General features: G+C 43.9%; 3 protein-coding genes, 1 non-coding gene and 1 pseudogene across 6 annotated transcripts; 1 reads left to right on the forward strand and 4 right to left on the reverse strand.

Annotated features, from left to right (window-relative positions):
* Nucleotides 1-26237: 26237 nt before the first annotated feature.
* TRNAT-CGU (transfer RNA threonine (anticodon CGU)) lies at nt 26238-26309 on the forward strand. Its single transcript has one exon. It is a non-coding gene; the product is annotated as a tRNA-Thr (tRNA).
* A 116-nt stretch (nt 26310-26425) lies between these two features.
* LOC136550105 (uncharacterized) lies at nt 26426-37055 on the reverse strand (annotated as a pseudogene).
* Nucleotides 37056-37541: 486 nt separating this feature from the next.
* LOC136550107 (DNA mismatch repair protein MLH3-like) lies at nt 37542-46069 on the reverse strand. Of its 3 annotated transcripts, XM_066541580.1 has the most exons (25): nt 45710-46069; nt 45168-45302; nt 45020-45071; nt 44880-44925; nt 44270-44429; nt 44133-44190; nt 43915-43972; nt 43718-43810; nt 43458-43623; nt 43364-43379; nt 43060-43283; nt 42668-42746; nt 42532-42576; nt 40972-42447; nt 40803-40896; nt 40609-40711; nt 40305-40505; nt 39863-39907; nt 39730-39780; nt 39423-39529; nt 39264-39312; nt 38905-38964; nt 38317-38389; nt 38127-38212; nt 37542-38041 (listed from the first exon to the last, which is right to left on the reverse strand). In XM_066541580.1, the coding sequence occupies exons 2-25, from the start codon at nt 45291-45293 to the stop codon at nt 37853-37855; spliced, it is 3657 nt and encodes a 1218-aa protein (XP_066397677.1). In that variant the 5' UTR covers nt 45294-45302; nt 45710-46069; the 3' UTR covers nt 37542-37852. The 3 variants fall into 3 exon arrangements, with proteins under 3 accessions (XP_066397677.1, XP_066397675.1, XP_066397676.1); XM_066541578.1 differs by lacking the exon at nt 45710-46069 and having other exon boundaries at nt 37543-38041; nt 44270-44427; nt 44877-44925; nt 45168-45253; XM_066541579.1 differs by lacking the exons at nt 44880-44925; nt 45020-45071; nt 45168-45302; nt 45710-46069 and having other exon boundaries at nt 37543-38041; nt 43718-43829; nt 44270-44408.
* Nucleotides 46070-48809: 2740 nt separating this feature from the next.
* LOC136552270 (transcription initiation factor TFIID subunit 15-like) lies at nt 48810-52870 on the reverse strand. Its single transcript, XM_066543796.1, has 8 exons — nt 52655-52870; nt 51378-51494; nt 50920-51257; nt 50594-50806; nt 50257-50340; nt 49604-49685; nt 49398-49524; nt 48810-49191 (listed from the first exon to the last, which is right to left on the reverse strand). Exons 1-8 carry the CDS (start codon nt 52844-52846, stop codon nt 48971-48973), a joined length of 1374 nt encoding a protein of 457 aa, XP_066399893.1. The 5' UTR covers nt 52847-52870; the 3' UTR covers nt 48810-48970.
* Nucleotides 52871-53123: 253 nt separating this feature from the next.
* LOC136548891 (pectinesterase inhibitor 10-like) lies at nt 53124-53741 on the reverse strand. Its single transcript, XM_066540255.1, has one exon. It carries the CDS (start codon nt 53739-53741, stop codon nt 53124-53126), a length of 618 nt encoding a protein of 205 aa, XP_066396352.1.
* Nucleotides 53742-72089: the final 18348 nt, after the last annotated feature.

Genomic DNA, 72089 nt, shown 5'->3' on the forward strand with positions numbered 1-72089 from the left:
CGATCGTGACCGACCGGACGCGTCCAGTCACAAATTTTCACCTTTGGAAACTTACTAGAAATGACCGAACGCTGGGGTCCTACGTCCGGTCACTTTGAGCAGCTACGTCCGATCATCACTTGACCGTTGAGATCAAGCAACTAAGGTTGAACGGAGGCAACACGTGGCGAGCATCCATTGACCGGACGCTAAGGTCCTACGTCCGATCGATATGACCGGCGCGTCCGGTCACTCCGAGCTGTGCCTAGTGAAAGGGTACAACAACTCTATTTTCATGGGGGCTATAAATAGAAGGGGTCTCGGCCTTGGGCTAGTTGCTGAACATGCTATGGTCTTGGTGGCTTATGTGGTAGTGCTTGAAAGCCCTCTAACTCACTTGAGCTTGATAGTATTCATCTGATCGAGTGGGTAAGCGATTCTAGTGCGATTGCATCGTGAGGTTGCATCGAGTGACACTAGGTGGTCGTCTTGCAAGACGGTGGTGCTTGTTACTCTTGGAGGTTGCCACCTCTTAGACGACTTGGTGGTGGTCTCCGTCGAAGCCCACAAGAAGCTTGTGCGGTGCTCCGGAGAAGAGCTTTGTGAGGGGCATTGTGCTCGCCCCACGGTAGCCGCAAAGAGCAACTCTAGTTGAGCGTGTCATTGAGCTACTGAAAGGTCCTAATGGCTAGAGGGGGGGTGAATAGCCTATTAAAAAAATTCTACAACCACACTTAACAAACCGGTTAGACAATTAAGAGGCGAAGCAAGTGTTGCGCTAGCCTACTAAAAATAGCAAGCCACCTACCATAATTCTAGTTTATATAGTTTCTATCCACACGATAGCTATGTGACTACACTAAGTATGCTCTCAAAGGCTAACTAAAGAGACACACTAACTAAACTAACAAGCTCTCACAACTAGCTACACTAAAGAGCTTGACAACCAGTTTGCGATAATATAAAGAGAGTGAGCAATTTGTTTATACCATCGTGTCGAGGAAGGAGCCAATCAATCACAAGAATGAATATCGATGAAGACCAATCACCTCAGAATCAAATGATGAACACAATGATTTTTTACCGAGGTTCACTTGCTTGTCGACAAGCTACTCCTCATTGTGTCGATTCACTCACTTGGAGGTTCACGCGCTAATTGGCATCATATGCCAAACCCTCAATAGGGTGCCGTACAACCAACACAAGATGAGGATCACACAAGCCACGAGCAATTCACTAGAGTACCTTTTGGCTCTCCGCCAGGAAAAGGTCAAGAACCCCTCACAATCACCACGATCGAAGCCGGAGACAATCACCACTCTCCGCTCGATGATCCTCGCTTCTCCAAGCCATCTAGGTGGTGGTAACCACCAAGAGTAACAAGCGAATCCCGTAGCGAAACACGAACACCAAGTGCCTCTAGATGCAAACACTCAAGCAATGCACTTGGATTCTCTCCCAATCTCACAAAGATGTTTAATCAATGATGAAGATGAGTGGGAGGGCTTTGGATAAGCTCACAATGTTGCTATGTCAATGCAAATGGCCAAGAGGGTGAGCTTGAGCCAGCCATGGGGCTTAAATAGAAGCTCCCACGAAATAGAGCCATTGTACCCCTTCATTGAGCACAACACGGGGTAACCAGACGCTCCGATCATATTGACCGGACGCTGGACCTCAGCGTCTGATCACGCGATGCGTGCCACGTGTCCCCTCTCTTCAAATGTTGATCGCCCGATCTCAACGGTTAAGTGAAGACCAGACACAGCAGCTCAAAGTGATCGGACGCGGAGCCCCAGCGTCCGGTCGTTTCTAGTAAGCATCCACATGCTTGACCGGACACCTAGTGTCCGGTCATACGGTGACTCTTTTGTGTGCTACCACATCAGCCAGACTAGACGCACCCTGTAAGCGTTCGGTCACCAAGTGACCCAGCATCCGATCAAAGACCAACGCCAGCGTCTTTGCTGTATCATTGACCGGATGCACCGGTTCCAATGAGACCAGCGTCTGGTCACTGCGTGACCAATATGACTAACTTCTTTTCAACTCTATCTTCTTCACCCTGGCTTAAATGTGCCAACCACCAAGTGTATCACCTTGTGCACATGTGTTAGCATATTTTCGTAAACATTTTCAAGGGTGTTAGCACTCCACTAGATCCTAAATGCATATGCAATGAGTTAGAGCATCTAGTGGCACTTTGATAACTATATTTCGATACGAGTTTCACCCCTCTTAATAGTACGGCTATCAAACCTAAATGTGATCATACTCTCTAAGTGTCCTGATCATCAAAACAAAATAGCTCCTACCATTTATACCTTTGCCTTGAACCTTTTGTTTTTCTCTTTCTTCTTTTCAAGTCCAAGCGCTTGATCATCACCATGGCATCATCATCATCATGTCATGGTCTTTATTTGCTTCATCACTTGGAATGTGCTACCTATCTCATGATCACTTGATAAACTAGGTTAGCACTTAGGGTTTTATTAATTCACCAAAACCAAACTAGTGCTTTTAATCTCTCCCTTTTTGGTAATTGATGACAACCCTTTCACAAAGATATGAATTAAAATTCAATTGAATTCATTTTGCTTGCCTAAGCATATTTACCATGTGTAAAAGGATATGAACAAGTTTCATGAACCCTAAATGGTAGCAATTTCTCCCCCTACATATGTGCTAAGAGTTTGGATTGTAGCTTGCACATATGCTTAGATAGGAAATATAGGAGACAATGTCTACTAAATAATGCTAAGGTATAAAATATGGACCTTTGAAGCGTGATACCAATCGGAGTGCACCATTATACCATCCTTAGCACCATGGTTAGCTTGATACCACTTGGAAACACTCGGAGATAAAATCACTAGATAACCTATGCATGCTAGATTTTTATTTCATCATTTAAACATATTACTAGCATACACCTCACAAGCATGAATATTGAAATTTAAAACTTGTGCCATGCAAGCAAACATATGAAATGCACATTCAAATGCACCATACAAGTTCACGAGCTTGCTCCCCCTACTTATGTTTAATTGATCCCTTTCCTTTGTCATATTTCTTCCCTTATGTCAAGTTCTCCCCCTATCACTTGTATCTTTATTTCTCTTCCCTTTGTGTTGTCTTTCCACTATCTTTGTGCACTATTTCTCCCCTTTTATCATCAATAACCACAAAGGCTTAAATTATAGATAGGTTGAGATTATCAATGTCAATCAATGGGGTGAGGATTATTTTCCTAAATTTGGTCTAATCTAGATCATTTGCCAAAGATATTTAACTTGGTTTGATCCAAGGACAAGCTTCTTCACACCCCCAAATAAAGGTTATCTTGTACTATGTTGAGTTAAATACTTAGAGCTCATTTTCTAGATCAAACAATAGGTTTACAAGCCCACAAACATGTCATATGCTACCACTAGATCAAAATAAGCATAGAAGCAATAGTGGTACCATATAATCATCAAATTCATTTGATTTTCATGAGTGAGCCTATTAAATGTGAAAGATGTCTAGATGCACTAAACATGTTCTTAGCAAGGATGTATGCCATGTCAATCAACTTTTACCTTGGATTGCTCGAAGGAGAGGCATGTCATATAAGTGGGGGGGGGGGGTGCATCAACACATATTTGAGAAATTCAATATGTTCAACTTATTCCTTAGCTTACAAAACTTTTTCTTATCCAATGGCTTGGTGAATATATTGGCAAGTTGATCTTCGGTGCCTACACTCTCAATGCAAATGTCCCTTTTTTGTTGGTGATCTTTTATGAAATAGTGGCGGATATCAATGTGCTTTGTTCTTGTATGTTGAACCGGATTGTTGGTAAACTTGATTGCACTCTCATTGTCACATAGTAATGACACTTTCTTGAACTTAATTCCAAAGTCACTCAAAGTGGCCTTCATCCAAAGTATTTGTGCACAACAACTACCGACGGATATGTATTCGGCTTCGGTGATTGATAATGCAACACTATTTTGCTTCTTTGATGACCATGAAATAAGTGATATTCCCAACAATTGACATGTACCCGAGGTGCTCTTCCTTTCAACCTTGCATCCCGTATAATCCGAGTCGGAGTAACCAACTAGCTCAAACTTTGCTCCTTTGGGATATCATAAACCAACATTTGGTGTATGCTTCAAGTGCCTCAATATCCTCTTTGTAGCCTTCAAATGACTTTCTCTTGGTGAGGCTTGAAATCTTGCACATATGCATATACTAAACATGACATCTGGCCTTGATGTGGTCACATAGAGTAGGCTTCCAATCATAGACCGATATAATTTTGATCCACCATATTGCCACTTGCATCACTATCCAAGTTGCCATTTATTCCCATTGATGTACTAATGGCTTTACTATCACTCATGCCAAACTTCTTGATCATGTCCTTGATATACTTGCCTTGACTCACAAAAGTACCATTCTTCAATTGCTTGATTTGAAGACCAAGAAAGTAACTTAATTCTCCAATTATGGACATCTCAAACTCATTAGCCATTATCTTTTTAAACTCGTCACAAAAGTCTTGATTGGTTGATCCAAATATGGTGTCATCAATATAGATTTGCAACACAAATAAGTCTTTTCCAATCTTCTTGATAAAAAGAGTGGTGTCAACCTTGCCCATCATGAACCGTTTAGAGAATAGGAATTCCCTCAATCTCTCATACCATGCTCTAGGTGCTTGCTTGAAGCCATACAATGCCTTCTTCAACTTGTACACATGGTTGAGCTTCTTGTCACCTTCAAAACTAGGAGGTTGCTTAATATATACTTTTTCATTGATGTACCCATTGAGAAATACACTCTTAACATTCATTTGATAGAGTTTGATATTGTGAGCACAAGCATAGGCTAGCAAGATTCTAATTGCTTCCAATCTAGCAACCGGGGCATATGTTTGTCCAAAGTCAAGACCTTCAACTTGTGTATAGCCTTGTGCTACCAATCTTGCTTTGTTCCTACAACTATCCCATCTTGATCTTGCTTGTTTCTAAAGAACCATTTGGTTTCAATCACATTGTGTCCCTTTGGTCTCTCTACTAATTCTCATACTTGATTTCTTGTGAAGTTATTTAATTCTTCATACATAACATTCACCCAATCAACATCCTTCAAGGCTTTATCTATCTCCTTTGGTTCAATGGATAACACAAATGAGAAATGCTTACAAAAATAAGCCAATCCTGATCTTGTTTGTACACCTCTAGAGATATCACCAATGATAGTGTCCAATGGATGATCCCTTGCAATATTGGTTGGTTGGAGGATTGGAACTTGATTGCTTGCACTTGCTTGATCATTGGGTTGAGATGATGTACTAGCCACTTGATCTTGTTCATTATTATGAGAGCCACTTGTGCTAGCTTGCTTTGTATCATTATGCACATTTGAGTTAGAGAGCACTTGCACTTGATCATCTTCATCATCATTCACTTGTCTAGGCCTCAATTCATCAACATCCATGTTCTTCATGGTATTTGAAAGTTGAATACCTCTAACATCTTTCAAGTTCTCATTCTCTACTTGTGAACCATTGGTTTTATCAAATTCAACATCATGAACTTCCTCAAGAGTACTACTATCCAAATTCCAAACTCTATATGCTTTGCTTGTAGTGGAATAACCAAGTAGAAATCCTTCATCACATTTCTTATCAAACTTGCCCAATCTAGTGCCTTTCTTCAAGATATAACATTTGCAACCAAAGACCCAAAAATATGCAATGTTGGGCTTTCTACCATTCAATAGTTTATATGGTGTCTTCTCTTTCAATGGGTGACAATAAAGACGGTTGCTACAATAGCAAGCCGTGTTGATAGCTTCGGCCCAAAACGATTGACTCACATTATACTCACTAAGCTTAGACCTTGCCATATCAATGAGTGTTCTATTCTTCCTCTCAATAAGGCCATTTGATTGTGAAGTGTATTTGGTCGAGAATTGATGTCTAATTCCAAATTCATCACACAACTCATCAATTCTAGTATTCTTAAACTCACTACCATTGTCACTTCTAACTCTATTGATGATTGTTTCAAACTCATTGTGAATGCCCTTGACAAATGATTTGAATATTGCAAACACATCACTTTTGTCCACTAGAAAGAACATCTATGTGTATCTAGTATAATCATCCACTATCATAAAGCCATATTTATTTCCACCAATGCTAGTGTATTGAGTTGGCCTAAATAAATCCATATGCAATAACTCAAATGCTTTACTAGTGCTCATCATGCTTTTCTTGGAATGAGTGTTTCCAACTTGTTTCCTGTCTTGACAAGAGCTACAAAGCTTATCATTTTCAAACACATCTTAACCAATCTATTCAATTATTTCATTCCAACATGACCAAGCCTTCTATACCATAACCAACCCATGCTAGACTTAGTGAACAAGCATGTAGATAATTTAGCTTCACTAGCATTGAAATCAACCAAGTATAGATTCTTATATCTAAAGCCTTTGAAGATCAAGTTAGAGCCATCTACACTTATGATCTCTACATCATCGACCCCAAATATACATTTGAATCCAAGATCACACAATTGAGCCACAGATAGCAAATTAAAGTTTAAGCTCTCTACTAGCAACACATTGAATATGCTCATGTCATTGGATATTACAATCTTACCAAGCCCTTTGACATTGCATTTGCCATTGTCACTAAATGTGATACTATCATAACCATCATTGCCATTGGTGTTGATTGAGTTGAACATTCTTGCATCACCGGTCATGTGTTGAGTGCACCCACTATTAAGAACCCAATGTCTTCCTCCGGCTTTGTAATTTACCTACAAAAGAAGATCAATTCTTTTTAGGTACCTAAACTTGCTTGGGTCCTTGAAGGTTAGTCACTAAGCTCTTTAGTACCCAAATAACTTTCTTCTTTAAGCCCATCCCTGATTTACCAATGAACTTATTCTTTACACCATTTATACCCTTGGTAAGCACATAGAAAGAATTAAGCTTAATGGAGGATACATTAGCATTTTTGCTCTTGTTTTTGCATTCATGCTCTTTATGACCAACTTACTTGCAACTAGTGCAAAACCGACCATTGTTCTTCACAAAACTAGTCTTGTGAGGAGTAAAGGCTGCCTTGCCTTTCTTGGAGGTATAGCCCAATCCCACTTTATAGAGAGAAGCTCTTTGGCTACCCAAGCACATAAGCAAGCGGTTCTCACCACCATAAGCCTTAGCCAAGGTGTGAGTGAGCTTATCGACCTCCTTCTTGAGGTTCTCATTCTCAACCATTAGTGAGACATCACAAGTAAAACCATCACTACTAAATGAGGTGGAAGTAGAAGTACTATAAGAAGGGTTAGTGGGAACAACAATGATAGGCATAAATAATGATTCATCAATTATATCACAAGTCAAGTCTACATTGCAAGTTTCAATATGCTTCTTTTTATTTTGCTCATCAAGCAAAGAGAAATGAGCCTTGCCAAGCTTCTCACGGGCTTCCTCTAGCCTCTCATGAGGTGCCTTAAGCTCATCAAAGGCTTGCTTAAGGGCTTTTAGTTCCTTACGCTAGCTTTTGCATTCCTTTCTCTTAATGTTAAAGTGTTCTTTAGCATCTTCTACCATGTCAAATAGTTCATCCTTAGTATGTTCATCATCATCACTACCACTTTCATTTTCATTTTCATTATCATATTCCTCATTACTTCCATCATCACAAATTTGTACCTTAGTGGCCTTAGCCATGAAGCATGATGGAGTGTCAAAGAGAGAAGGCTTCTCATTGATTGCAATGCTTGCAAGTGCCTTCTTCTTGGTGGTCTTGTCATCATCACTATCATCATCATCACTTGAGGAAGCATCACTATCCTAAGTGACCATATATGAACCACCCTTCTTCTTCTTGAAGGTCATCTTGTCCTTCTTCTCTTTCTTTTCCTTTTTGTCCTTCTTGTTCTTCTTGTTGTCATCATCATTATCGCTATTGTATGGACATTGAGCAACAAGATGATCTTTGCTTTCACATTTGAAGCACCTTCTTGACTCTTCCTTGTTCTTGGATGAAGATTTCTTTCTTATAGCTTGGTACCCTTTCTTCATCATGAACTTGCCAAATTTCTTGACAAAGAGAGCCATCTTCTCATAATAATCATCATCATCATCCCATGAGCCATCATCTTCACTTGATGTTTTTTGCTTTGCCTTGCCCTTGGATGATGTAGCCTTGAATGCGATGCTCTTATTCTTCTCATCCTTCATCTCATCTTTCTTCTCCTTCTTTTATTCCTTCTCATCATCATCTCTATATGTATCATCGGTCATTATATCTCCCAACACTTGGTTTGGTGTCATGATGTCCAAACCACTCCTCACTAGAATAGTGACCAATATGCCAAATCTTGAAGGAAAACATCTAAAGAACTTGTGGGAGAAGTCCTTGTCCTTCACCTCTTCTCCAAGTGCTTTGAGATAATTGACAAGCACTTGAAGCCTATGAAACATCTCCGGCACACTCTCATTCTCCTTTATCTTGAAGCTTGCAAACTTCTCTTTGAGAATGTATGCCTTTGCACCCTTTACGACTTGAGTGCCCTCAAATAATTCCTTCAATTTCTTCCATGCCTCATGAGCTCTCTCAATATTCTTAATTTGCTCAAATGTTCTTTCATCCAAAGCATCATGGATGGCACTAAGAGCAATGTCATTATTTTAGAGTAGTATTTCTTCGATGGTGGTGGGAGCCTCTTCATCTTCAATCTCAATCTTTGTCTCTACCACCTTCTAAACCTTTCTATTGATTGACTTGATATAAGTTGTCATCTTAGCTTTATAATAGGGATAGTTGGAGCCATCAAATTGGGGTGTCTTCTTTGTGTTGTTGATTTGAGCCATTTTTTACATCGAAGGTTGTTAAGCCTCAAATCATGGAGACCTCGACTCTGATACCACTTAAAAGGTTCTAATGGCTAGAGGGAGTGAATAGCCTATTAAAAAAATTCTACAACAACACTTAATAAACCGGTTAGACAATTAAGAGGCAAAGCAAGTGTTGCGCTAGCCTACTAAAAATAGCAAGCCACCTACCACAATTCTAGTTTATATAGTTTCTATCCACACAATAGCTATGTCACTACACTAAGTTAGTGTGCTCTCAAAGGCTAACTAAAGAGCCACACTAACCAAACTAACAAGGTCTCACAAGTAGCTACACTAAAGAGCTTGACAACCAGTTTGTTGTAATGTAAAGACAATGAGCAATTTGTTTATACCGCCGTGTCGAGGAAGGATCCAATCAATCACAAAAATGAATACCGATGAAGACCAATCACATCGAAATTAAATGATGAACACAATAATTTTTTACCGAGGTTCACTTGCTTGTCGGCAAGCTACTCCTTGTTGTGGTGATTCACTCACTTAGAGGTTCACGCGCTAATTGGTATCACACACCAAACCCTCAATAGGGTGCCACACAACCAACACAAGATGAGGATCACACAAGCCATGAGCAATTCACTAGAGTACCTTTTGGCTCTTCGCCGGGAAAAGGTCAAGAACCCCTTACAATCACCACGATCAGAGCCAGAGACAATCACCACTCTCCGCTCGATGATCCTCGCTACTCCAAGCCATCTAGGTGGCAGAAACCACCAAGAGTAACAAGCGAATCCCACAGCAAAACACGAACACCAAGTGCCTCTAGATGCAAACACTCAAGCAATGCACTTGGATTCTCTCCCAATCTCACAAAGATGTTTAATCAATGATAGAGATGAGTGGGAGGGCTTTGGCTAAGCTCACAATGTTGCTATATCAATGCAAATGGCCAAGAGGGTGAGCTTGAGACAGCCATGGGGCTTAAATAGAAGCCCCCATAAAATAGAGCCGTTGTACCCCTTCATTGAGCACAACACGGGGTGACCGGACACTCCGGTCATATTGACTAGACGCTGGACCTCAGTGTTCGATCATGCGATGCGTGCCATGTGTCCCCTCTATTCAAATGTTGATCGCCTGATCTCAATGGTTAAATGAAGACCGAACGCAACAACTCAAAGTGACTAGACGCTGAGCCCCAGTGTCCGGTCGTTTCTAGTAAGCATCTAGAGACGACTTTTCATGACCAGACGCAGCTGGTCATGCTCGATCGGACACACCTAGCGTCCGGTCACATGGTGACTCTTCTGTGCGCTGCCACATCAGCCAGACCGGATGCACCCTGTTAGTGTTCGGTCACCAAGTGACCTAGCGTCCAATCGAAGACCGACACCAGCATCTTTGCTGTATCATTGACCGAATGCACCGGTCCCACTGAGACCAGTGTCCGGTCACTATGTGACCAGCGTGAATCCAAAAGAGCTTAATTTCCATATCTTTGTAGAGTTGTCATCAATTACCAAAAAGGGGGGGATTGAAAAGTCCTTGTGTGGTTTTGGTAATTGAATGACAACCCTAGGTGGACTAATTGTATTTATATGAGATACACATGTGATTAGTCCATAGGTACATGTGTGTGAGCGACATATGCCATGAAGGTGAAAATGGCTTGGAGATGTTGCAAAGCTCACACGTGTGATGATGAAGGAGCTCATTGCAAATGAGACATGACATTGAGTCATGTGATCAAGGTGGAGAAGATCAAGACATGACTTGGCTTAATGGACTGGTTGCAAGCATGAAGGGCAAGTTAGAGACTTTGGAGCGATGGACCGCGTGGCGGTGAAGCTTAAGCAAGACTTGGCGCTGATGGACGAAGGCAATGGTGAAAAGCAAGTGAAGTCAAGATCGATGGACCAATATGATCATATGATAATATGAAGTAGATCATATCATTGTTGATCGTGTTGGTGCATGTGTTGCATCGATATTGGAGGAGATAGAATGAAATGCACAAGGCAAAGGTATAACCTAGGGCATTTCATTTCACCGGTCATAGGTGTGTAGAGAAGTTGATGACCGGGTTTAGGATAGATGGCCATACTATCAAGAGGGGAAAACTTATTTGCATATCGGTCATCTAGCGCCACTCGAGTAATCTAACTTTACATCGTCGCTAGGATTGAGTGGCGTGGCAAGTAGAGTGGCTAATCCTTTGGAAAATGATTATGAAATTGCTAACACACATACACATGGTAGTGTACACTTGGTGGTGTTGGCACATTTACAAAGGAGATGAAGTTAGAGTTTACGTGGATCAACTCGGTGATGGAATGGAGGCGAGAAAGGTTCAAAACTCTACCGGTGGAGTGTCCACCCGTAGAGTGCGGACAGTCCGACGGTGGCACCAATGCCCTATATAGAAAAGATAGGGTTTCACCATGTGCACTGGATGCGGATCACGCAGTGACCAGACGCTAGGGTCCTACGTTCGGTCAGTGGCAGCAGTGAAGGCGCAGGCGTTGGTCTTCGACCGGACGCTAGGTCACTTCATGATTGGATGCTGGGTGGCTGTGTCTGGTCCTACTGATGTGGCAGCACAGAGAAGAAAAGAAATGATCGGACGCTGATGCTGTGTTCGATCGTGACCGACCGGACGCGTCCGGTCACGAATTTTCACCTCTGGAAGCTTACTAGAAATGACCGGACGCTGGGGTCCTATGTTCGGTCACTTTGAGCAGTTGCGTCCGGTCATCACTTGACCGTTGAGATCAAGTGACTGAGGTTGAATGGAGGCGACACGTGGTGAGCATCCATTGACTGAACGCTGAGGTTCTGCGTCCGATCGATATGACCGGCGCGTCCGGTCAACCCAAGCTGTGCCCAGTGAAGGGGTACAACGGCTCTATTTTCGTGGGGGCTATAAATAGAAGGGGTCTCGGCCTTGGGCTAGTTGCTGAGCACACTATGGCCTTGGTGGCTTATGTGGTAGTGCTTGGGAGCCCTCTAACTCACTTGAGCTTGATAGTATTCATTTGATCGAGTGGGTGAGCGATTCTAGTGTGATTGCATCATGAGGTTGCATCGAGTGGCACTAGGTGATCGTCTTGCAAGCAGGTGGTGCTTGTTACTCTTGGAGGTTGCCACCTCTTAGATGGCTTGGTGGTGGTCTCCGTCGAAGCCCGCAAGAAGCTTGTGCGGTGCTCTAGAGAAGAGCTTTGTGAGGGGCATTGTGCTCGCCCCGCGGGAGCCACGAAGAGCAACTCTAGTTGAGCGTGTCATTGATCTACCCTCACTTTTAGGGTAGGTTCTTGCGGTGCCCAACATGCGGGCTTGACGGGTGATGCCAATTAACCGTTGAACCACCAAGTGAGCGGTCGACACAACAGAGACATAGCATGTTGGCAAGCACGTGAACCTCAGGAGAAAATCAACGTGTCAACCTTGTTCTTCCCGTTGGTTTGCAATCCCTTTACACAAGCTTGTGATTACTTTTATATACATTGTGCTTGTGTAGTTGCTCTTGTATTTAGTTAGCTTGTGTAGCTCACTAGTTAACTTCTTGCTTGTGTAGCATAGAAGTAGCTCCCTTGCGTGGCTAATTTGGTTTGTATAACCTTGTTAGTCACATTGCTTAGTTTATGTAGCTAAGTATTTGCGCTCTCTAATTTGGCATTGGTTGCCTTGTTATTGAGCATTGCTAGTGAGCTTAGTTGGCTTTATGCTTTTGCTTACTAGCATGTGTAGAAACTTCCTCATTGCTTGAAGTACTAGTAACATAGGTTTGTGTGACCTTGCTCTTAGAATTGGTTAGGTGAGCTCTAGCTAGCCCGACACCTTTGTTGCTTAATTAGAATCTTAGCTAGGTGCTAGAGAACATAGATAGAGGGATGTAGTCTTGGCTATATCGATAGTTTTAATTCCGCACTTGTTTCGGTTAGCCGGCGCGATTAAGTTTTAGAAACGACTATTTACTGTAACACCCCTGGTGTTACGAGCTTATTTAGCACCGCAATTTAGGCCTAAGTAAAATTTTTGAAACGAGTCCATGAATTTTTTTTATTTAAAACGTACGTGATGCGATAAGTGAATCATGTGTGACTTAGTTTCGTGAATTCAAATAAACGCTCAAGATAAATTACGTAGTGCGTAGAAATATTTAGTAGTGTCCGATAACGGTTCTAGCAAGTAAAGGGGCGAATGTCTTGTTCTGTTGGATTAAACGTGAAAACAATGTTTATAAACAAAAATATAATAGTCGGCTTGTTAAATGAATAATTGAGAGATAAAATAATAATGAAAGTATCACTGGTCTATTAGCTCGCCTATCAACATCTTGAGTTTTATTGCCACGGTGATTTTGATCCACAGATGGTCACTATGGCTTATGATCTCCTTAATTATGAACTATGTATGCCATTGTTATCAAGAGCACTTCACACCAGTCATTTGCCTGTTCCTTCCACGTGCTACACTCCGGGTCTCCTCAGGTCTTCTTCTTTTTTTAGCGCTCCTCATTTACTCAGGACACCATGGGGCATGTGGCTTTGCAGTAAATTTGCTCAGTTGTTCTGCATTAATTTCTGTGCCTGCACGTTGTCACTGCCGTGCAAGTGCACCGCACCATGACACCGGTCACTATTTCTCCGCAGTGACCTGCGGCCGTGATTGATGAGAGCCATGTCCTTTTCCTTCACCTGTAGCTTGATTAGTCCACTGCCTGCCTCCGACAGGTGCCTGCCTCCGCCTTGGCTTCTCTTGGGTCAGGTCACCCTGTCCCACGCCTTTCTTTTTCTTCCCCGCGGACACGCTGGATGCAGTCCCAGCGCTCCTCCTTGCCTTTCGGGCCGTGAATGCTGCCTTCCGGGCCATGAACGCCGCTCCTCCTTTTTCCCCACCGCACTCGGCTCCCTTCCGTGCGTCCGCGCCCCTTCTCCCTTCTCTTCTCACGCTGCTCGTGTGCGCGCCGCTTGCTGCTCCTCGGCCGCATGCCTAGGCCCGCGAAGTACCTGCGCCTTTTTCTGTCCCCGCGAGCAAGCGCACCCGCGCCTCTTTGTCGCACTAGACCGGGGCCTGGGCGCTGCTCCTCCCGGTGCGCCATGGGCGCCATCACCGAGCGCATCATGCCCGCCCACCGAAGCCCATGGCGCCGCCTCCTCTATTTCGTTCCGTGCCCCGCACCCCACCTCGCCGTGGCCCGCGCTCCGCTTGGGAACGCCGTCATGCCCATGCCGCTCGCCGGTGGGCCTTCTACCATCACCGTGACCTTCCCGGCCGGGATTGGTCACCGGCCAGAACTCCTGGCTCCACTGTGCTCTGTTTTGGGGAGGAGCTGAGGTGAGAAGTCCAAGAAAAACTTTGTACAGGGTCTTATTTGCACAATACGTGACTCTTATAAATAGTGTTTGTGGATCTCCGAACGAATAGGGAAAAACTCAGGGGCCTCTTCGCATAGTTGTCGCCGATGAATCGCATGGGCCGCGCTCGTCCAGCGCTGGCCGGTCTGCCTTGGCTGCATGGGCTGGTTGGTGGGCCATTGCCCGCGCCCCTGCCCCTGGGCCTGGCGCCGCGCTGCTGGGCCGTGAGCGTTGTGCCCCGCCTGGGCCGCGCGAGCGCCTGTGGGCCTGTCTGGTGATCCGATCATGGGCAGCGTTGGGGCTGCCATTGCTGGGCCACCGCCTGCCCGCCGCTGGGCCTGGCCGAATGGGCCACTGGGCCGGCTGTTGTCTGTTGGCCCTTTTGTTCTAAGCAATTGCTAATTTAGTCTCGAGAATAAAATTATAAAATCAATATAAAATAGTATAGGGATCCAAAAAAATTGTGAAACTAGTTTTGTTAAGTCCCTAAAATCATGACCTACCTATTAGTATATTTGGTTCACATAGTTCGATGATATTTTTGGAAGGCATATAATTAATCTAAGATATTTAATATTGCAGAATATAAACTTGTAGGAACTTTCGTGACAAATTGGTAATAGTATTAGATCTGAAATCTTTACAGTAGGTTCCTAACAATATTAGCTGCTCACCATAATTTTGTAGCTCTAGAATAATTAGTTGCTAGATAAATAATAATGTCCTATTGCGGATAAAGAAACACCGTTGGCTTATATAACTAAAATAGTTGTTGGGAAATAGCGTCTTATCCGACAATGTGTATATGTAGCCTACTTACGGTCGTCGTTAGAGCTAGCCCGTTAACTCGAGAGGCGGACATCGTATTTTACGAGTCATGATTACAGTTGATTAATTACATCTTTGCATTGCATCACATGCATATCATATAGGTACAATGATGGATCAACGGATCGATCGAAGGAGGATTGGGAATCCGAAGGTGGTGTATTGGTATTCTCTCCAGGAGATGATGCAACGGGCTTGTTATTCAGCTAATGGTGGATGATCTGAAGATGCAGATACTAACTTTTTAATATATCTTACCCAGGCAAGCCCCGGTGCATAACCCCTACTTTCTGCAGTTTAAATTATATTTGTGCATTAAGTTTCAAGGAGTTGAATGAAACCACTTGCATATATATCTTTATCCTATGAGTCTTACTAGTATGATAGGATCGTGTACATTGCTATGCTACAGGACTCCGGTAGAAGTCGAGTGATTGCCTGTCACTCGCGAGAGATAGGAAATATATTATTGGATTACTATCACTTGGAAAATATGAAAATGGTGGAAAGGAAAATGGTGACCGGGCAGGGATATGGTTTGGGTATTGGTGGGTGTAAGAAGTTGTGTCGCCACGGAGGCGGGTCATAGCTTGGTTACACTGTTTCTCCCTGTCTGGTCGATTAAGGACCGATCGTGCATATGACTCTAGGCAGGTCACAAACTTATTATCCCGAGCACATACTTGTGTATGGGTGCTTGGAAAGCTTGTTGCTCTCTTGTTGCAGATCCGGCTCTTTCCGGACCGACTGTCAGGGTTTGTTTTTAGTGGAGGAGGTCCTTGCACCGCACTGAGTCCAGGACTCAGGGGCGGGGGCTTGGAGTCCCAGTTTGGATGGGGACCTGGACACCCGAGACAGGAGAGTGATGGGTTGGTCCTGCTTGTGCCTGGGGTATAAGCAGGGCCTATGTTTTCGGGGTACCCAGCTAGGGGCATTGATTCGTGAATCACTGGTCTGTCCGGTACGGCTTGTCTACGGTTTAGCATCGTAGTAAGAACTGAAAGATGAAAGATGGAAGATGGACAAAGGAAGTCTGATTGCTTATCACCTGCTTGAAAGTAGCACAGATGCTTACATAGAATGGTTAGTTAATGAACCAATGTGGCTATTATTAAAAATCAAATATAAGGATGCACGCTTAGTAATGCTTTCTGCAAATGCAACCCACAAACCAGATAGCCTTGCATATTCTTGGAGTCTTTTCTTTTCTCCTGTCGGATAAGTCTTGCTGAGTACAATTGAGTACTCAGGGTTTTATTCCCCCTGTTGCAGGTGATAGGTGGATGCTAGAGCTGACCTTTGTGTGTGGATTCCTCCTGGTGGGCTTAGAGAGGATTTCCTTTACGCTGTGATCGTAGTTGTTATTTATAACTCTCACCAAATACTTTTATAAATGAAAGTTTCATAATCTGTTACCGTAGTCTATATATATCAATATTTCATCATGTCATTAATAGAGGTTTATTTCCGCTGTAACTCTGTTCACATGTTTCTATTTCGCTGTTCAATTAAATTGTTTATAACTCGGATAACATGATTTCATTCCGCTGTTATATTAATAAATATTATACTCTGATGTTGTATTAAAAGTGATGTAAGAAATGGTTATGAATGATGTAAGCTTTATTCTCTCATTTGTGATCCTGATGGCAAAAATGTGGATTTTCGGGTTCTCCCCTAGGGTGTGTTCGACGGAACCGAGTAATCTAGTGTTCTCCCTCGAGTGCTTAGTGTCTGATGGAAGACAAGCACTCCTGTGAGGCATTATATTAGGCGGTTCTGCCATAGGTGGTATCAGAGCATAAATGAGTAAATAAAGCTTCGAAAACCTTTTCTAAACTAAAATTTGACAACCCATTTTTTGCAAAAAGTTAGTGCGTTTGTATGCGAAGTTATATAAGTAGCCCTATTACTATGGTTATGTATCCAGGATAGATGGCACTCTGCTAACTTAAATAGGGTTAATCAAGTTTCTGTAGATACACTGACTCGAGCATAGTCCGATAGTATCGACTAGCTACAGGGAGAGAACGATATGCCAAAAATCTAAGAACGGTTGCCCTATATGTTGGCAATAGTGAAAGGACGTATAGGACGTGCATTGATGCATTTCTTGTTTGTGCATTATAGTGCCGTATTGCTTGCCGATACGCTATCCATAGGTGTCACACGTGTCGTATTGTGCACGTCTGACTCGTTCATGTCCTAGAGTTAGGTCTGCACTATGGCTTCGTGTTTCGTGTTCGCCCATGGTTCGCGCCGGTCGTGACCCACGTCTCTGTGTACCCCTTCTCTGCGCTCTTGTCGGACCCTTGCCCTGCAGTCGTACTAGTCAGTAATGGCATCGCACGTCGCTCGCCTCGAACGTGCGGAAATTGGTCGATTCGTCGTAGTGACCCCACGTGGGAACCCTAGTGAATCGCGCCAGGACCACTGAATGCTCTGCCTTTATAAGTAGAGTCTGGCTTAGCCGTTGGTACCACCACTCGGCGCACTTTAGCTCGCTTAGCTTTTCCTTTGAGCTAGCTTTTCGCTCAGCCTTCCTTGCAACCACCGCCAACGATGGCAGGAGCCTGGGTCAGTACCTACTGCCTGAATGTTGAGGGTTTTCCCAGAATCCTACATGCCACCCTGCAAAAGCTCAGAGTCAATGATCGCCCCGAGTATGAGGGCTATGAGTATGAGGAGCATGGCACCGAGCGGTGTGAGGTTACCGTCTACATCGGGAAGAGCGAAGAGTTCCCCGACCTCAATGAAGCCTAGAGTGTGACCGCAACCGGGTTTCGCTTCATCGACACCTACTAGGTTGTGGCCCGCAAAGCCTTGCGGTACCTCTGCCAGATCTATGAGGAGCCCATTGCTCGTACCCCCATGCGGTTCTTTCCTCCTTTGGACAAGAATCAGCGGGCATGGAAGGCCCGCATGGAGGCTTTGCAAGGACGAGATGTGCAAGAGGACAGTCCCACCATGGTGCACTTAACCACGTACCTGCTCGCTCTGGATGAGCAGTACGACCATCAAGCCTTGGAGCTGAGGGCATGCCTTTGATGCGCCGAGGAAGCTGAGATCTTCAACCGGATGCTCCAGGTGTAGCTCGCCGAAGCGCATGCCAGCGCTGCAGCTGCTGAGAGCCGAGAGGCTGCCATAGAGGAAACTCTAAAGGAGGCCGAAGACCGGCATGTTCATCAGCTATGGGTGGCCTATATTGTCACCAAGGCCAAACGAAGGGCGTTGGCTGCTGAAAGGCAGGATGCCCCGATCTTGGAGGGAATCCCTATCCACTCGCCCAAGAGAAGAAGAACCGGTGTTGCAGCACCGCCCGCACCTCCACCCTCGGAAGTGTCAGATGAAGAACCCTTGATTCCTCTCGCTCAGTCGTTGCCCCGCGAGGATGTAGATTAGTTGCCTTGGGATGTTGTACCCGTAGTAGTAGTGTTTTTCGTCACTATCCTCTGGTATTGTACTCTTGCCGTTGTTGTCGTCCGTAGTTGTTGAGATCGTCCGACCATAGGTGAATGCTATGCCGTGAATGTGAGCCTGAATGCCTGTACGTTGTACCCACATAAGATCATTGGAACATGCATTTTGTTATGTTGTTGTGCTTATTGCGTTTATCTACCTTAAGTTCGTTCGATGTGCTTAAGTTTTCTAGGGTAATATTAAGCGGGTTACAAGAGAAGTTGCCATTCAGATGCCAAGCAGATCAGCCGTGATTGGATGTTATTAGACACTGTATCGACTAACTTTGGATGCCCTAGCAGAACACTTGAATTTCTTTAAAACAAATCCGTCGTTGGATTTGAACTCCTTGTCCCTTGCTGTGAAGGGAACTTTTGTTGTTTGAATTTTTCCCTTGCGATACCCCCTTACTCTGTGGTCTATGACCCCACTACCTTCATGGTGTGTAAGTTGGTGATAGTTGCCTGGTTAAAAGCTTATGGTGCCACGACAAAACTGAGGGCTCCGTGTGGAACAGCTACCACATGTGACGCTGCTCGGCACGCGCTGGTATCGAGGTTGTTAACCAAGTACCTTTACCAAGTTACACCGCCGTACCATTTTGTTTTAAAGTTTTCTCCTTGAAAATGTTCGGGTGTTCAAACGGGAAATCCATAATGGGGATGCAAAAGTGTCTTTCAAGGTAAAAAGGAGATGGTTTGGAGAAAGGAAGTATGACATGATCTGGGTTTACAAAAAGGACGGATGTGGTCGAGGAAGGTTAGCAGTGGATAGTCGGGAGTAGTTGCAAAAGTCAGAGTGGATGTTTTGTCCCAAGCCTGTGCTTAGTTGACCGTGCTATGCATGCCAGGTTATTTCGCTGCGTGCCCTACAAACGTCGTCTGTGTCAGGATCTGTATCATCCCATTTTTGCATGGCCGTGGCATCATGCAGTGCTCGCCATCTTTGTGCACTGTGCACTTCTCCTTTCCCAGCATCTGGTCGGCTCTCTACCCCGCACCGTCGTTCACCGTACCGGACCCCCCCATTTCCCTCTCTTTTCCTTCTTCTTTTGGTGACACGACCACCCGCACGCCTGCCTCGTCGAGCGGACCTCCTCTCTTCTCCTTTATTTCCCCCTCCGTCGCTCACACAGGGAGCGCAACATGTCCAATCTTATCTCCACTCCGGTGTGTTGCTCCCCACCTCCGTTCTCCACTATAAGTAACCCTTGGTCCTTGCTTTTCTCCTTCATCCCCATTTCCCCTCTCCTTTGGATCAGAACTACAAAATCCAGTCGATGTTGTGAAGCTAGGTTCGTCTGTCTGAGGTGATGGTGTGATCGAAGAAGAAGAAAAGATCCGGTTCGTCGAAGAAGTTCAAGTTCCCTTGGTTAGTTGGCCGTAGGATTCATGATGTTTTACTTCTCAGTCGACTGTTTCTGGATCTGTTGGTGCTACGCCATGTTTTGGATAATCATTATCTTGTTGTTTCTCCATTGTCCTCATCTATCTTGACTTCTAGATTAAGTCTCGGTTGTACCAAGTTGCTCTTCACCATGTATCCCTAGATCTCCGTGTGGTTTAGTATTCGAAGTCGTGTAATCTTTCGTGTAGTCCCTGATCTATGGAATGTAATCGCGTTTCCCCTTTTCTGCTTCCAGTTTCGAATCTCGGGATGAGATTCTTTTTAAGGGGGGTTGGTTGTAACACCTCTGGTGTTACGAGCTTATTTAGCACCACGATTTAGGCCTAAGTAAAATTTTTGAAATGAGTCCATGGAAATTTTTTTATTTAAAACGTACGTGATGCGATAAGTGAATCATGTGTGACTTAGTTTCACGAATTCAAATAAACACTCAAGATAAATTACGCAGTGCATAGAAATATTTAGTAGTGTCCGATAACGGTTCTAGCAAGTAAAGGGGCGAATGTCTTGTTCTGTTGGATTAAACATGAAAACAATGTTTATAAACAAAAATATAATAGTCGGCTTGTTAAATGAATAATTGAGAGATAAAATAATAACGAAAGTATCACTGGTCTATTAGCTCGCCTATCAACATCTTGAGTTTTATTGCCACGGTGATTTTGATCCACAGATGGTCACTATGGCTTATGATCTCCTTAATTATGAACTATGTATGCCATTGTTATCAAGAGCACTTCACACAAGTCATTTGCCTGTTCCTTCCACGTGCTACACTCCGGGTCTCCTCAGGTCTTCTTCTTTTTTTTAGCACTCCTCATTTACTCAGGACACCATGGGGCACGTGGCTTTGCAGTAAATCTGCTCAGTTGTTCTACATTAATTTCTGTGCCTGCACGTTGTCACTGCTGTGCAAGTGCACCGCACCATGACACCGGTCACTATTTCTCCACAGTGACCCGCTGCCGTGATTGATGAGAGCCGCATCCTTTTCCTTCGTCTGTAGCTTGATTAGTCCACTGTCTGCCTCCGACAGGTGCCTGCCTCCGCCTTGGCTTCTCTTGGGTCAGGTCACCCTGTCCCATGCCTTTCTTTTTCTTCCCCGCGGACGCGCTGGATGCAGTCCCAGCGCTCCTCCTCCTTGCCTTCCAGGCCATGAACGCTGCCTTCTGGGCCGTGAATGCCGCTCCTCCTTTTTCCCCACCGCACTCGGCTCCCTTCCGTGCGTCCGCGCCCCTTCTCCCTTCTCTTCTCACACTGCTCATGCGCGCTCCCATGCCCAACCGTGCCTTCCTCTCGCGTGTGCGCCGCCTGCTGCTCCTCGGCCGCATGCCTAGGCCCGCGAAGTACCTGCGCCTTTTTTTGTCCCCGCGAGCGAGTGCACCCGCGCCTCTTTGTCGCACTAGACCGGGGCCTGGGCGCTGCTCCTCCCGGTGCGCCATGGCCGCCACCACCGAGCGCATCATGCCCGCCCACCGAAGCCCATGGCGCCGCCTCCTCTATTTCGTTCCATGCCCCGCACCCCACCTCGCCGTGGCCCACGCTCCGCTTGGGAACGCCGTCGCGCCCATGCCGCTCGCCGGTGGGCCTTCTACCGTCGCCGTGACCTTCCCGGCCATGATTGGTCGCCGGCCGGAACTCCTGGCTCCGCTGTGCTCTGTTTTGGGGAGGAGCTGAGGTGAGAAGTCCAAGAAAAACTTTGTACAGGGTCTTATTTGCACAATACGTGACTCTTATAAATAGTGTCTGTGGATCTCCGAGCAAATAGGGAAAAACTCAGGGGCCTCTTCGCATAGTTGTCGCCGATGAATCGCATGGGCCGTGCTCGTCCAGCGCTGGCCGGTCTGCCTTGGCCGCATGGGCTGGTTGGTGGGCCGTTGCCCGTGCCCCTGCCCCTGGGCCTGGCACCGCGCTGCTGGGCCGTGAGCGTTGTGCCCCGCCTGGGCCGCGCGAGCGCCTGTGGGCCTGTCTGGTGATCCGGTCATGGGCAGTGTTGGGGCTGCCGTTGCTGGGCCACCGCCTGCCCGCCGCTGGGCCTGGCCGAATGGGCCACTGGGCTGGCTGTTGTCTGTTGGCCCTTTTGTTCTAAGTAATTGCTAATTTAGTCTTGAGAATAAAATTATAAAATCAATATAAAATAGTATAGGGATCCAAAAAAATTGTGAAACTAGTTTTGTTAAGTCCCTAAAATCGTGACCTACCTATTAGTATATTTGGTTCACATAGTTCGACGATATTTTTGGAAGCCATATAATTAATCTAAGATATTTAATATTGCAGAATATAAACTTGTAGGAACTTTCGTGACAAATTGGTAATAGTATTAGATCTGAAATCTTTACAGTAGGTTCCTAACAATATTAGCTGCTCACCATAATTTTGTAGCTCTAGAATAATTAGTTGCTAGATAAATAATAATGTCCTATTGCGGATAAAGAAACACCGTTGGCTTATATAACTAAAATAGTTGTTGGGAAATAGCGTCTTATCCGACAATGTGTATATGTAGCCTACTTACGGTCGTCGTTAGAGCTAGCCCGTTAACTCGAGAGGCGTACGTCGTATTTTACGAGTCACGATTGCAGTTGATTAATTACATCTTTGCATTGCATCGCATGCATATCATATAGGTACAATGATGGATCAACGGATTGATCGAAGGAGGATTGGGAATCCGAAGGTGGTGTATTGGTATTCTCTCCAGGAGATGATGCAATGGGCTTGTTATTCAGCTAATGGTGGATGATCTGAAGATGCAGATATTAACTTTTTAATATATCTTACCCAGGCAAGCCCCGATGCATAACCCCTACTTTCTACAGTTTAAATTATATTTGTGCATTAAGTTTCAAGGAGTTGAATGAAACCACTTGCATATATATCTTTATCCTATGAGTCTTACTAGTATGATAGGATCGTGTACATTGCTATGCTACAGGACTCTGGTAGAAGTCGAGTGATTGCCTGTCACTCGCGAGAGATAGGAAATATATTATTGGATTACTATCACTTGGAAAATATGAAAATGGTGGAAAGAAAAATGGTGACCGGGCAGGAATATGGTTTGGGTATTGGTGGGTGTAAGAAGTTGTGTCGCCGTGGAGGCGGGTCATAGCTTGGTTACACCGTTTCTCCCTGTCTGGTCGATTAAGGACCGATCGTGCATATGACTCTAGGCAGGTCACAGACTTATTATCCCGAGCACATACTTGTGTATGGGCGCTTGGAAAGCTTGTTGCTCTCTTGTCACGGATCCGGCTCTTTCCGGGCCGACTGTCAGGGTTTGTTTTTGGTGGAGGAGGTCCTTGCACCGCACTGAGTCCGAGACTCAGGGGCGGGGGCTTGGAGTCCTAGTTTGGACGGGGACCTGGACACCCAGGACAGGAGAGTGATGGGTTGGTCCTGCTTGTGTCTGGGGTATAAGCGAGGCGTGTGTTTTCGGGGTACCCAGCTGGGGGCATTGATTCACGAATCGCCGGTCTATCCGGTACGGCTTGTCTACGGTTTAGCATCGTAGTAAGAACTGAAAGATGAAAGATGGAAGATGGACAAAGGAAGTCTGATTGCTTATCACCTGCTTGAAAGTAGCACAGATGCTTACATAGAATGGTTAGTTAATGAACCAATACGGCTATTATTAAAAATCAAAGATAAGGATGCACGCTTAGTAATGCTTTCTGCAAATGCAACCCACAAACCAGATAGCCTTGCATATTCTTGGAGTCTTTTCTTTTCTCCTGTCGGATAAGTCTTGCTGAGTACAATTGAGTACTCAGGGTTTTATTCCCCCTGTTGCAGGTGACAGGTGGATGCTAGAGCTGACCTTTGTGTGTGGATTCCTCCTGGTGGGCTCAGAGAGGATTTCCTTTACGCTGCGATCGTAGTTGTTATTTATAACTCTCACCAAATACTTTTATAAATGAAAGTTTCATAATCTGTTGCCGTAGTCTATATATATCAATACTTCATCATGTCATTAATGGAGGTTTATTTCCGCTGTAACTCTGTTCACATGTTTCTATTTCGCTGTTCAATTAAATTGTTTATAACTCAGATAACATGATTTCATTCTACTGTTATATTAATAAATATTATACTCTGATGTTGTATTAAAAGTGATGTAAGAAATGGTTACGAATGATGTAAGCTTTATTCTCTCATTTGTGATCCTGATGGCAAAAATGTGGATTTTCGGGTTCTCCCCTAGGGTGTGTCCGACGGAACCGAGTAATCTAGTGTTCTCCCTCGAGTGCTTAGTGTCTGATGGAAGACAAGCACTCCTGTGAGGCATTATATTAGGCGGTTCTGCCACATTTACCCCCCCCCCCCTCTAATTGCCATCTCGACCTTACAGATATGCAAGAAGAAGTGTCTGTTCATGAAGAGGCTCCTGTACAGAAGGAACACAGTTCATGTATGGATGATTTCAGTGACCAGGATTACTTGCCTGGTGATGATGAGAGCAGTGGAGAGGATGAGGAGGTAATCCAGATTAGAGCTGAGCTAAAGGAGTTAAAGAAGAAATTAAAAGATGGAGACGACGGCGACGGACTCCCAGGTGGAGTGGAGACTGCGAAGGCGGAGGCACCGAAGGAGAGGATGCGGTAGCGGCTACGGCGATGGAGGCGCCGTCGGTGGCGTCTAGGGTTCGGGGGAGAGGAACTGAGAGGGAGAGAGAGAGAGTTGAGCGGGCCGGCTCTTGTTTTTTAACCCGCGTGACCGTCCTACGTGTCCGTCAATGTCAGCATGGCGGGTCAAAACTAGGCACACGTCGGCGCAAACCGCCTCAATCGCGCCGAGGGGCTAAAACTGAACGGTTTTGAATGTTCCAGTGCCTGGACCAGACGATTTTGTACTTGGAGGTCAAAATTAGACCGACATGATAGTTGAGGGGCCAAAAGTTGACTTAATCCAATTGTCAAACTCAACAAAGTCTGCAAAGTACCAAACAATTGTACTCGACGATTCGTCGTTGGTGCGTGCGGAAAATGATCACATCAAGATGCTCAAGTACTCCCTCCGTCTCTAAATAACAATCGCCGTTAATGTACGCGTCGTAAGTTTGATTTGATTTGTAGAAAATACGTGTAATATTTATATCTCCAAATAAATTTATTAAAAAACAAGATTCAAAGATCTTATAAATAATACTAATTATGGCCCTGTTCGGCTTATCACATATTCGGCTTGTTCTGCTTCTTTTTTCAGTCGGAACAGTATTTTTCTCTCACAACAATTCAGCCGGAACAGTGTTTTTCAGCTAATTTCAGTCAAATTTTAGACCCGCGAACGAGGCCTATGTATCATAAATATTAATATTTTTTAATATATATTTAGTCAAAGTTGTTTATCATTAAAAACGATATAAATTTAGATACATAGAAAGTACATCGCACGAACACGCCACAAAGATGAGCCTGACAGCGTGCACGCACTTATCATTCCTCTCCCGCTTGCTGCCGTCGTGCGCATTCCAGGACAAGCTCGTCGTCGGCAAGCCGCTCTCCCCCCGGGTGATGTCAGGCTTCTTCCCCCCTCCAACTCCACACCAGCGAAGCTGTACCTCGGGATTTGTGTACATGTAGCACTCGCTCGGTCTAGAAAAAAATACAATTATGAGATCTGTGCTAATCAAAGTATCTCAAATTTAATCAAATTTATAATAAATATTATTAATATTTATATCTCTAAAAAATTTATTATAAAAATATATTATATGACTAATCTAATGATAATAATTTTATAACAGAAATGTTAGTATTTTTTTAATATAATTTTGGCCATTGTATTTTTTTGACCGATGGAGTACAAGTACATTTACATAATTAAGCACGTTTGTGCTGATGAATAATATCCCTACTAGTCTACGGGAGCTGCAGAGTGTAATGGATCATGCATGGCCTTATGCACGAGGTCCGTTAGCTCGTCAACGGTGGCGACCACGATCATAGGACCGGCACGATGCATCTCTTGGAGTGTGACTGTACATAGACAGTGGACACAAGCGTTGCCTTTGAGAAATTATTGGCATGAACTCGTCATATTTGGAGAAAAGGCAAATGCTGAATGACGTGGCATCACGTGGCTTTTCTCCAGCTTCTGCACCGCACCCAGCGTTCTCGCTCGGTTTGGGCAGGCGTATCTTGACAAGTCTTTGACCAATGATTTCTTAGTATGATATTTTTAAATCATATATAGGTGTATATGTTCGAATAAGAATCTAATAACGTCAAAGTTTGTGTTACAAAAAAAAAAAAACTATTGTATGAATGTATAATTGTCTGTCAGAGATATCCATTGTAAATGCATTATATTTTCATGTAACAAAAAGTGCTTCCGTAGCATAGTGGTAGTGCGTTCGCTTCGTAAGCGAAAGGTCGCGAGTTCGATCCTCGCCGGGAGCTCTTTTTGTTCTATTTTATTTTTTATTTATGTTTTTGTTCACTGTATTAGGCTAGTCCTTTGCCTCGGCGTGATGACCATTTTGGGTGCTCAGTCACGGATGCGAAATTTCAGAACGCAAAAACTGTTCTAATAGACAATGGGACGCATCAAGAACTGTAAATGGATACACACACACACATCAACATCCTAGTTTCCTACTGCCAGGCCATGCGTTTTACACCCCACTTCAGCTCAGGGAACTTCTCTAATCCATGTGGATGTTTGAAACTATGAATCTCCATGGCGACGTGACATCTGCGTCTCCTCCCCGCATGCCATGTCTCACAGAACAAAGTTCTTCCCAATGCTTCACGGCAAAGATCACCATCGTCTCATGAGCTCTACATCAAATTATGTACCAGTTGTGGATCTGTTCGAGGCAGGTAACCTAAGCTGCTCCACAGAAAATCCAAGGGCCGAAAAATTGGAGTATTGTCAATTATACTCTGATGAGAAGTCTACTGTGTTGATGCAACATGAGGATCATGCGAACCTGATTAGACTTGAAATTCTGGGAAAGTGATCACAAGCAGAACGGCAAAAGATAACAGCAGTGGCAGCAGGCAACTGACCTTAGACCTTCTTGAGTTCAGCGCCACAGGATCCTTCTTTAGGCCATGTTTAGTTGCCCCAAATTCCAGAATTTGGCACTATGCAAAAAAAAAAGATTTCCCGTCACATCAAACTTGCGGTACATGCATGGAGTACTAAATATTGACAAAATCAAAAACTAATTGCACAGTTTGGTTGTACTTTGCGAAACGAACGTTTTGAGCCTAATTAGTCAACGATTGGACAATTATTACCAAATAAAAACAAAATGCTACAGTCGAGGACTCAAGGTCGATCACCGATGACGATCGAGGGGAGATGGAGTTACTAGCATCTCTCCGAGTTCTTGAAATCTTCATATGAAAGTAGATAGACCCATTATGTTTTTCTAGTTTTCTAAGTGTATCCCATCATATTAGTCCTACAACAGATTAACACCCATACCTGTCCCTTTGATGGCTCAGACTGGACACCCAAACGATCACTGAACAAGAGCACCTTCATTTGAAGAGGCAGCAATTAAGCTAAGGTAACAGTAGCAGTAATAAACTACAAATATGCATCCAGATAAGCAAACTACCTTTTCCACCAATTGTTGATTTAGCTTATCAGTTGCAAGAACTTGCACGCCGAGGACCATGGCACATTTGTTTTCAGAAGAGCAGAAAGTACAAGTCATTGCATTGTACACACATCCATCCTTTGCAGACCAAACATGGCCCTGGTTTCTGAATTTGCCAAATATATTTTGGTTGAGTGAAGAAGCTTCGCACTCCACTACTTGTACCTCTGCTGGTGTTGATGCCGAAAAATCATCCTCCAGGAAAGCCAGCAGCTGACAGCCCATGTCTCAAAAGATATGCCAAGTACAATTTCGACGAAGAAGATTGTGTACAAGTAACAAAAAACCTCATCTTCTAACCCAAGAGCTGTTTTGCATCTAATGCAACTTATAAGAAGTTTCTTCTGCATAGACTTCTTTGCTGAAACCTCTTCTGGCTTGTAATTTCTTTCAAGCTTGACATTTTCACACCTGGACAATCCTATATTTTTACAACACAATTCAGAATTTATATTCACATCCCCAGGCATAGCAGAACCAGTGTGGCAGAATGATTTGCTTGGAGAACTAGAACGCATTGTGTAAGTACAACAGCTCATTGGGGAGCTCAACCTTCTCTTTTTCTCGCAGTGAGAATTTACACTTCTGTTGATCAAAGACTCATGACAGTCTTTGTCGGTGGTTCTTTCAGGAGTAGCTGCTAGTGTGGACAGAGAAGAAATATTTCTATTTGTTGAAAAAAGCGAAATGGGCATGTCTACAATCTGATCTCCATTGTTGATCCGTACTGAGGTGTTTACCTCAGAATAGTTGCTGGGACTAGCTATTGGAGTCGCTGCAGAAGTTTCCTCAACAAGAGTAGGTTGTCCGTGACCTGTCTTTTAATGGATTTAAGATAGTGATCTCTGCATACCTGTGCATGTGAAGACACCTATTTAAAGAAAAACAAATGATGATACAATAGTAGGAAAAAGAATGCCTGAAAAATGTTAAAATTACCGAGGTTTAAAATCATCATCCTCCAAATTTATAACTTCTGTTTTGACTCCATAATTTGCTCCAGTATTGGCTACACCTTCGAAATCAGATTGAATTTTGCAGGGAGGTAATGGATATGACATTGGAAGACTTTCAGGTGATGAAGAGTTTTCTTTCTTTACTAAAACAGAAGATCTCAAAGAGATTTTCGATACTTCTGGCGATGTATAACACATACCCATAACTTTTTGGTCTACCGCCACACCATCAGTGTTTGGAACTCTCTGACTAAGACATTCAGTCTTTACCTTCTGATTACATTGTGATACTGAGTGGTTTGAGGAACTCAATTCTGGCCACGGCAACTTTCTTTTATCATCACTGAGAGATTGAGGTGCTTCGCTATCCAACTTAACCTTGGGGAAGATGCCACAATCTTTGATTTTTATTTTTTCCTGAAGCGGTACCATGCATTTAGAGAAGCCCAACCACATTTAGAAAATCAAATGTGTAAAAAGAGCAATACCTCAGCATTCTGAAAGAACTTTTGCAACTCAGCCATTGTCTCCTGGAAGCTATCATACTTCTTGATTGCATTCCGAAGCCATTTGGAGATGTAGGCAACATTTCTGCCTTCCTGATATCGCTCATCTGTACACCATATACATGGGAATTAAAAATGAAAACCACACACTCTATTTTCTAAAAAGAGGAGCACTAAACCATTTCACTTCTAAACAGTTATATCAATAAAATACCAAAACTTTACGTATCAATTTTCTCTCTAGACATGCAAATGGTTGGGAGTGGATAACTGAATAACATACCAATCAGAATTATGCCTCCATAGTCAGATTTATGACGAATGCAATGACCTACAGAAGACAAGGACAACAGTTAGCCATTGCCAATAGCTTAGCCACAGGCGATGCCTGACAGGTAAGTCAATAGCTAAATACCTGCAGCTTGATTTAAAGCACGAAATGCCTGATGACAGTACCATTCACTCCCACTCAACAAATGCTTTGATGATTTGTATGAATCATTATATCTCTTTTTCAGCTTTACTTGAACATCATTTCTGATCCATGTTGAATCAATGTTAGTATCTAAACAAAGAAAAACACATTGGATTTATTTACTAAAACAGAAAAAAAAGAAAGGAAACAAACTTACATATTTGGAAAAGGAATTCCAACAATGACCTTATGTCTGGTTAAGGAAACAGATGAATATCAAAATCATTTATTGTATTACATCAGAACAGGTATACCAATCATGCTACATGCCAGTAGGGCCAAGTGTTTGATACTGAACTTTCTAGAGCATACAATTTAATATCAAAAAGGGAAACAAAGGATACCACAACTCTAGCATTGTCATCAGCGAAGTCAATCCCTTCAGATACCTAGAAATAAAATCAGGAGCCAGCAAAACATAAGCTAATGGTAGCTGGCATACACACAACATTATGCATAAGAAATTTAAAGTAGGGTTTAAACATGTGCATAAATTAATATAAACATTTAGTAATAAAATAGCACCTTCCCACGGCAAACTGCAAGAAGAGCAGCTCCTGCTTTCGCTGATTCCTGTGACGATTTTTTTGTCACTCGATTCTTCACTATTTGTTTTGAACCACCTCTGGCTTTCTTGACAGGAGCCTTACCAAGGATTGCATCATAGTACCCTTTTAAAACAGGATCGAGTTCCTCACTACTTCCCTTAGGCTCTGAAACAAATAAGTTTTGAATAAAGAACACAGAAAATTGAACATGGACATAATACTGTCTTCTATAATTAGTGAAATGGCATTTTGAAATGCTTCAAAAGATCTTACCAACAAACACATGTTTTTGAGCATTAAGCCGTGCCCATTGACCTGTCTGAGACCAGCGCACTTGCAATTTGTCCAACAACTTGTAGCTAGGAAAAAACACTAGAGCACCACCAGGCACAATTCTGCATATTTCCTCTAGTGAAGCTCCAAGTTCATCCTATGTCAAAACGGGGGAAAAAATAAAACACTGTAAAAATAGAATAATATTTTTAAATTAGGGTTCCTAACATATATATAATTCAATGAAAAGTTACCTGGAAAGATGAATTGTCCGCAGTTTTATAGCTAGCATTCAATATTTGCCTTGTTGGACCAGACGATAGCACAGCTGCAAAAACCTGCAAAGCCAAGATAGACTTAAAAAATGCAAGTAATAGCTACTGTTTGGCATAGGTTATATTTGCTAATGTTCTTCTAACCACAAAAGGTTCATAACTCCATATCCAGGTCCTAAACAAACTAAGGGTTAGAGCTCATTAGGAAAATTATTTTCTTTGCTGGCAGTATGAAGGGCGGGCCTGGTGCAAGCGGTAGAGTCTTACCGCCTATGACCGGAAGGTCCCGAGTTCGAGTCGCGGTCTCCTCGCATTGCACAGGCGAGGGTAAGGCTTGCCACTAACACCCTTCCCTAAACCCCGCACAGCGCGGGAGCTCTCTGCACTGGGGTACGCTGGCAGTATGAGGGACAAATTAACCAGTCTTTAAACTGATGAAAATGAGAATCAATTCACAAGTCTTTAGAGAGGCTACAAATTACCATAAGGACAGCAAGGCTAATCAGGCCAGGTCCTGGTGGGGGTCGAGCAGTGCCCCCGCGCTGGGCCCTCGGATCCTTGGGGCCCTCCCAGGAATCTAAAGGCAGCGTTGGTTTGGCTGTCAGGCACGTTGCCGGTTTAATTTGCGACACGTTCAACCTTGTGGCATCGTTTCACTTAATGCTCAAGTTGTAGCCTATACTTGTATAATCTCAGCTTCTATACATGTGCTTGTGCAACATGACGTGATCCACGTGACTTTGTCAATAGACTATTAATTCCTACTTCCTCTGTCCCACATTATAAGACGTTTTGGCAATTCTATATTCATACCTTTTACTATGTATCTAGACATAATATATCTAGGTGCATAGCAAAAGTTATGAATCTAAAAAAGCTAAAATGTCTTATAATTTGAAATGTAGTACCTTTTATCGTTTACTCAGTCTCACTATTTGTTACTTCATCCATCCTAAAATAAGTACATACCCTATTAATCAAGGAGTCAAATATTTTTAAGTTTGATCAAATATATATACACAATAATACTAATATTTATTATGTGCAATAAGCATTATTACATTAGTTGTGCATAATATATTTATAATAAACTATTTTAAGATACAAATATTGATATTATTTTATAGTTAAATTTAAAAGAGTTTGACTCTCTGAGAAGCGTGATGTGTGTTTATTTTAAGACAGAATGAGAATATGTTAAATACCAAACTAAAACACCGTGATCGATCCCCTGCACGTACAGATTGGCGCACAAAATTACATAATCATTTTTTACCTGTAAATATTAAATTGCTTGATAATTTTAGATGTGTTTATTGGTAACATTTCATATGCATATTTTTCCCTTTATTTCAATTTTTAAGGGGCCTTCGTCTTTGATTTCGCTCTAGGCCCTCAAACCCTCAGGACCTGGCCCTGAGGCTAATAAACCAGCTCTAAACAGAATTTTCGAGTTCAAATTGTGATATATATATATAGTAGCTGCATATCAAGTTCAAGCCATGCATATTATCTCAATAATGTAATTTTACTAAAGCACTTCATGTAATTACATATTGGTACATTGGCATGCCAAAATATGCCATCAGATAAAGCTTGCAGATACAAATTACACCTCTCTTCTTTCCCTTTAGGTGAGATAGGAAATCCTCACTTCCAATGGTGAGTTTCAAATACTTTATGCACAGATTTTGCATTGTACAAAAGTGAACTAGTGTCTATTTGCAGCAAAAAAAATCAGTATCCCGGTTTTGACCAATTACTCTGTCACCAAATAAATATTTTGAATTTCAGAATCAAGAAACACAGTATTATCTTGATTCCCTCTACTCAACGCCCAATAATACAAATCCATCACCATGCGGTTATGACATGATACAGCGGACAACTAGCAACATACGTACCTAGAAATCAGCATTAATTACATGAGGAGCTTCCATGCAAGCCTCAAACTGGACACCAAGTTCAGATGTAAAAGAACCCATTGGTGAAAGTGTTCTGCAGATACATGTAGTGTCAGTCTTTCAGAGCTGTAAATTATCTGACACTGGAGAGACTTAGCAAGGCAATTTATAAGAACCTCAAAAGTTGCATAACATAATGACTTTTTAGTTACCTATATCAGTTGGACCATGTGCCTACCAGGTACTGAAAACATTTTTTATATCTATATATCTTATAATCCTAAACCCTACTAGACTTCTATCTTGACATGCAAGCCATCTACATCAGCAGCCTGACTTCTATCTCGGTCCAAAAAAAGCCTTACGTAGGGCCGTTACTGACAGTCACTGCCTATTTGGTCCCCTCTCCCAAGAACAAAAGAAATGAAATGTTCAGTTATACAGTTCCAAACCAATGTGCAGTTCAAAGAATTGACATATTCAGACTAGCTACCGGCAGGCATGTCTAGTTCCTCTTACATGTTTTTTTGTCCTTCTAAATTTCACATTCACCATCTAATTAGATATCTGCTGCTTAACAGGGCCATTTTACCAGCTTATTGATAAGCGAGAAAAGGACCATCCAGACTTACCCAGAAGTCAGAATTACCGAAAGAGTTCGATCTGCAATTTCTTGAAAAACAACAGCAGGATTGAGACACCACAAACTCATTGTGCATCTTGAAGAAATTTCATCATTGCCTGTAAATGGTTCATATGATGAAATTACACAAATTGCTCCTTGAATTTAAAAATGGAATAGAGCTTGTTGGATATCCAAGCATATACACAACTTTATCACATTAAATCAGCAACCAAGTTCTTGACTTCAAGAACAGTACCAGTGTACCACTAATGGTTCAATTGCAGGATCTAAGCTGTAAGATCTAGAGGATTGAATATATTCACAAATGTTCTGTTATTCTACTTCCATGTTAACAGGAAAAACTTATAACAGGAACTATGCTTTTTTCTAAAGGATAAACAAGCTTGCTACCTTCCTTTTTAACAAAACGCTGCAAAGCAAGCTGATAATCACACGAATTACAGCCCTTTCTGACCAAAAAAGTAACTCAACGAAGAGAATAGACCTGCAAAAGATTGTATAACATCACTGGGTTATTAAGTGTATTCAAGATTGAATTAAATAAAGTAATCACCACTCTACTGCTTACTCTCTAGTGTCATAGCACGACCACCACTTAAGTGTGATCCATCTGATTCAGTATCTGAAGCAGCTTTAATCGCCTAAAGCAAGAAGGAAGTTGAAAATCTGAATGTTTCACAGCCACATAAAAGATCAATATATGCAACTGCACTGTGATATAAAAAGCACCTTTGTTGCACATTCTTGCAATACCAGGGAAATACATTGGAGAAATACCAGCCCGCTGAAGTTCATTCCATTGTCCTTTTCACCAGTCCAACTGATGATTACAAAAGGTTAAGTACACTGATGGTATGAAAAACATCAATGCTGCATTGTAAACATTTAGTGATTCTAATGGGTTACGCAGGTCGAAAAGTTCATGGATATATTTCGCAAACCCAATATTTTGTTTTTTTAATATCAAGGAAATAATTTTATTTCTTTTAGATAATACATTAACAATTAGACATGAATAGTGATAAGTTGCTAGCTTCAACTTATGTTGCTAAGCAAGTAATGGCTCAACATTTGATAACAAGTAGGCTAAAGATAGTCGATCTAATGGCCATGGCTAACCAGTAACCACAGGTCAATTTATCAACTTATGTTGCACGATCAAGCAATGGATTGATTTCTCGAAATGTAGTTGACTAGATTGCAGTGTTAAACTGTATAATTTTTTCGTTACATTATGTTTAACCATCTACACGTATGGAAGATGAAGTGGCAACCACTTCTCTTTTAAGATGAGAAGTTAAAATGGTAATCAATAAATCATATAAGAAACTAAAAGAGTCTCAGACTACATACTATGAAGCGGGATGTCCGAACTCATGATTATGCAGATTGTCCTCCCGCTCAGCAATCCAACCAATAAGACCCTGCAGAAGTACTAAAAGCTTAGCTCTCAGAGTAATATTAATACTAACACTATCCTTCCTTTTTCTGGAGGAGAACAGGGCAATTAACTCTCTTCTCTTCTTGTAGAAGTACCTGAATAATATCGTGCAAGGGTTGGTATATCATTGCAACAGCCTCATCAGTGGCCAAGTTTTGAAGTTCTCCCTGCAACACTTTGCCATAGTGAATTAGCTTTAGCATGTGTTTTAAATTTTAACAAAACATGAATTTTAACTGAACAATCATGGAATTTGACTTACAGCAAAGTGATTCTTCATCGATGTCAACACTGCCAGCATCACGTGCTATGTCTTCTATGTTGCTGAGAAAAGAGGACGCAATATAAAAAAGGGGCGTACCCAGTGCAGAGAGCTCCCGCTCTGTGCGGGGTCTGGGGAAGGCTGTCAGTGGCAAGCCTTACCCTCACCTGTGCAATGCGAGGAGACCGCGACTCGAACCCGGGACCTTCCGTTCACAGGCGGTAAGACTCTACCGCTTGCACCAGGCCCGCCCTTCAAAAGAGGACGCAATATGAAGAAAAATAATTGGAATTCAGGCTCCACCATGTCACAAGACTATAATTGCTATGGATATAATGAGGGTCACATAAAAAATATTTCAGCTTGATTGATAAAACTATTGAAGTACAAGGAAATCAACAGGTAGCTGAAAAGAGTCCTAGAAGTGAAGTCTTACTGTGCCTCATCAAGAATAATTATGGAACCGCTGATATCGATGTCCATTGCTCTCCTGACAACCGGACTAATCAGGTAGCTTATATGGGCAGAAAACCAATTGTGCTGCTTCTGCCATGTGCTGTGCAGCAAAATATGGGCATCCTGCCAATAACAGGAAAAGAGATAATTGAATACTTCCTCCGTCACATAAAAAGTGTCATTTTTGCTTCCCGAGAAGTCAAACATTTTTAACTTTGATCAAATATATATATATAAGAAAATATTAATATTTATAACACATAATTAGTATCATTAGATAGATCGTTGAATATATTTTCATAATAAACTTATTTAGAGATAAAAATGTTGCTAACATTTTCCATAGACCCTAGTCAAACTTAAGAAAGCTTGACCAGCACGAGTCCCATAGCGACTCTTTCTATGGGACGGAGGGGATTAGGTACCAGCAGTGACCAGATCAGAGCCAGACTATCCTTAGGAGGAAACAAGTGCAAATAAAAGATATTTATGTACCCTTTGCTTTCTGTCCAACTCTGACAAGATCCTCAATATCGTGAACTTCATAGCAGCCACCAATCTGAAGGGATGGATGCCGACTTAGTTTCTGAGCATTCCTGCAAGTTTTAACTGATTGCATTAAAATTCCAAGATAAAAAGATGCTCTCCTGGCTAATTATATGTTCTGACGTTGAAAAGATAGGAAACCTCACTTGAATTCTGGGCAACCTTGAACCATCTTGTCTAGCAGCGACTTGCTGATGAGGGAAGTTCAATTAGAAGTTCGGTTAGCAATGACAATGCAAGAGCTTTGTACGAGCTAATCTGTTGTGTACAGTACCATTGCTCATCAATGTTGTCGCTCGCGCAAGCAAACTTATTGACACAGTAGTGCTTCCTTGAGGCCTGCATTGCCAGAGTACGGATTCTAAGCAGTAGTCTTAATTTTATTTGCCTCTGCTACTCTAATTGGATGATGAGTTCTCTTTCTTACCAGAGAATGAGGCAAGAAATAAAATAAATAAATTCAGATGGAAATAGGCGTTACCAAGATGGCCATGCGCACTCGGTACGACGTCTTGCGGTACTCCCGGACAACATGGCTTATCTGCGCGTGCGTCCTCCTTCAGAAACACAAGAAACGAATAAATCAATCAAGATCATCCAATCCCCTCATCAATTCGAGTTAATAGACAGAGATCCTACGTCGCGTAATAGATTGTCGGGGCGTTCTTCTTCTTGACAGCCTTCTCCGGGACGACTAAACAATCAAGAAGCCCAAAAGGCAAAATGAGCAAACGACAAGCCACAGATACCAAGAAGAGCAGTTCTTGGTCCAAGAACCCCCGAACGATACAATAGGGAAGGGAGGGCGGGGCGGACCTGGCGTCGCCTGCGGCTGGGTATCATCGGGGACGAATCCTCCGCCGTGGAGGAGTGGATCGGGGGCGGGGGCGGGGGCGGGAGCGGAGCGGAGCGGGTAGTGCCGCTGCCAGGCGAGCGCGGAGCAGAGGAGGGAGAGCAACTTGCCGGTGCCTGTGGGCGACTCGAGGAGCGCGTGGGAGCGCCCCTGCCGCCGCGCACGGTCGAGCGTGGCGATGACCCGCCCCATGAACGGCAGCTGCGTCCCGTAGGGCTTGTATGGGAACTCCACCGGCACGCCGCCCACCTGGTACACGCCTCCGCCTCCTCCTTCCGCCCGCGCGCGCGGGGCGGGCGGTGGCGAGGCGAAGTCGTCGTCATCGGCCATGGCGGCGCCGCCCATCGGCGGGTGGCAGAGAGGATTTGGGTGGTGGTGGTTTGGGGCTTTGGGCGGGAGGAATTGGGGGGGGGGGGGGGGGGGGGGGGGGGGGGGGGGGGAATGCGAAGCAGAAGTGCTCGAAATGTCGTCGCGCGCCACCAGAAATCGTGCCGCGAGATGGGTTTGTGTTCTTGGCACAATAGGATTTAGCCCACTAGCAAGTTTTTTTTTTTTTTTTTTTGAGATTCTCAACTATGATCCCACTAGCAAGTTTTTTTTTTAATGCAATCCCACTAGCAAGTTGAGATCATAGAAGGAAGCGATCTGGCCTGATCAGTTCATCTTCATTCGGTTCCTACAAAACAAGTAAAAAATCTGGTCGCCTCATCCTCATTTCCATTCCACCAAATTACAGCGTGGTCAACAGGTAAAGTAATTTTCACCGGAGGAAGTATTTTTTTTAATTATAGAAGAAAAATAGGAACCATCATTTGCAAATTGCAAACGGGCGGCCGCCCTTGGCAGTTCGTGTTGGCCAGAGGAAACAAGCACGGCAGCTTCACAAAGGTATCACACCCATCTCAACTTTAACTAACCACATTGGCACGGTTGAATGGAGTTTTACATATATTTCCATGGCATGAATTGTTGTACTAACAACTAACAAACCAGAATGTACAAACTTTACAACATGCCGTGGCAAAACCCACTCGCCTGTCAGGTGAAGGGCGCCGTTTTATCTTTTCCTCATGAATGAATACTACCTAGTATATATGTACAATTGTACAGCACAGTGAAATTCCACTCGCTTCTCTACAAACTACACAGCCTTTTATCTGATTCAAACCATTTGCTATTGTCCTACGGCTACAGGCCGCGGCGTAGCTTTCTCAGTCGTTCGAGGCGCATATGAGCACGCTCAAGGCTGGGTTCATGGTGCCCCAAGCCGTGCCAGGTCTCTGCCTGCGTTCCACTCAGCATTTGGAGCCTCGCTAGCTCCTCGTGGAGGGATGTGACGTTCAAGATGGGCACCGTGGTTGGGCGCCCATGAGCACACTGCAAGATAGTAACAGCTTATCTCCATCACTGTACCACAGAGTAACAGCAGAGACAAGGGCTGAGGATTCAACAATCTTCTTACCTGGAAGCATAGAGATGTTGCTTTCAGTTCTTCAATAATCAGACAGCATTCAGATGGTAGTAAGGAGTCGCCAAACATGATCGCTCCTACAGTAAGCCACCAAGAAACATCAAAAAGCAATGTTTTATCAGTGTGAAAATATACAGAAATGCTTGCATCATGGTCAATTACAAGGCGAATAAGTAGTAACCTCTGCAAGCTTTGAAGTTAAGAATACGGAGAACTGCTGGGGGGATATCTGACGATCCATCAGTCTCATCAAGCTGGAAGAAACAGTAATAGGTAACACTAAAGGTAAATGAACTCTAACAAAATCTGCACATACAATTCTTTTTCTCGAATATGCAGGAGAGATGCGTATCATTATATTATAGAAGAAGGAAAACAGATAAAGAACCCTGAATAAGCCACACACATACAGGAATGCAGATTACATGCTCGCCCATGACAATTATAGAAACCACCACAAAAACCGCTAACCACTACCCATCGGGGATACCTGTCAAGAGGTAAAGCCCCGGAATCCCAGCCAATTCAGAGCTACAGCTCATCTGTAGCAAGCAGCAAGGCTCCCAGCTGCCGCTAAGCTAGGCGCCAAGCCATCAACGACACATCGGTTCCAATTTTTCCAAAGAGTCCAGGCTCGACATACCATTTTCATTCCAGAAAGTATTAAGATGAAAATCTAGGGTCCTTCACTCGTAGAACTTTTGTGCAAGTGAATGAGAATGTTTTAGTAAAAAATATAAGTTGTACATCATAAGATGGTGGCAGTTACCTGCCAAATAAACTCCATGAGATCTTTCCCAGTCAATTTGACACCCAAAATACATGGAACCTGTGTAGCATAGAAGATATTTAGTGTACATAGATACCACATTACAGTCTTTATCTCTGCAGATATTTGGCATATGACAGATCTGGGTTTGATAGCCTATTTGTTACTATAAAACGTAAACAGACAATAAATAGAAATACAAATCTATAGACCATCATGTCCAGCAGATTAGGGGAAACCATGTACACAAACTGATAAGAGACAGAAAAGCCACGTGTACAGCAGATTAGGCAAAACATATACAATCAGCAATTTCAAACATGTTGAATGCTACAGACAGAAGAAAGGGTGTTCCTTACAGCAACAAGAGTAACACGACGGACTTGTCTCTTCAAAATGTTCATCTTCCTAAAATGTACAAAGTAAATGATCAAATGACAGTCGTATATTTGATCTATATAGATGAGGTGAATCGCTTTTGCACTTAAAGAATAGTCAGAGAATGGTGAAGCACCTACTTTTTGAATGATTCAGATGAATTGCTCCCGCTGCTGATGATCCAGCCCCATTTCTGAATCTGCTCAGCATACTTCTGGAACAGTTGAAACCCAGTCTCAGGGAGAGACTGAAAGAAAATTGGGGTGAGTGAAATATTGAATGTTGCATATTAGTATTAAAACAAGTTCAATCACCATCAATCATGTTGATGATAGCATCTAATTATGAAATAAAATGAGGGTACATGCGTCTTTTATGTTCTTTCTTAATTTGTCCTAAAATTCCTAGAATGCACTATATACAGGACAGAGGGAGTATACCACATACCAATTCCTCCTCAGAGTCCAAGTAACTAACTTCATGTCCTTCTGATAAAACCTGCAGATCGCATCAGTGTATGAGTATGAAAAGCGTAGAACAATGTTGAATAGTTGTTCCTGGTCAATGTATTATTAACAACCTTGCTACGGAGCTCCTCTAAACGTATCCTTTCATCAGCTGCATGCTGTACACAGTAAAAAAGAACATAACTTGCTAAATCTTTTTGAAACAAAACCATTTCATCAGCATTTCATATTTAGAAACTATTGTGCACTTAATGATATTAAAAGGCTAAGTATTTCCCTATAAATAGTTAAAACTGTAGCAGTAATAAGAAAGCTGACCAAAAGGTTTCCTGAACAAAAATTTAAGTAGCAGGTACACATCATGAACATTTTGCCAATGATTTAACTGATCCAATACAGCAAGCACTAAATAGTATTTCCACAACATGATTATTCCAACAAAAATAATAGGAATAGATAATTTGCTAGAATCTATAACAATGGTGTCAAAGCCCTAAAAAAAATCATGTTATCAATTATGAACCTGGACCCCTTGCTAAATGAGAAAATTTGAACCTGATCGACAAGGAGGATAGTTTCCCCAGATATGACGGGAATAAATTTCTTGTCCAGCTGCAACAAAACCCTTGCCTCCTCAAAGCAGTTCTTGTCAACACATTCAGGAATTAGCGAGCTACAAGAGAGATGTAAGGTCCCAGAAGAAATGCTAAGTATATCATCATAGCATCCAACAGGACCATGTGGCAAGTTCAAAGCCTACAAAGGGAGGTAAAGCACTAAGAAGATAACAAGACACATAGTAGCAAGGACGTATGGAACTTTCTCTGTGTTAGTATCCCAAACTCAAATGCAGCTTAACTGTATGCTGGACAGGGTCATCTCGCCATTTAGTTATTTGAGCAGTGGAGTCCTCAATCCCATCAGAACATGCAACTTCAGACATTTTCACAAATCTGTTCGAGCTGTCCCAAACGCGAGTGTATAGTAACAGGCTTAGAAAGATATTTTCAAGTACTGAAGGTATTTCCAGGAAACTAGGCAAGATGAGTATACCTGGAATTTAAGTCTGGAAAATCACCGGTATCAGTCTCAGGAACAGGCTGGGTTGAACTCATATATGAGATATCCACAGGTGCAGGTGCATTGTCTGCATTTGATTAGAAGTGTGTAATGTTAGTTCTCATAAAAATGCAATTCAAAAAGGGCCAAAGTTTGGATGTACCTTCGGGGTTATTGATGCAGATATCTTTATCGCTATCTGTGCTCGGTTTGCTCAGTGGCACATTTAATCTAGAGAATTTCAGTTTCCCTCTATAAAATGGTGGAGCAGAATGACTCCTAAATCTACTACCCTTGGAAGTCCTGGGTCTCTGATTTAGTCCAGAGTTGTGTTGATTCAGCAGATCTTGAGTAAGCAGGCTGCCATTTGCCATATTCGAAGAAGGAACATTCAAACGGCGACCATTATCACTTCTCTCAGGAGAAATATTGACTGACAACCTCATGTCGAATTTTGATTTCCAAGTTATCAGGTCTTCTTCAGAACCAAGCTGGTCGGTTGAACCACACTTATTATTGAAGTAATTAAGCGGCTGTATTTCATTGTCAAAGTTATCGAAATGTTTAGTTCCTTCAAATATTATAGACGAATCATTGCTAAATCTGTCCAAATCAAATCTAATATTGCTGTCAACATTTTCACAGTTCCAAGAACTAAAGCATTTATCTGATTTCCTGTAAAGTGTGTGCAAGGTCCTTGGATGACTGCAAGGCGTATCAGCCAACAAGGATGGATGAGGAAAATGATTTAAAGTATCCTTGATGGAGGACCTATCTATCAAGTCACTGTTCCACAGAGCATGAAGATCAGGGAAATTCATCTGGTTAATAGCATCAGCCTCTAGTGCTCCAACACATCCAGCTGCAGTCCCCAATTTATTACTGGCTCTGAAGTTTTTCAAAATTCTACAGGAGCCCCTGGAAGTGCTACCATCATGATAAAATCCATTACTGAACTGTAACATCTCTGGGTAAGAAATATCAGTGATTGTTTCTGTGGCTTCATTGAAGCAATCCCCATTTAATTTATCAAACCTGTCATATAATCCATCCCAGCCTGAGGTTTGTGCCTTTAAGCTGGTTTTATTTTGCACAAAATCAGACGCCATTCCGTTTGGCCTATTGAGAGCCCTGAAGCAAGATTCTGGTATTTCAACTTCTGGACCAATCAGCTCAGACTCTTGTTTGTGAGCGAAAAAACCTTCAGTTGGAACATCTTCCACCATTCCAAGATTACCAGAATATGCATACTCATGGAATATACCTTCTGTCCTTTGCCTTTTCCAACAAGTTGGGTTAACACTTGAAATATCATCATCTAACTGGGAAGGGCCATCGTCTAACCACTTATAACTGCCACTTTCAGGAGAATGCATTTGCTTATACCCTAACTTGTAATCAATACTGGCAACATTGTCATTCGGGCGGCTTGAATTAGTGATCCTTCCAGAGAAACAGATATTCTGAATGGATGGCTCCATAACAAAAGAAAAGCAGCGTGAATTTCTTGTTGCTCTTGTGGAACTCATATCACTGTTGGTGTCTCTGACTGCATTCTTCTGCTGAGTGCTTTCGAAGCCAGCATACTCTTTCTCGTTCTGCACATTATGATCTTTCAGGATGCCCTTATTCAATTTCACTGCAATAGCACCGTATGAGAAAAGCTCAGAAGCTTAACAGATAAAAGGATACAAAACTGAAGTCTGTTCAACAAGCCACCAACCATGATTTTTCTGAGGCACATGGGTACCATCAGCACAAGCTCCATCTGCCAATAAAAGATTACAATGCATTCACACCAATAATTGTCCAATTTCACAAAGACATAAGCAAGGAACATTGAGGTCATATTGTCTAACCTTTTGGTGATTGCAGTTGATGCTTCTTCCAGTAATTTGTGACAGTTTGTTCAAAGAAAAGCAAGACAGTTCGCCAATCCTATAAGTGGGAAAAATAAGGGAGATTAATTAGCCAGCTACAGAGAGTAAACTATTTACAGATGAAACAACATAATGCCATGTTTCCAAATAGGCACAAAGACATTTTGCCTAAGACACAGTCCTACTCATACAGGAACGTTAGCTACATTTTTTAACAACAAAAAAATAGTAACCAGCAGGCGAAACCACCTATTTTAATAATTAGGAGGAGCCCAGGGTGTTGTACAAGAGGTGGCTAAACCAAACATTAGATACAAATGAAGCTTACTATAAACAAGGAAACTCAAAAGCATAGAGCTTTAGTGAATCACCTTGAATTCCACAATGGTTTTTGTAGGCTCAAAATGTAGATCGTAGCTGGATCTAGGGCAATAAAAGTTTAGTATAAAAGCAGGGTAGATATCAGTCTTCTGCCTCTTCCTGCTCTGAACATCAATTTCTTCATCCCCCATTATAACAGAAGATTGAAAACTAGACGCCAGATTATTGAGCATATTATGAATCGGGTTCCTATTCACGAATCTTGAGTTGATATCTTTGAAAAGTCAAGGACATCTCCAAAAATTTGAAGATAGCAAATAGAAGTATATAACAGTGGATTAGCGAGGAGGATACACAAGTATTGGACATCCTGAAAAGGAGAATTGAACTTGCTGAAAACACATCATCAAACAGCTTCAACAGGTCATAGCTTAAACAGTGGCTTTACCTTCATACAAAACACATCTGCAGGTCCAGATATGTGACCTGAAAGAACCCAGCCCTGGTCAGAGGCAGTTATCTCATGGAGACATCTGGAGACATCGTCCCCAAAAATTTTTGATATAAGAGGCAAAGGGGATGACGAAAAGGTTGTATATAGCAACTCATCTTCACTGCATTAATAAAACAGGCATGTCAATATGTGCTGTACAAGTAAAATTGTATAAATGTAAAAGTTAATACATCAAGCTTAGCACAATAGATAACCTGTCAATATCAAGGAGTCTGAGTGAAATCTGTGGATGAATAAGCGCAATTTGCAGGACACACTTCTTCACATGATGTAGTTCTCTTTTCTCACTAAAAAAATATGATACGGCTAAATATCAATGAAATAATATATTGAGCAAAGCTGTGAATACAAAGACATCTGAACACGAACAGTAGTAACAATTATCACATACCTAGATTGTATTTGTTTCCTCCGTACTGGTTGATTGTAAAAAAGCTCCCGAACAACAACTGCAAAGATGAAAGGCCTGATAACTAGCCCTCATAACATCAGAAAAATATAACTAAAAGTCACGACCGGGGTCTTGAATAGACTGTTACCATCTTACACTATGTACTATTACGAATATAGTGGCACTACTCTGTTTCAAGGAGAAAATAGAACAGTTACCAGTGGTGCCGACAACTTCCCTCTTGTCATCTATCCCCAGATGTAAGCATTCAGATCCCTGTGCAATTGTCACAAGAACTCAGATGCACTAGCCATGGATAAATCAAGATTAAAGAAGCTCAGTCTTACGATCATGCCTTTATTATCTTGCAATATGAATTTGGTCTCCCACGAGCTTTCGTCCTGACTTCAACCACAGAGATATCAGAAAGTGATGCGAGTGCTTCTCCATTTAGTCCAAAACTTCTAGAACTGAGCTCCTCGTCGACCATCACATTATGAAATTTGGATGTTGCTGTTGTACAGTTATAGTAAAAGTAAAGCATGTATCATTAGCACAGTTGAACCACATGCTGCCATTGAGTATTTTTAGTCTTTCAGAACCTACACACATTTCATGTGACGAGCCTATACTTAACGAAAAAGTGAAAAACAAATAACATAATCAGTTTTAACACTGATGGCAGGGCTCCCGGCTTGTCAAATAAATAATAATAGTAATATTTTTTTAACAAATAGAATGGATGTCATTTTTGTTGTTATGTCCTAAGAAAATCAGGAATTCCCTATTCTACATCTGATATCTGTGGAATAAGATGAACATCCAGAAAACCATTTTTCTTTATGTTGTATCATTTACAGCAATAGAATTTAACGTGACAAACAGTCTCATGAAATGAAGGAAAACTGAGAAAGATAGCAAATAAATAATAATAATAATAATAATAATAAGTTCTGGCTTACTATATTTTTCTCCCAAGGAGAACCAATTCATCTCGTGTAATACCACAACCTGCAATTCGTACGATGTATGGCAATAATGTTTTTGGAAGATAAACATCTATAAGATTTTTTTTTACAGAAAAAAGAAAAGGATAGGTACATACCATCATCTTCCACTTTTACATAACAAGTTCTGATGTTTACTGCAATGTCAATCTGAAATTCAAACAGAATAAATGTATGTTGATGATAATGCATGGCATAGAAGACATTATACATTGCCTTTTCCCTTCTCCACATGTAAAGCAATACCTTACTCGCATTCGCATCAATGCTATTATATATCAACTCCTCAATAACCCTTGGCAGGTCAGACAGGATAACACTTGAGCGCAAGGAACTATGGACACTCTGCGGCAAGCGCTTTATGGTCTGCATTTACTCATTCTGGGAAAAACATGCTGAAATAAGAAAATAGTTGACAATGAAAGACATATGCTAGCATAACAAATGGGTAACGTAAAATTTCTGTTCAATAAGTATGTTGAAACCAAAGTTTTAATCAACATTTGTAGCCGCATGCAGCGAGACAACAAAATATGGGTATTGCCATTCCCAAGCCAAAATAAAATGTCCAATCCAGCTTTTTTTTTTAAAATGCCCAATCCAAAAATACAAAAAGATCCTGCCCACTAAGTCTTCAAATTAGTCGATTTCTAGTTCATTTGCAAAGCTCTACTATCTACAGGTAGAACATGCACACTGATTAACTAAATGACGATATCAATTATGCTAGAACCAGACAAACAATTGAAATTAGAAATTCTCAGCAGCTCAGGTAAATCAGTCCTCACCCATGGCTGCACATGCGTGGCTGCCAGGTGCAGATCCAATAAAGGACATGTGTGTACACATGTACACCCGATAATTTTTGGAAAAAAAAAATAATCAAAGTTAGTAGGCATACTACATGTATACGCTTGTGGTTAGATCCGATCTGAATACAGATGGCCAAATAGCTTAAATGAGGGTTTGGGTCCTCAGTTTGCACAGGAGAAAAGAAAGAGAAAATAAGGGGCGGGCATACCCAGCGGCGGATCCAGGAATGGAGCTAGGGGGGGCTGCCGAGCAATGGAATCTTTAGGAACTAAGTTTAAGCTGGCTTAACATCAAGACCAAACTTGGACACTTCAACTTGTAAATTGATGATGACACTAAATTGAAAAACAAAAAATCAACTAGTTGAGTATTATGTATTTCTGTCAAATAATACATATGGAGTATTTCTGCCAAAAAAAAAAATCAACTAGTTGAGTATTTGTATCAAATTGAGCAATACTTACAAGGCATTCATGTTTTGTAAGTAGCCAATTAACTTCCATTCCTTTTATTACATAGTTACAAGAATTGATTAAAAATTAACAATCGACAATTAAAATGGGATGAAATAATGAATCAATACTTCAATCATGTGCTTGCAGTTTCCATAAGCTGCTAAGCACAACACTGCAGTCTACAGCAGTGGTCAGTGGAGAGGGAGGGGAGAGGCAGTTGCCGACTTTGCCGTGCGGCCGCGCGGAAGTGACCACGGATCTGGATGCCAGGGGCGTCGTCGTGCTCCGAGAAGCCGGCGGGCAGCGACGGGAGGTGACCTAGGCGCCTGGCTAGGGACGGATTTGGGGGAGGAGGGGAAGGAGGCGCCGAGGGACCTGGTTTGGGGAGGGCCGGAGGGGCAGGACCGCGGGAGACGCCGAGGAGCCGGCGGACAGCGACGAGGAGGACGGGACTGCGGGAGGCGGGACTGGCGGAGGACGCCGGACGGGACGAGCTCGAAAATTCTTGCGGGAACGTTTACTGGGCCGATTTCTCTTCTTTTTTCCGCGCACGCCCATGAGACTTGGTTTTCTTTCTTTTTTATTTTTCTTCTCGCTATTTTTATTATTATAACTCTTGTTATTGATAACCATTTCTATTTTTCGGCCTGTTCGCTGGTTAGTTTCTGGGCTGGTTTAAACTGGCTGGTGCTGGTTTGTTGTGAGAGAAAAATACTGTTAGCTGGCTGGTTTGGGCTGGCTGAAACCAACAAACGAACGGGGTGTTTGCAGATCCACTTGTGAAGCCTTTTTCCGGTTTAGGGATAATTTTGTTATTGAAATTTTAATTCATTTTTGTATTTTTTTAGTTCACATATTTTTTATAGTGTGACATGTATATATGTTGTAGGGGACATGTCGTTAAAATATTGTGTAATGACATATATATTATGACTCTGATAATATAATGAATCGACAACGTCACTAAAGAGTTATAGGGGTGAAAAGCCTCCCTAAAAGACCTCCTTTATGACACTACTATGATTTTTTAGGGTGTATAATTTTTTAGGCGCAATTGGCATAAGAAATGTTGGTGTTTTTACCACTAACTAGTAATAATCGATGTATCTAATTAGAGCGATAACACACAGAACACATATTCATAATAGAATATCCTACGCCCAGTGTATGATGATGCTTTTATTGTTTGTGTATGAATGCATGTGCGATCTCACTAGAAGATCATTCATATATTCGAACCATCTTTAAATTCATGTGTAAATGCAATGTAATTTATCTTTCTACATTTATAGCCTGCTTCCAAAACGTTTGAAAGGTGACACGTTCACTGATCCAATCGCAGAGCCAGGAATCTTGTTGCAACGGGCAACCATGCATACATGGATAACACATCCAAGTAGTGTTATCAAAAATCAACTCAACCAAAATTTCCATTCCATTTTATAGTGGTCATTTTTATATCGCCGTACACTTTAAATACATATATCTACTATATCTAGATAGGAGAGTGCGTTAGCATATTTCTCTACAATTTGGTGAAGTCACGTCATCCAAATTTGCTACTGTCCTCTTCTTCATCGTAATCAGAAGAAACACGGACGGCTGAACTCCTCCGAACAATTGACGCAAAAAACGAGCAGGCACATGAGCGGTCGTCTCATGATAGTATAACCCGGCTCGATTCATTTATTTTTTCATACAGAATAATATTTTTTTCTCACAAATTTTTTTAGTATTTCTCCAAACCATCCAGATTCCTACGAACAGGTCCATTCCTTGCACTGGCCTAAGCCATTCGTCTCCCTCCTGGATTCTCGAGGCGGCGGCATTGCTGCCCCAGCACAGTAGATGAGGATGCGGTGTCAGCCATGCGACGGTCAGGCGCCAACGTCTCCATTCTGACCGACGAGGTGAGCGCGATTAGCCAAGGGCTTGGGTTCCCGGACTCGACGGAGGCAGGCTGGTCATCGATTGCGTCGCACAGCCACGTGCAGCTGCGGCAGGTCGATGACCGATCGAGCCGCCAAACGCCGCTCCAGCTCAGGGCTCTTCAAGACACCACCGTCCTCTCACCGGCCGACAAGCTCTACGGACAGCCACGAGTACTACGGCAGGTCGCTCCACCAGCTTCCACCTTCCTTCCGTCGTCCTCCCTCTCTTTTGAGTGACTCGCTCACCCATCCGTTCGACAGCGTGCGCGCGACTGGCGGCTACACGACCATGCCGGCGAGTCTCCCGGCCTGAGAATGAGTGCGCCTTGCCGCCATGTGAGCTTGAGGTGCGGTCCTCGAGTTGCATCACCTTGCTCGACACATTACATCTTAGGAGTCATGGCGCCACCTACTAGCTCTGGATCTTCCCCTGCTCCAAGGTCCGGCAGGTGTGCTCTGTGCCTCTTCATCTCAAGAACAACAATGATCAGAGGATGCAACTTAAGACCTAACGCCTAACTCCTAGAAACTGAACTTTCATCCAAGCCGCCAAAATCCACAACATCCCAGATGAGTTTGTTGCTCAGAGATCAATGACTAATAGCTCGTGATGGGCATGACTGTGGATCCGTGACCGTCAGTGTCATACGCGTTCCACAAACACAAAAGTAATCAGAGAAGAAAAGGAATGTCTGAATAAAGTGCCAGCGCAGTGAATCATTCAAAGCAAAAATCAGATTCAGAGCAACAATGCACGCCCCCAGTTACTAACACAAGACCACGGGTCCCATGGCTACAAAAATTGGCAAATGCAATGTAAGAAGAACAGAAAGCCCTGTCATTTCTCTCTTCACCTGTGGCGGCGGTCCCGGTCACGCTCCCTACTTCTCTCATACTCATGGTCTCTTCTCCTCTCCCTCCCCCTTTCCCTTTCACGGTCTCTGCTCCGGCTCCTGCTCCGGCGCTGGTCCCTTCCATGATCACCTCTCTCTCTTTTCCTGGTTTCCTTTTCATCGTAGTCATCCCTACCACGATCCCTGCTCCTCTCCCTGCCTTCCCTTTCACTAGAACCTACAGCAGCGAATTAACACCAGGTCATGTTCAGCACTGTCAAAGTAAATTCATAACAGAAATTTCCCCCCTCTTCTTCCTTCCCCAAATGCAACAGATGTTCAAATGTTCCAATGACAATCAACAAAAAGCAGAAACTAGACGGTAAATGGTCCCATAACAGTCTAAATCGTGGAGTTCAAATCCAAAGTGTGTCAGAAGAATACCAAGATGCTCAACTTCCCATCCAGCACGTCCAGACCCAGGAAGTGCCTGTGCACTTTCGGTATGCAGAGCCTTAGAGCGAAATTTCTTTTTCAGGTTGCCAAATTCATCATAGATCTCTCCATCATCCTTGAGACAAGCCAAATTTAGACATGGAAACAAATGGCCACTACATAAACAAAAACATAATGTTCAGCAAGCATCCTACCTCCTCAGCCTCTTTCCGACGTTTTTTAACTTCCTCTAGTTCTTCTTCATCAAGCTCTTTGTACCCACCACCACGGCCACCCCTAAAATGAAAAAAAATAATTGGCAAGGCAAACATTGATATTTGAATAAACACCTTTTGGTTACAAATAGTTAAATGCATGGTTGCTCACTTAATGGGCATAACATACAACCCCCACAGTGTGCCCGTCTTTTACATTACGTTTCACACAACATGCACTGCATGGTTCACAACTAACCACTCAACAATTGTCAATGGGCCAAAGTAGCACTGCACCTCCTCTGAGTCAATTTCTCAGCCCAAAAGCCAAAAACTGGTCACATGAAGGGCACAATATCACTGCAATTGAGCTGCAGTTTTTTACGGTTGCTGTGTGGCAAAATTCATCCTGGCTGTGGGTGCATCAGGTGTAAAAGCATGATGTTCTTATTAATCCCTTACCACATATAACAAATGAGGGCTGACATTCTTCTTTACATGAATTGTTATTGTAATTTACAATATGTTTAATATTCCTGAATCGGTATTATAATTTACAGGATGTTTAGGATACCTGCTAGAGTACAATTTATATTATTAGCTTAAATAATATGTTTTGAACCAACCACATGCAAATAGTGCCTTGTACTTACCTCACACCACCTTCATTGGTACCAGGCTTGGAGGTGTTACATATATTACATTTGGTCCGCTTAGCCCAGTTGATGTTGCCACACCTGGAACACAAATGAAGTTAGGTTTCATATCATCATATCAGACAGCAAGTTTATACTAATAAAGCATAAAATTGCTGCAGACATGGAGGGTGGCAGTCAAATTTGAGATATATAAAAAGGCCACAATAAAAGGGTGTTGAAAGCACTGTCTTATCGATTTCATGGGGCAGCAATTATATGATGCATACAAATAAATGTGAAGAAATGAAGATCGGAATCTATGAAACAGAAACACTTGGTCTTAGCCTCTTACATTGGACATGGCCAATCATTTGGGCCAAACAATCCAGGTGGACCACCAACAGCAGCAGCACCAGCACCAGCACGACTGCTTCCTCTTGCATCAGAGCTACCACGGCCTCTACCCCTACCGCCACCGCCACCACCAGCTCCACCAGCACCAGAAGGGCGTGCAGCTCCACATCGATTACAAACACCACGGAAGGCAAAATTTACATTGCCACAACTGAGAGAAGAAATCATCTCAGATAATCAGAAAGAAAGATAACAATGTGAAGACCATACTAGTCAACCAGTGAACTGAAGTGATAGAGAAGTCGCTCACCAATCATAACAGACCTTGTATTTGGACACATCCAATCCCCATCTTGCTGCCAAGCCTTGCCTGGACCATCACCACGTCCTCTACCTCTGCCTGCTCCGTTATCCAGTTCATCTTGTTCACCGACACCAGCAATGATGTTCAAACTCGTGGGGTCATCGAATGCATCTTTGCTTTTTGACTCGGCTATGTGAACCTGAATAGTGCTCCCATGGAAATCCTTGTTATTGAACCATTCCACAGCAGCTGAAGCAGCATGTGGATCCTCATAGGTGACTGTTGCATCACCCTTTGGTTCATTGGTAACTTTGTCCCTATATATCCAAATTTTTGGGCGCCCAGTCCTTTTGTCCTTCTGTTGCAATTTTACAGCACAGACAAGGTTAGGTGTTCTTTAAATGGAATTGAAAATGTATAAACAATCTTAAAGACTTTTGGTAGTGGCCGAAAAAATGTTACCTGGTAAGACCCATACCTTTAGCAACCCTATGGTGCCAAAATATTCAGCCAACATATTCTCATCAGTTCCAGGAGGTAGATTGCAGACATACACAGAACCATTTTGGGGCCCTCTTGACATATACCCAGCCATCTGTAACAAACCACCAAGTTATGGAAGAGTAGTACCATCATTTCAATTTGTCTTGCTTCTAAAAATACTAAAGAGGTATGAAATAGGCAATATCATCACGGGCATAAAAGTGCAAAAAATAATGCTAACAATGGGATACAGAACAAGACAAGCAGTAAAAAAGTGAGAATAAATGAATGGATTGAATAGGGTATTGTGGGTTCATAACAAAAGGCAAGGAGTAAACCTAAAATATGTTGAAGTTGAGAGTATAAGCATTGAACAGCCTCTGGTTAATTTGTAAACCGAATTAATTTGTTTGCAACAGTTCAGACTTAAAATGTTATGTAATTTCAGTTGACTATCACTTCTAGAAGATCTGCAATTTTATAAGACTTGTGGCATGAAATCTTGAAGTTCAACTATTAGTTAGTAGGAATGTGTAGTAATGAAATTCGGCTTTGCCGTTGTGGAAAAAAGTTAGTAGGAATGTGGATTCTAGAGATAAGGAAAGAAAAAGACAAAGAATATCAATTTATCATTACCATATAAGAAAGGAAAAGGAACACCAGGTGTCAGCTCCCAAGAAATCTGTAAGCTAATCGACAATGGTGTGTGACAACATTTCTTTTACCATCCAACCATTTGCATAAGAGCTCTCAACTAAAGGTACACGGAAATTAACACCAACAGCTAACAAGCTAAGTCCAGACAGTGGATAAAACTGGCAGGAGAAAACCATGCAACAGATACAACGCATCAAACCCTATAGGTTATCAGATTTTTGGATCACACAAGGGCATAAGTTCAGCAGGCCACACATGTACTCAAGATCAGCATGACCGGAAGCGAAGGACACGATGAATCTCACGAACAGATAGAACGTCAAAACAGCCTCGCAGACGCAGGTACCACGACAGAGGGATCAAATCTACCCCAGGTACTAGGGGCGATGACGATCTACCATCCTCCCCAATAGGGGCGGACCCAGCAAGAATATGGCTTTACAGTTTACACATGTATACCCGATAATTTTTGCGGAAAAATCGAAGTTAGTATGCATAATACACGTATAAAGTTGTAATTCGATCAGATCCGAATACAAATAGACAAATAGCTTATGTTAGGGTTTGGGTGCTCAGTTTCGCACAGCAAGAAGGGAAGAGAGAGGGAGGGCATGCCTGGTGGGTGCTCGTCGCCGGCGAAGGGCTCAACGAAGGCCTGGGCACCTCGCGTAGGGCGGCGGCGGCGGCGGCGGTAGCGGTCGCCCTCGCCCAGATGGAGCGCACGCTGGGTGAACGGGAAACGGGGTTTGATGCGGATTCACAGTGACTTCCTTTGGGCAAGTCACGCCGTGATTTTCTCCCTACCATCCACCCTCCAATCAAGGGGCTAGATCGATTGAGGCCTATGACTTGTTTTTTTTTTTTAATTTATTTATCCCACAACACCAGCTATATAGGGCCAATGGGCCGGCCCGGCCCGGCACGGCACGGGCCCGTGCCAGCATGGCCCGATAGCCAACGGGCCGGCACGGCACGCCGTGCCTCTCGGGCCGTGCCTCACAGGGCCACGGGCCTGGCCTTCGGCCCAGGCACAGCCCTATGGGCCAATTTCCGTGCCGGGCCGGCCTGAGAAGCACGGCTATTTTCATAGGCCGTGCCAGCCCGAGTCCCACTGAGGCCAGCCACCGCGCGGGAGCCTTGGGGGAGGAGGGCGGCTGCCGGCGTGCTCGAGGCCGGCGCGTGTGCCGCGGCCGTGCGGGGAGGCGAGGAGGAGGTGGCCACCGAAGCTAGGAGCGGCGGAGCTCCGGATCTCGGGGGAAGGAGCTGCGCAGGCGGCGCCCTCCCTCAAGCGATGGAGAGGAGATGAAGAGGGGTGGGAGGGAGCCCGCCGTGCAGCGAGGATGAGGGAGAGAGGGAGGCCACCGCCACCGGATCTGAGCTGAGGGAGGGAGGAAGAGGGAGAGGGAGAGGGAAAGGGGGATCTGCACGGGGAGGGAGGGATGGAGGATGGAGGAGAGAGGGAGGGCGCCGCCGTGCATCGAGGATGAGGGAGAGAGGGAGGCCACCGGATCTGAGCTGAGGGAGGGAGGGAGAGGGAGAGGGAGAGAGATCCGCACGGGGCAGCTGGATCTGAGCTGAGGGAGGGAGGGAGAGGGAGAGGGAGGGAGAGATGGACGCAGGGGCAGCCGTGGGAGGTGGCGGCGGCCGTCGGCGTGCTCGTCCCCGAGGCGGATCCGGCTAGAGGCGGTGACCGCGCACCCATGCGTGGCAGGAAGAGGCAGGGGCAGCCCACGGGAGGTGGCAGTGGATGCCACCGAGGAGGATCGGCCGCGTGCAGTGGGGAGGGGACTGCGCGGGGCGGCGAGGAGGAGGAGGAGAAGCCGGGAAGAGAGTTAGGGTTCAGGGAATCGGGGGTGGGTGCGACCGTGCGAGTGCGAGCGAAGCGGAGAAGAGCGAGGTGCGACCACGACGAGTCGGTGACTGGGCGAGCCGCTTCCGCTTATATATGCGGGGGCGGCCGGGGCGAGGCGCGTGGGGGGCGCAGGTAGGACGGGAGGCGGCAGGGCGGGCCGCTAGCGGGCCAGCTGCTCTGTAGCAAGCCATGCCGTGCCGGCCCACGTGCCTGGGGTAAGGCCCATGCACGGCCTGCTCCTCTAGGCCAGGCCAGCCTAGGCCCGCTAGCCTCCATGCCGGGTGAAAGGGTCGAGATGGCGACTAGAGAGAGGTGAATAGTTTTTTCTAAAATAAATCACGTCGGCTAACCGAAACAAGTGTGAAATTATAACTATCGGTCTAGCCAAGACTACACCCCTCTATCTATGTTTTCTAGCACCTTCTAAAGATACTAATTAAGCAACAAAGGTGCCGGACTAGCTAAAGCTCACCTAACCAATTCTAGGAGCAAGGTCACACAAACCTATGCCACTAGTACTTTAAGCAACAAGGAAGCTCCTACACATGCTAGTAAGCAAAAGCACAAAGCCACCTAATGCTCAATAGCAAGGCAACAAATACCAAATTAGAGAGCGCAATTACTTAGCTACACAAACTAAGCAATGTGACTAACAAGGTTACACAAACCAAATTAGCCACGCAAGGGAGCTACTTCTATGCTATACAAGCAAGAAGGTAACTAGCAAGCTACACAAGCTAACTAATTACAAAAGCAACAACACAAACTCAATGTATATGAAAGTAATTGCAAGCTTGTATAATGGGGATGCAAACCAACGGGAAGAACAAAGGTTGACATGATGATTTTTCTCCCGAGGTTCACGTGTTTGCCAACACGCTAGTCCCCATTGTGTCGACCGCTCACTTGGTGGTTTGGCGGCTAATTGGCATCACCCGCCAAGCCCACACGTCGAGCGCCATAAGAACCTACCCCAGAAGTAAGGGTAGCTCAATGACACGCTTTACTAAAGTTGCTCTTCGCGGCTCCCATGGGGCGAGCACAATGCCCCTCACAAAGCACTTCTCCGGAGCGCTGCATAAGCTTCTTGCGGGCTTCGACGGAGACCACCACCAAGCCATCTAGGAGGTGGCAACCTTCAAGAGTAACAAGCACCATCGGCTTGCAACTCGATCACCTAGTGCCACTTGATACAACCTCGCGATGCAATCGCACTAGAATCGCCCGCTCACACAATCGGATGATCACTATCAAGTATGTATGAGATGGAGGGCTCCCAAGTACTACCACACAAGCCACCAAGGCTCTAGTGTGCTTAGCTACCGGCCCAAGGCTGACCATGGCTTCTATTTATAACCTCACGAACAAATAGAGCCGTTACCCCTTCACTGGGCAAAAATCAGGATGACCGGGCGCTCCAGTCCGATCGACCGGACGCTGGACCTCAGCGTCTGGTCACGTGATACTCGCCACATGTCCCCTCCTTCAAATGCTATTCATCCGATCTCAACGGTCATCAGATGACCGGACGCAGCAGCTCTAACTGACCGGACGCTGAGCCTCTAGCGTCCGGTCATTTCCAGTAAGGTTCTAGAAATGATATTTCATGATCAGATGCATCTGGTCGATCGCGATCAGACGTAGCACCAGCGTCCGATCACTCTCCAGCTTCTGCTCTGCCTGCATCACCATACGTCAGCTCTGACCGGACGCACCCTGCCACTGTCCGGTCACTTCCTGTGCCAGCGTCCGGTCGAAGACCGATGCCTGCACGCTCTCTGCCGCCATTGACCAGACGCAGGACCCCAGCGTCCGGTCACCACGTGACCAGTGTCCGGTCCACTCTATGAGACCCCAGCTTTATCTTTTGATCTTTGCTTGTATGAGAGCATCAATTTGAGAATACCACTTGAGATATCATGACTAGCTCTCTTTTAGGTGTTGCTTGCTTTTCTTGATCAATCCTTTTGATTGCTTCAACTAAGCATCTCAAATGTTCCTCGGATCACCACTTCCATGTTAGCCTTCTAAGTATCACACTTGGTTCACCTACACATAGGCGGCAAGCCCCTACACTAGGAAGAAGTGACCTCTCTCCAAGAATCTTTCTTGATACTCACTTAAAATGACTTGATTGATTGATCCAAGTGATGGACTTAACTTGATGAGTAACCTTGATTCCTTCTTTAAGTTATTTTCTTTCTTCTTGTTTAAGTCCTTTTCTTTCTACCAAATGATTTCCAATAGTCACTAGAACTTAAACTTCCACTTCAACTTGAGTTTGATCTTGATCTTCATCTTGAGTACCAAAGGTGTGCAAAGTACACTCCACAATCAAATGGCCTTATACTCTTTGCTTGCCATGCTTCTAGATCATCTCAAAACCAAACTTAGGTACCTCAAACACTTGTAACTATGTTTCCAACTTGAGGACCTTTCAATCAAAGTGACTTTAGATCAATCCAACATTTGTCACTTTTCTGACAGATTTTGTACCCTTCAAAGAAATAAGCATATCTACCAAAGTACAAATCCAAATACCACGAAATTTGGTGGAGATGTGACTAACTAAGTTATCTAGCAGCTGTAAAAATTGAGCTTTATTTGACTTCTAGATTGCTGCCATATATCAATTCTTCCACCACTGCTACATACTGAAAACTGCTGCACTATAGCTGACAAGATCCACTCCAAAACCGAAGCATTTCTTATCTAATTCTTATGAAAAATGTACATCATCTTATACCATAAGTCTAGAGTATGTATACCAATTTTTATGCCAATCCAATAAGTGTTGTTTACTCAAATATGGCTAAGATCACAGCTAGCTCAGATTCTCAATTATAGGGCAGATTTCAACAATTGAGCTATACTTCATCAAATATGAATCAAACTTGAAGCTAACTTATCTGAATACTTCCATAAGACATATATCCATTTAAATCACTTACTAAATGTCATCTTATGAACTTATCCAACACAAATCAATCCAAACTTGACTACTAATCAATTATCCATTCAATCATCTCATAGCAAGCAACATTGCATATTTATCCAATTCAATCAACTTATATGCACCCAAATGAAATGATCAACAAGAGATATACCTTGGTTAGCTCATGATCATCCAACTAGCAAGCTTCAACTCAATTATTTGCAAGTCATCAAATATATCCAATGAATTATCAACAACTTGAATTATAGCACTTGTATGTTGATAGCACTTGGACTTCACTCAATTTTCACTTGGCATTGGGTTTAGATGTGCACTAAGCTTCATAACTTGATTCAACATATGATGAACAATGTGAGATCAATTGAATCAAGTCTCCAATGCCGATGGTACCTACAAACAATCATCTACTTTTTGATGGTACCCAAATAATCTTGGGTCCTCTCAAGTTAGGTGCAACATACTTAGGCAACGCCTTAGTATGAGTAGCGGGATGTTTTGTAATAGCAACCATAGAGGTACCATCACCATCCTTTCTAAGCATATCATGATCATCAATTGAAATAGGCTTAGAAATTTTACCTAGGGGACATGAATATGCCATGTGTCCCCTTTCTCGACATGAGTAGCACTTTTTCTTTGCTTGAGCCTTCTCTTCTTTGCTCATGTGGTGCTTCTCATTGCCTTGCCTCTCATAGATTGCTTGAGCCTTCTTCTCAAGCTTAGTAGGACACTTAGAGGCAAAGTGTCCCACACTTCCACACTTGAAGCACTTGATGTGAGCATAATCTTTCTTCTCATCTTCATTCTTGCTCATCATCTTAGCATCTTGAGTTTGCATTGGATGCCTTGCCTTTTCACCTCTTCTTGTTTTCTTCTTCTTCTTCATCAAGTCACCACCATCTTCATGATTGATCTTGATTTGCTCTTAGGGTGTCTTCTCTTACTCAACTTGTGGCTTTGGTTGAGGCTTCACTTGTTGCTTCACCAATTGCTTGGTTGGGCACATTGAGGTAAGATGACCCCAAGTACGGCACTTGAAGCACTTCACATGCTTGAGCCTCTCATCTTCTTTTATCTTCTTGAGCTTCTCAATGTTAGGGCAACCATTTGCAAGGTGTCTCGCTTCATAACACTAGTAGCACATGGTATGAGAGAGCTTTCTTTGTTGTAGCTTCTTCATCTTTCTCTCTCTCTTTCTTTCACCCTTTGTCATCTTCTTCTTGAAGCCAAGGCCACACTTGTCACCATAGTTTCTTTGAGTCTTCAACATATGCTCAAAGGTGACTTTTGAGTTGTAGCACTTCTTTAACTTGTTGCTCAATTTCTTCACATCATTTTTGAGCTCATTGTTCTCCTTCAAAAGGTTAGTCTCACACGATATAGAAGTAGAACAAGCATGTAATTATGAAGAGCATGGCATATCTAATAAATCATCACAAGAGGTGGATACATGCTTCTTGCCTACATTACAAGGGTTAGCAACATTTTGCATTTTATCATTTGATCCATGTGATGAGCTCTCATTATTTTTAAGTTTCTTTGTAAATACTTTAATGAGAGAAGCATGTTGTTCTAATAATTCATCATGAGATGCAAGTAGTGTCTCATGATTCAATTTTAGCTCATCATGTAAAGATTTATAAGCATCAAGTAATTTCTTATGTTCTTCACAAGAGTTCTTTAGAAATGAGTTTTCATTTTCTAATTTCAATGTTTTAGCTTTCTCATTTTCTAAAGACATGGTCATGCTAGCAAGTCTACTGACAAGCTCATCATATGAATCAACATGATTAACCACATTATCATTTATTACCTTGGTGTCACCTTGTGACATAAAGCAATGTGGTGATGTAGTTGGAGAGCTTGTAGTAGCATCTTCATCAAGGCTTGAGCATGAACCATCATCACCATCAAGTGTGCATAGGGTAGCATCATCACTTGCAACACTTGTGGCATCATCATCAACCTTGTCAAGTGAACTTGTGGTAGATCGATCATCATCATCATCACTTGACCATGAGGTGGAGCAATCTTCCACAATCACCACATTGTGGTTATGCTCAACACACTCATGTGCCTCTATCTTGGACTCATCATCATCATCAGAGACCGTCCCATATTTCTCATTGAGATAACTCCAAATCTCATGGGCGGTCTTCATGTCAATGATCTCTCTAAATATACAATCATGCAAAGATCTATACATGATGTTAGTAGCTTGGATGTCAAGATCTAGGCATTTCTCTTGTGCTTGAGTTAGATTATCTTCATCTAACATATGAGAAAAGCCTACATCTACCATCCACCACATTTGAGGGCAAATAAACTTAAAATTGCATATCATTCAATTTTTCCATCGTGTAAAGTATGTGCCATCAAGAATGTGTGGACAATCAACATCTAGCCCATAAGCCGCCATCCTCTCGGATCGGTGAAGACCACAAATGAGAGATCTAGCTCCGATACCAATTGAAAGGGTCGAGATGGCGACTAGAGGGGGGGTGAATAGTCCTTTCTAAAATAAATCGCATCGGCTAACTGAAACAAGTGCGGAATTATAACTATCGGTCTAGCCAAGACTACACCCCTCTATCTATGTTTTCTAGCACCTTCTAAAGATACTAATTAAGCAATAAAGGTGCCGAGCTAGCTAAAGCTCACCTAACCAATTCTAGGAGCAAGGTCACATAAACCTATGCCACTAGTACTTTAAGCAACAAGGGAGCTCCTACATATGCTAGTAAGCAAAAGCACAAAGCCACCTAATGCTCACTAACAATGCTCAATAACAAGGCAACCAATGCCAAATTAGAGAGCGCAATTACTTAGCTACACAAACTAAGTAATGTGACTAACAAGGTTACACAAACCAAATTAGCCACGCAAGGGAGCTACTTCTATGCTACACAAGCAAGAAGGTAACTAGCAAGCTACACAAGCTAACTAATTATAAAAGCAACAACACAAGCTCAATATATATGAAAGTAATTGCAAGCTTGTGTAACGGGGATACAAACCAACGGGAAGAACAAGGTTGACACGATGATTTTTCTCCCGAGATTCACGTGTTTGCCAACATGCTAGTCCCCGTTGTGTCGACCGCTCACTTGGTGATTCGGTGGCTAATTGGCATCACCCGCCAAGCCCACACGTCGGGCGCCGCAAGAACCTACCCGGAAGTGAGGGTAGCTCAATGACACGCTTTACTAAAGTTGCTCTTCGCGGCTCCCGTGGGGCGAGTACAATGCCCCTCACAAAGCACTTCTCTGGAGCGCCGCACAAGCTTCTTGCGGGCTTCGACGGAAACCACCACCAAGTCATCTAGGAGGTGGCAACCTCCAAGAGTAACAAGCACCACCAGCTTGCAACTTGATCACCTAGTGCCACTCGATGCAACCTCACGATGCAATCGCACTAGAATCGCTCGCTCACACAATCGGATGATCACTATCAAGTATGTGTGAGATGGAGGGCTCCCAAGCACTACCACACAAGCCACCAAGGCTCTAGTGTGCTTAGCTACCGGCCCAAGACTGACCATGGCTTCTATTTATAACCCCATGAACAAATAGAGCCGTTACCCCTTCACAGGGCAAAAGTCAAGACGACCGAATGCTCCGGTCCGATCGACCGAACGCTGGACCTCAGTGTCCGGTCACGCGATACTCGCCACATGTCTCCTCCTTCAAATGTTGTTCATCTGATCTTAACAGTCATCAGATGACCGAACGCAGCAGCTCTAACTGACCAGACGCTGAGCCTCCAGCGTCCGGTCATTTCCAGTAAGGTTCCAGAAACAATATTTCACGACCGGACGCGTCCGGTCGATCGTGATCGGACGCAGCACCAGCGTCCGGTCACTCTCCAGCTTCTACTCTGCCTGCATCACCATATGTCAGCTCTGACCAGATGCACCCTGCTAGTGTCTGGTCACTTCCTGCGCCAGCATCCGGTCAAAGACCGATGCCTGCACGCTCTCTACCACCACTGACCGGACACAGGACCCCAGCGTCCGGTCACCATGTGACTAGTGTCCGGTCCACTCTGTGAGACCCTATCTTTTCTGTATAGGGCGCCGGTGGCACCGTTGGACTGTCCGCACTCTACGGGTGGACACTCCACCGGTGGAGTTCCTAACCCTTCTCGCCTTCGTTTCATCACCGAGTTGCTCTCTACCACCACTGACCGGACGCAGGACCCCAGCGTCCGGTCACCATGTGACCAGTGTCCGGTCCACTCTATGAGACCCTATCTTTTCTGTATAGGGCACCGGTGGCACCATCGGACTGTCTGCACTCTATGGGTGGACACTCCACCGGTGGAGTTCCTAACCCTTCTCGCCTTCGTTTCATCACCGAGTTGATCCACATCAACTCCAACTTCTTCTCCTTTGCAAATGTGCCAACACCACCAAGTGTACACCACCATGTGTAGCATTTTCACATTCATTTTTCAAAGGATTAGCCACTCAACTTGCCACGCCACTCAATCCTAGCGATGATGCAAAGTTAGATCACTCGAGTGGCACTAGATGACCGATATGCAAACAAGTTTGCCCCTCTTGACAGTACGACCATCTATCCTAAACCCGGTCATCAACTTCTCTACACCTCTATGACCGGTGAAATGAAATGCCCTAGGTTATACCTTTGCCTTGCGCATTCCATTCCATCTCCTCCAATGTTGATGCAACACATGCACCAACATGATCAACAATAATATGATCCACTTCATATCATCATGTGATCATATTGGTTCATCGATCTTGACATCACTTGCTTTTCACCGTTGCCTTCGTCCATCGGCGCCAAGTCTTGCTCAAGCTTCACCGCCACGCGGTCCATCGCTCCAAAGCCTCCGACTTGCCCTTCACGCTTGCAACCGGTCCATCAAGCCAAGTCTTGTCTTGATCTTCTCCATCTTGATCACATGACTCAATGTCATGTCTCATGTGCAATGAGCTCCTTCATCATCACATGTGTGAGCTTTGCAACATCTCCAAGCCATTTTCACCTTCATGGCATATGTTGCTCACACATATGTATCTATGGACTAATCACCTGTGTATCTCACATAAACACAATTAGTCCACCTAGGTTGTCACCCAATTACCAAAACCACACAAGGACCTTTCACCGGGCCATGCTTGGGCCAGGCCAAAAAAATGAGCCTTGGGTTGGGCCGATGGGCTCAGGCTGCATGGCCAAATATAACACCAGCTGCAGCAGCGAACGAGCCGGCACAACATGGCCATCAGCACATGGTGACACCAGTACTGCTAGCGTCCAGACATCGTGTCCTGACGGACACCTGTGGCTCCATTCTGTTTTCCCACATTCACGTATAGGCCTAATTTTTTACAATTTGATTCTTTTTTTTAAAGAAAATTTACCTTTGGCCTCATGTAGATGTAAACTCATCTTTGACCCTAGGGATCAGTGTCAGGACTCACGGCGCCGAGGTAACATATCTCGGTGCCACATATCTTGGCTCCAAGGTGACTAACCATGTACAGTAGAGCATCCTAGGTGGCATTGACGTGGCTGATACCTCGACGCTAGAATATATGGCTCTGGAGTCGGCGCCATAGATCTTGGCGCTGACCTCAGAGCCATCAGATGATGCGCTGCGATGGAGGTGATGAGACATGCAATTTGTGAGGTCCCCACTACTAAATAGGATCCTAGCATCGCTAAGGATGCGCCACTCTAGAGCCAAACACCAGAGGTCACCATATGTAGGATTGTCATCTTCAACCTTACCCGATGATACAAGAACGGCTGCTTCTCCTAATCTTGGTCGAGGTTAGATTTAAATAGTTGCATGCACTATCTTTATTTATCCTAATCTGCTTCTTTAATGTCTACAAAAAAACCAGTATATCTATTTGCTACTTTAGTGTTGTCCTAATCAATACTTGTATACTTATGCTATAGATTCATCAAGAACAGTTAAAAGGCACAAATCTATCAACAGAGCCCTCGGCTGGCGCTCCACTACGGTAGAGGAAGATGAGGTAGGAAAGGATGAGGATGATGAAGCATCCAAGATCTAGGCACTCATTTCTGGGTAATGATTCCCTCAGTCCTCACCTCCCTTCAGCAACTCTTTGCGTAGTATTTATTTGTTTCCTAAAATTTTAAAGTTAAAATTTACTGTCTTCAATCCTGTCATGACGGGTTACATATGGAAACTCTACCATTTGAGGCTATGCCAGGAGATGTAGGACAACAAAGGAGTATGCAGCATCAAGGAGACAAAGATGCAGCATTAAGGAGCATGGATAGGATCAAGTCCTTGCTATCGAAACGGAAGTCATCTATTGTTAATGCTTCAAATCATTCAGAAGGAATGCAAAGGAAGTCATCTTGTCGGGTTCATAAACCCAAGGTCCCTCATGGACCTACTTCCCAGCAAAAGCTCGACCCAACTGACAACATTGTGAACAATGCGTAACTCCTGGGCCAGCCCAAAAACCTAACGATAGGCCAGGAGGGTGATCTAAATCTCTCACTAGAAGGCTTGGCCAAGGAGGAACGACGCTCGCTTCCGACTCTGGCCCGCCTCTCTGACCGAAGGCATAGCTAAGGAAAGAATGATGCTCGCTTCTGACTTCGGCCTCCCTCTTCGACCAGAAGGCCTGGCCAAGGAAAGAATGATGCTCGCTTCTGACTCCGGCCTACCCCTCCGACCGGAAGGCCTAGCCAACGTCGCTTCTGACTTTGACCCGCATCTCCGACCGAGGATGCACTGAACCTCTACTTAGAGCTCTTCTCCGACTAGCATAGTCGGAGCCGACTGGGACCAACTGACTGGGGATGCCCGCTCAGTGAGGACCCAGGAACCAAGCAGAGCAAGTAAGGCAGGATGCTCAAGTCAACTGTAATACCAAGGATCATACCATGTACACCTATAGGACAGTACCGATAGGGCATGCCAGAAGGGTGCCTTGGCACCTTCTAGGCATGTCCAAAACCCAAGCAGTGTTGTGGGCACCGATGTTTGCGCTATAGTGTTGTGCGTGCCCTCAACTCCCATACCAGGCGAACACGGTAAAACCCCCCACATGCCTCTAGGCATCAACAGTGTTGTGGGCGCCGTCATTTGCGTGAATGCAGTAGAAACCTCCCACATGCATCTGACACAAATAGTGTTGTGAGCGCCTATAATCATCTTGTACCCGACGACATAGGCAACAAGACTTAGTAGCATACGTACACTTTCTCTCTCTCTCTCTTGTAAGGTTGTCCCCTCCATCTATAAAAGGAGATGCGCTCCCTCCAAAAGAAGGAGGACTGACGGATCAAATTTAGGATGATCCGATCAACTCGAACACAGACAGACGATTCAACCACCAGCGATCGAACAACCTACAATTAGTATGATCCCAACAGAGCACACGCTCAAATACTTAGTGCACATAGGAGCTCTCGTCTCTCTCGGCCTTTTGGTCCAGAGTCTGACTGGATCTCTTCTTACTCCCTCTCATTTGTAACCCCACAGTAAACTTTGAGCACCTGGGCTTAGGAATAAAGTCTCCGACTGACTCAGACTGGATGTAGGGCACATTGCCTGACCTAGTATAAACCCTGTGTCATTGAGTGCTAGGCCACATCCGATCATAATGTATGGCAAAACTACAAATATTTACGTGTTGATCACTTTATGCACCTATAGTTGGCATCATCCATGGGGAAGACGTCGTACGTTCACGCTTTTGGTCATCGGATGGCTAACCTTTCCACCACCTTCGCTATGGTGGGCTCAAGCGATAAGACTCGCTTTGGCTCGCTGGAGTTTCCCGCACTCCCACCTGTTGGAATGTGGGTTCCACCCGTCTTCGAGCCGTCCCAGGCCTTCCTCTTTGGAAGCCTAGACTTCATCGCCGACCGGCTCGGCATGCTATGCCTTTGCGAGAAGATGCTTGTTCTAGCGCCAACCGGAGGGGCGCCCTCCATTCGGCTCCGAGAGACTGGGACACTCGGTGACTTCAACGACGAGGCGCCAGCACTTTGCTCCGAGCCCACGCATGGCTCAAACCCAACTGTGAGTAACGTACGCTTTATTATTTTCTCGCTATTTACTGTCTTTCGTTGATTCTCTAGAGGGACCCCATTGTCCCTACCACGACCACCATGCGATCGGTTCCCCTATGGCCTCATGTCCCCCATAGACGCATTCACCCAGGGGCTCCAAAATATGCTGACACCGCCCCCTCTCGCATCCAAAATCATGGGGATAGGTGGACTATGCTCCCGCCTCTTTTCACAACCTCATGGATGACTGATGTTGAGAGCGACGGCTCTAGCATCAGCAACGTCGTGGCACCTAGCCACCCTCTATCCCACGAGTGCAGCTATGGTAGATGCTCTAGGATAGCTGCCAGTGGTAGCAGGAGTCTCTTCAGACCCACACCCCTATAGACCCTCACGTAGATGCCCTCGCATGTGCCTAGGAGCACGGTGAGGAGCTATGACAAAGGCGACAGAACTAGTGAAAGGATCTAACAATGCCTAGAGGGGGTGAATAGGCGTATCTAAAAATTTACTGCAAATGCTAAGTTCAAATCTATCAGCCACTATCGAAAGTCCCGACGTTTGGGTCGGAACTCCTGACTGTTGTCAGAAGTTCCTGATGCAAACGTCAGCTAGTTCCGACGCCTACATGTGAACTATAAAAGCAGTGCCAAATTTAACTTTGCGGATAAATAAACTTACAACCTCACTTCCTAGTAGGTTTGGTGAAGATGTTGGGTCACTCCCTTGACACCGTAAAGCCTCCAAACCGTAGATCGAGTCCAAACCCTAAAATGGAGATTTTGGAGACAAAGAGACAAACACATACAAGTAATCTCAAGCAATCACAACAACAACAAGCATGCGGGACACAAGGATTTATCCCAAGGTTCGGCAACCCCACAAAGGAGCTCCTATGTCCTCGTTGTTGAGGTGACCACTAAGGTCGGAGTCTTTTCCACCTCCTTGCCTCTCTCAAAGCAACCACAAAGGTCACTTGAGTTTTCCACTAAGAAATCGAAGGGTGATACAAACTTCCCAAGGCTCTTCCACAAGATGGAAGCTCTTGGGCAACGCCTAGCTAGCTAGGGGCAAAGCCCCAAGAGTAATAGATGCAAACACAACCGGCTTGACTAAAGAAATCAAGTGCTCAAGCTTTCCAAAGTGATGCTCTCACTTAATCCACTCTCCTTTTACTCAAAAACTAAGGGAATCGAAGATCGGAGCAAAGGGGGAAGGAGAGGGGTGCTTTGGTTGCTTGGGAGCTATTCAGCACGAAGTGAGTCAACTGTGAAATGAGTCCATAACGGTTAGAAGTGAAGAGAGGAGTATTTATACTCCAAGTGAAAATCCAACCGTTTCAGATCTACGTCGGGAGTCCCGACGCAGATCCCTGGGACTTCCGACGTTGGCATAAAATACTGTTCCCAATGGGTCAGAAGTCCACGGGTGAAAGTCAGTGTCGGAACTCCCGGCAAACATTCGGGACTTCCGACAGGTCGGAACTCCCGAATGATCGTCGGGACTTCCGATGTGCATAGTTAATCAAACAGCCAGCACTGCTGAGGCCGGGACTCCCTGGCTTGGGTCAGGTCAGGGTCAGGAACTCTCAGCGAACATCGGGACTTCCGACGGTCGGAACTCCCGATGAACATCGGGACTTCTGACGTGCACAGACAGCGAGCAGTCAGAAGCACAGGTGCCGGGACTCCTGGCTTAGGTCGGGACTTCCGACTGTCGGGAGTTCTGACTTACGTCAGGACTTCCGACACCGAAAGTCACAGAAAAATTATTCTATGTGCTCGTGAAGTGCTAGAGTGACTCCTTTTGATTTTATTTAAATGCTTGAGCACTCTATCTTCCTCAGACCAACTAAACTTGCATCCCTCTTTATAGTGCGGCGGATCCTAAACTCAAAAACAAAATTAAAACCTTTGGAGATCAGTTTTGAATTCGTCCGCCTTTACAACTTCAAGAATTGAGGGATACCATTTCATCTTTATCAACTCTTTGAATCTTTCATGGAACTAATAGCTGCAACATATCTCATTAAAATCACATTAGTCCCTAATTTGGATGTCATTAATACACCAAAACCCACATAGGGGGCAAATGCACTTTCAATCTCCCTCTTTTTGGTAATTGATGACAACCAACTTAGGCTTATATAGGAATGAAAGGATCTAAAGCTTTTTGAACCCCAAAATTTATGGAGAGCTCCCCCTTGATGTATGCATGAATTTTAATTTCAATTGGAATCATGTATACATGCTTTGCATACACCAAGACAAAAGCTCCCCCTCAATTTTGTAATTCCGTGGGGTGCAACAAGTGTGTGTGAACAAGTATATAGACATGAAAAGAGATGCAATATGACATGTTATTTCTCACAACAAGTAAATATGATGGCCAAGATTTCAAAGTAGAAACTTGAAGCACTACATGGCCATAAAAACATTCATCATGACAAGTAGAGATAAGCACAAGCAAATAAGATAGATTAAAACATTACTTATCCTACAATCATCCATCACACACATATAAATAGATAGTTGTCCATCACACGGTTGCCACCACACAACATAGTTTATACATGCTAAAGGTTTTAAAGTTCCAAAACATAGAGACCAACTAACTTATTACAATAAATCAAAGCCTAACACTCCCCCTTTGTCAACAAGTGCCAAAAGGGGTAGGCCACATGAGAAATCAACTACTCATCGTCGGAGTCATCATCTTCTCCTTGGTCACCTTCCTCACCATCGTCGTCGTCTTCATCATCTTCTTCCTCTTGATATTCCTCATCCTCTTCAGTTGCTTTCCCCTTGCCATGCGAGCGAGAAGAAGCATGATCTTCGTACACCGCACAAGCCTCATCATATAAAGCCAACGGATCACGAGGAGGCACAAATGGCGGCGGAGGGGAAGATACAATGCCTGCTTGCTGTTCCAACCGATATAGCCTCTCTTGCATGTCGTTCTCACACTGAGCACTAGCACAACACTGTCCAAACATGTAGGTTATTAGAAACTTGAACTTGTTGGGCTTCTTTCCGGAGGAGGACGAAGACAGGGGCTCATCGCTGGATGAGCAAGCAGCAGCAGCAGTGGTGGTGGCAGCACCACGGCGAGAGCGAGAACCGGAAGGACCTTTCATTCTAGCTTGGGCTGCCTCAGCTTGTTCTTTTAGTTCCCGAGCAGCAATGATAGAGGTCTTGTTGGATATCTTGAGGAGCTTATGCTGAGAGTCATAGGGAAAACGGATGCCGGATACTTGCTCTATGATATGCATGATGTACGGAGCATAGGGAAGATGCTTTACCGGATCCTCGGTAGCATCATGGATCTTGTTCCAAATGTATTGACTGATGGAGAACTTCTCAAACTCATCTCCAAATCTCTGAAGCACCTTCTGTGAATCATCACGAAGGAAGGTGGAGTCACCTACCTTCGGATACAATATCTATCTCAGGATGTTGTTTAGAACATAATAATATAGCTTCAGAAATGTGGTCTGTCCATCAGCTCTATGGCCCCCAAGATACATGTGTTGATATTCCTCCAAAGCAAGATCCTCATACTCAGTCAACTCATTTGCATTCCGATCGCTGTGACCCAAACCTAGAAGGTGAGAGAAATTGATGAAGTCCACCTTATAGTGCTTGCCTTCAGTGGTCCAGTGAATAATGTCCACAGCACTAGTCTGGTCTCTCTCATGATGATAAGAAGCATAAAACTGACAAATCAGCTCGTTGTTCCAATTCTTCCAAAACTGTAGCAGGTAGTACAGCCCCATTGATTTTATATCCCGAACCATCTGCTCCAGCTCAGGTTCCTTGTACTTGCCTAAGAGAATATGCATCAATGCACTTCATCTGAAGGACCGGTGGCTCCTTCTTCAAAAACTTCCGATAAAGAATGGAATCATAGAAATCATAATGGAAGGGGTGCCAGAAATGATACTCAAGGCAGAGATCTTTCTCATCCTTTGCATACAGGTTCCTTCCTCTGTTGTACCAGATGTCCTTGACTCGGTGCTGATAATCCACTAGAAGGGGAGGAGTCCATCCACCAGCCGGATTCGGAGCCATGGAGGGCTCCCTCATGATCGGTGACACCTCAGGTGAATGGAACGAGCTGACAAGTCCCCGACGGACCATGAGACAGGGGTGCGAGGCGGTGGAATAGCAAGGGTGCGTCCGGCACGGTCCAACGCTTCCTCTTCTTCATCAACCATCGGCTCAGCCCCAACAGGAGCAGGAGCAGGAGGGGCAGGAGGAGGAGCGGCAGCCGATGACCCCTGGTCACCGTGGCCACAGCCACGGGAACCACCAGCACCACGCGAGTAAGACGCCTTGGTGCGGCCAGGAGGCTTGGGAACAGCGGCACGATCTTGAGTCTTCTTGGAACGCTTTTCCCGATGGCGCGAGGGACTACTACCACCTTCCATAACTGCATAGAACACAAAATGGAACTAAGAAACAATACAAGGAGAGGTGAACGAACATCGAGAAGTGAAGAAACAGGAATGGAGTGGTCACCATAGGGTCGGTAGTCCCAGCCAAAGTCGAGACTTCCGACAGCCGAGAGTTCCGGCGTACGTCGGGACTTCTGACGGTTGGAACTCCCGACGGTCACCGGGACTTCCGGCGCACACGGTGACCATCCCATTCATGGGGCTTCAAATCACGACACACATCCAAACAAGGGAGATAGAGGAGTAGAGAGGAAGAAAGAATAGAGGCAAAACAAAAGGGACATTGGATTTAGGGTTAGAACACCATGGTAGTACCTTGAAACGAGAACGGAAGAGATGTAGAGAACCAAATCGTAGTCGTCGACGAACAAATCCACAGGCACAATCTCCTCCACCAATGGAAGCTCCTCCACCAATGGAATCTCCTCCACACCAACGACAAGAACACCCCAATCCGAAGAAAACGAGGGCACGGGCGGTGGAAGCAGGGAGGGAGGGAGGGAGGGCGGTCGGCACTGCCGGCAAGACCTCCTGGCGGCGGTGGAAGAAAGAAGGAGGCTGGAGGACAAGGTGGGGCGGCGGTGGGAGGGGAGGGCATGATGGGGTGGCAGTGAGGAGGAGCCAAGGCGGCGTCGGCGTCGGTAGAGGAAGAGAAACCGTAGTAAAACAAATAGGACGGGGCCGGTTAAAAGGGAATCGGGTAACAAATCAGCGCAGTCAGATCTACGTCGGAACTCCCGGCGCACGCCGGGACTTCCGGCGGTCGGACTTCCGACGCGAGCCGGGACTCCCGGCCGTCGGGACTTCCGACGAATGTCGGGACTTCCGACATAGGGAAACAGAAAAAACACCTTAACCTGCACTCGCTCTATCATGTGGGGCAAAAATATGATGGACACTAAGATTTTCACAGGTGACTAGATTTCATTCATCCAATACAAAACAATAGTCACTCATGAAAATTACAAAATAGATTTTGAAAGTGACACACAATGTTTTCACAATTCTTTTCTCCTAACTAGATCAAACAAAATGTGTGTGCAAGGGATCAAGCCACTGTTACGAGAATCAATGATATTTAGTTCACTCCTCAAAGCACAAAATCTTGACTCATCTAGCGGCTTTGTGAAGATATCGGCTAATTGTTTTTCGGTGCTCACATGATGAATGGCGATATCTCCTTTGGCTTCAGTGGTCTCTCAAAAAATGATGCAGGATGTCTATGTGCTTTGTTCGAGAGTGGTTTACTGGGGTTGTTTGCCAACTTAATGGCACTCTCGTTGTCACACAAAAGTGGAATCTTGGTTAACTCACATCCAAAGTCCTTTAGTGTTTGCTTCATCCAAAGTAGTTGGGCACAACAAGCGCCGGCCGCCACATACTCGGCTTCGGCAGTGGACAAAGCAACGGAATTTTGCTTCTTAGAGCTCCAAGACACCAAGGAACGACCAATAAATTGGACAAGTTCTGGTAGTACTCTTTCGGGTTACTTTGCAACCGGCATAATCCGAATCGGAATAGCCTAAGTAACTCAAAAGTGGAGCCCTTAGGATACCACAAGCCAAGATTAGGAGTGTGCACTAAATACCGAAAAATTCTCTTAACGGCCATCAAATGACATTCTTTCAGGATTAGCTTGAAATCTTGCACACATGCACACGCTAAGCATAATATCGGGTCTAGATGCACAAAGATAAAGGAGTGATCCAATCATGGAGCGATATACCTTTTGATCGACATCCTTTCCTCCTTGATCAAGATCAAGATGTCCATTGGTTGGCATGGGTGTCTTGATGGGCTTGGCCTTGTCCAAGTTAAACTTGTTCAACATGTCATTTGTGTACTTGGTTTGACTTATGAACGTGCCATCCTTGAGTTGCTTGATTTGAAATCCAAGAAAGAACTTCAACTCTCCCATCATGGACATCTCGAACCTATTTGTCATAATCCTACTAAATTCCTCACAAAAAGCCACATTAGTACTACCAAATATTATGTCATCGACATATATTTGGCAAACAAAGATATCATTATTGACTTTGCGAGTAAATAAAGTGGCATCGGCCTTTCCTATCTCAAATCCTTGTTTGAGTAGGAAATCCTTTAAACAATCATACCAAGCTCTAGGGGCTTGTTTGAGCCCATAGAGCGCCTTGTCGAGCTTGTAGACGTGGTTTGGATACTTGGGGTCTTCAAAGCCCGGTGGTTGCTTTACATACACCAACTCGGATAGGGGGCCATTGAGAAATGCACTCTTCACGTCCATTTGATATAACTTGAAATCATGATGGGCGGCATAGGCAAGTAGAATATGAATTGATTCTAGCCTAGCCACCGGTGCATAGGTCTCCCCAAAATCCAAGCCTTCAATTTGAGTGAATCCTTGAGCCACCAACCTTGCCTTGTTCCTTATTACCACGCCATGCTCATCTTGCTTGTTGCGGAAAACCCACTTAGTTCCAATCACATTTTGCTTGGGTCTTTCCACCAAGGACCAGACTTCATTCCTGAGTGAAGTTATTCAACTCCTCTTGCATGGCTATCATCCAATCCGGATCATCAAGTGCCTCTTCCACCCTACGAGGTTCTAAAGGAGAAACAAACGAGTAATATTCACAAAAACTTGCTAAACGGGAACATGTAGTTATCCCTCGTTCGAATGCTCCCCAATATGTTATCAATGGGATGATCCCGTTGAATGGATTGATGCACTCTAGGATGCGGCACTTGAGTTGATCTTTGGATAGGGC

Source organism: Miscanthus floridulus, chromosome 4, assembly GCF_019320115.1.
Source record: "Miscanthus floridulus cultivar M001 chromosome 4, ASM1932011v1, whole genome shotgun sequence".
NCBI lineage: Eukaryota > Viridiplantae > Streptophyta > Magnoliopsida > Poales > Poaceae > Miscanthus > Miscanthus floridulus.

Excerpts from the sequence above, each read along its gene's own strand:
- LOC136550107 (XM_066541580.1), bottom strand. The coding sequence starts at position 45,293 with ATGCAGACCATAAAGCGCTTGCCGCAGAGTGTCCATAGTTCCTTGCGC. Across the intron at positions 42,577-42,667 it reads TCAACTGCAATCACCAAAAG|ATGGAGCTTGTGCTGATGGT; the intron begins GTTAGACAATAT and ends TTTTATTGGCAG. Across the intron at positions 38,213-38,316 it reads TAACTTCAAAGCTTGCAGAG|GAGCGATCATGTTTGGCGAC; the intron begins GTTACTACTTAT and ends GGCTTACTGTAG.
- LOC136552270 (XM_066543796.1), bottom strand. The coding sequence starts at position 52,846 with ATGGTAGGGAGAAAATCACGGCGTGACTTGCCCAAAGGAAGTCACTGT. Across the intron at positions 51,258-51,377 it reads GCACCATAGGGTTGCTAAAG|AAGGACAAAAGGACTGGGCG; the intron begins GTATGGGTCTTA and ends AAATTGCAACAG. Across the intron at positions 49,686-50,256 it reads ACCAATGAAGGTGGTGTGAG|GGGTGGCCGTGGTGGTGGGT; the intron begins GTAAGTACAAGG and ends TTTTCATTTTAG.
- LOC136548891 (XM_066540255.1), bottom strand. The coding sequence starts at position 53,741 with ATGGGTGCGCGGTCACCGCCTCTAGCCGGATCCGCCTCGGGGACGAGC.